At 44.5% G+C, this 72,089-nt stretch overlaps 2 protein-coding genes and 1 non-coding gene across 6 annotated transcripts; 1 reads left to right on the top strand and 2 right to left on the bottom strand.

Annotated features, from left to right (window-relative positions):
* The first annotated feature begins 17,561 nt into the window (after positions 1–17,561).
* Positions 17,562–17,643, top strand: trnas-aga (transfer RNA serine (anticodon AGA)). Its single transcript has one exon. It is a non-coding gene; the product is annotated as a tRNA-Ser (tRNA).
* A 19,409-nt stretch (positions 17,644–37,052) lies between these two features.
* Positions 37,053–42,271, bottom strand: LOC144480876 (uncharacterized). Of its 2 annotated transcripts, none has more exons than XM_078200502.1 (2): positions 42,198–42,271; positions 37,053–40,551 (listed from the first exon to the last, which is right to left on the bottom strand). In XM_078200502.1, exon 2 carries the CDS (start codon positions 40,437–40,439, stop codon positions 39,411–39,413), a length of 1,029 nt encoding a protein of 342 aa, XP_078056628.1. In that variant the 5' UTR covers positions 40,440–40,551; positions 42,198–42,271; the 3' UTR covers positions 37,053–39,410. The 2 variants fall into 2 exon arrangements, with proteins under 2 accessions (XP_078056628.1, XP_078056629.1); XM_078200503.1 differs by having other exon boundaries at positions 42,076–42,271.
* A 2,390-nt stretch (positions 42,272–44,661) lies between these two features.
* Positions 44,662–58,063, bottom strand: LOC144480879 (uncharacterized). 3 transcript variants are annotated; one of them, XM_078200511.1, is made up of 3 exons: positions 58,004–58,063; positions 57,080–57,204; positions 44,662–53,229 (listed from the first exon to the last, which is right to left on the bottom strand). In XM_078200511.1, exon 3 carries the CDS (start codon positions 53,120–53,122, stop codon positions 52,334–52,336), a length of 789 nt encoding a protein of 262 aa, XP_078056637.1. In that variant the 5' UTR covers positions 53,123–53,229; positions 57,080–57,204; positions 58,004–58,063; the 3' UTR covers positions 44,662–52,333. The 3 variants fall into 3 exon arrangements, with proteins under 3 accessions (XP_078056637.1, XP_078056634.1, XP_078056635.1); XM_078200508.1 differs by having other exon boundaries at positions 56,969–57,204; positions 58,004–58,048; XM_078200509.1 differs by lacking the exon at positions 57,080–57,204 and having other exon boundaries at positions 58,004–58,055.
* Positions 58,064–72,089: the final 14,026 nt, after the last annotated feature.

A 72,089-nucleotide genomic window follows, 5' to 3' on the forward strand; every position in this document is an offset into this window, starting at 1 on the left:
GCTTACCTGAAGATCCAAGGCTGAATGCCCGTGAATGCTGAAGTGCTCCCCCACAGGAAGAGAACAGTCTTGTCTGGTGATTGTCGAGCGGTGTTCATTCATCCGTTGTCGTAGCGTCTGCATGGTCTCCCCAATGTACCATGCCTCGGGACATCCTTTCCTGCAGCGTATCAGGTAGACAACGTTGGCCGAGTTGCAAGAGTATGTACCGTGTACCTGGTAGATGGTGTTCTCACGTGAGATGATGGCATCCATGTCGATGATCCGGCACGTCTTGCAGAGGTTGCTGTGGCAGGGTTGTGTGGTGTCATGGTCACTGTTCCCCTGAAGGCTGGGTAGTTTGCTGTGGACAATGGTCTGTTTGAGGTTGCGTGGTTGTTTGAAGGCAAGAAGTGGGGGGGTGTGGATGGCCTTGACGACACACGACAGCGGCCTTCACGACACACGACAGTGCAGAGTCGCTGAGCAGAAACTGATAGCCAAGTTCCGCACACATGAGGACGGCCTAAATCGGGATGTTTGATTTATGTCACATTATCAGTAACCCCCACAGCTTGCCGCTGGTCTTGCATAATCTCACCAGCTGTTCTGTCTGGAGACAATACACATCTCTTTAACCTGTGTTTAATGTTCCCTCCAACCACATTATCTGTACCCTTTAAGACCTGGCTGGCTGTAGAGATTTGCATTCTAATGAGTATTCTGTAACTTGATTTCTGTGTCTGTGCACTGTTGGAGAACAGAGACCACTCCATCTGACGACGGAGCAGCAAGCTCCGAAAGCTTATGGTATTTGCTACCAAATAAACCTGTTGGACTTTAACCTGGTGTTGTGAGACTTCTTACTGTGCAGATGCAGAAAGACATCTCTGCTTTTATATTCTATCCCCCTTGCGATATAGGCTAACATCCCATTTGCCTTCTTGATCACCTGTTGCATCTGCAGACTGGGGGTTTTTGCGTCTCATGCACAAGGACCCCCAGGTCCCTCTGCACAGCAGCATGTTGTAATTTCTTTCCATTTAGATAATAATCCAACTTGCTATTATTTCTTCCAAAGTGAATAACCTCGCATTTGTTAATGTTATACTCCATCTGCCAGATCCTCGCCCACTCACTCAGCCTGTCCAAATCTCTCTGCAGACCTTCTACGCCCTCCACACGATTCACTTTTCCACTTATCTTTGTGTTGTCTGCAAACTTTGTTCCCCTACACTCAGTCCCCTCCTCCAGATCGTCTATATAAATGGTAAATAGTTGAGGCCCCAGTACCGATCCCTGTGGCACGCCACTAGTTACCATCTGCCAACCAGAAAAGCACCCATTTATTCCAACTCTCTGCTTCCTGTCGGATAGCCAATCCCCAATCCATGCTAACACCCTACCCCCAACTCAGTGTGACCCAATCTTCTTCAGCAACCTTTTGTGAGGCACCTTATCAAACGCCTTTTGGAAATCCAAAAACACCGCATCCACCGGTTCCCCTCCGTCAACCACACTATTCACACCTTCATAAAAATCCAACAAGTTCATCAAGCACAACTTTCCCCCCATGAATCCATGCTGCGTCTGCTTAATCGAACAATTCTTATCCAGATGGCGTGCTATTTCTTCTTTAATCATGGATTCCAGCATTTTCCCAACTACAGACGTTAAGCTAACCGGCCTGTAGTTACCCGCCTTTTGTCTATTTCCTTTTTAAACAGCGGCGTAACATTAGTCGTTTTCCAATCCGCCGGCACTACCCCAGAATCCAACGAATTTTGATAAATAACCACTAACGCATCCGCTATTACCTCTGACATTTCTTTCAGTACCCTGGGATGCATTCCATCCAGGCCCGGGGACTTGTCCACCTTCAGTCCCGTTAGTCTACCAAGCACTGCCTCCCTGGTAACATTAATTGTATTGAGTACCTCTCCCCCTACCAACCCTCTATCGTTAATGTTCGGTAAACTATTTGTGTCCTCCACCGTGAAGACCGACACAAAAAACGTATTTAAAGTTTCAGCCATTTCCTCATTTCCCACTATTAAATGCCCCCTCTCGTCCTCCAAGGGTCCAACATTCACTCTTGCCACTCTATTCCTTTTTATATATTTGTAAAAGCTTTTACTATGAATGGTGGTGCTGGTGGTAGTGTGGGGGAGGGGAAGGGGGGGGTTTGGGGAGGGCGTTGGGATTTGGGGTGCGATACTGAGACAATAGTGTCCATGAAATACTAGCCCTAAACTTCCATTGAGTTGCATTCAGAGTCAGATTGCAGTTCGGGACAAAATAGTGGAATGTCTGCGACTGTACTTAATAAAATCCTGTGTAAGCATTCGACAATACAATGGGTATAATGAGCTAATAACTCAAGTAAGCGCGCAGTTATAGATCAGAGTGTGTTAGGGCCCGAAATGTGCTGCAGTGAAAAATTATAATAGGCAACTATATTGTAAGTAGACACAGAGCACAATATAGAGAGGGTTGGGCTGGGTTTGTGAAGAGACTAAGGAAACAGATGAACGCCGAAGAATGGAAAATTCAGAGAAAAAAAGATTTGTATCCAATTATAATGAAATATTATTTAGTAAAGTCTGGATGAGGAGAGTCAAAAAATCTTTAAATCAATAAAAGAGACTGTAATAAAATAATTAGCTGTTAATGGACACATATATTAGCGGGAAGTTGAATATCAATGTATTAAATTATCTATCCTTCGGCCAGATTTCCCTGTGAATATTGCTGACAGAGATATAAATGCCGTTGCTTTATTCATTATTTCCTTGCTGGGGAAACAAGGAAATAAATTTCCCCTCAAGATCTCCTCAAACCAGTTTCACCATCTTGTGATTAAAGTGATACAACACTACCATCTGCTGGCGGCTCACAACAACTGCAGGTGCTGGTCTTTGTGAGTCTCAGAGAAGATCAGTCACTCGACGGCGGCATCTGCGAACCGGCTGCTGAACTCTCGATATTGAACGATATTGTCCGGGATTACAGTTTACAGGAGGAGCTTGGCTGGCGCATTAGCCATTTTTATAACCAGACACCTCAAATGAACTGTGTTTTTCATTGTCCATTGGGAGATATTGTCTGGAGGTTGAAGTTGGGATTATTTCAGATGCATTCGATGCATCTGATGTAAATTCGATGCAATTATCAGATACTAAATGCATTCAGAATGGGAGTGCGTAAACTTTTCTGCCCTCTGTCATTCATCTCTCACACCTTTTCAAGGTTTAATCCGGGCACAAACACAAAGACATTTTCAGGGACACACACACGCAAACACAGATACAGGGCCCCACACACGCACAAACGTACACACACAAACAGATACAGGGACGCGCAAATGTACACAGAGATACAGGGGCACAAACACACACACATACACGCACTCACACACACACACACACACAAAGACATTTACAGTAACTTCATTGCAAAGTTAGTGTAAGCCTATTTGTGACATTAAGGAATAAACTTTGATGTTCCGAGTACAATTGTCTAAATTTCAAATAATGATTCTGTGACGATTGAAAACACAATCATTTTAAGGCACATATTTTATTTCTTTTATATGTGAAAAGCTTTTATTCACATTCTGTCTGTGCTCGATAAATAAGCTGTTCCCATTTTGAAGCTCTTGGTCTACATTATACAAGTTACCGTGATTCAGAAAAAAAACACCTGAGTTGAACTGAAAATATTTAACCTCCATTCTTGTCCCGATTTGCCCTGCCTGTTAGAGACTTCACACATATTTGTCAGGGAAGGTTTCGGTGTTGACTCTTGTGAAACAGGTGGACCATTCCCGAACACACAATAAACGCAGAGGCTAAATGCGACTGCAATTGTTTCTGGAACTGGTAACATCCAGAATGCAGTTTGGTTCAAGTGATTTTCTTCCAAAGTTGAAATGTGTTTCTGTTTTACAATGTTTCAATGTCATACTGACACTCACACACAAACATGTATCACACACGCAGACTCCAGCATTCAGACACTCTATCACATACACATACTGTCATGTACACACTCTCTCACCCACACAAATAAATACACAGACATATATGTATACAAACTTATAAACACATACTCACAAGCACTGACTCACACACAGGGGAACAGACAGAGAGAAACAAAAAACCTCACAGATACAGGGGCAAGCACAGATATGAGGGGCACACACAGATACATGGGCATACAGACACAGATACAGGGGCACACACACAGATACGGGGACATGCACACAGATACAGGGTACACACAAATAATGCGGAATGCACAAAGACACAGCGACAGACAAATATATGCCGGGCCTCACACATACAGATAAAGGGACACACGCACAGATAAAGGGACACATTCAAATATAGGGACACAAAAGCACAGATACAGGGGCACAAACACACACACAAACACAGACGGAGAGACACAAGGATACCAGGGCACACATACATATACAGAGACACACATTCAGATAGATACAGGGATGCACACCCACACAGATACCGGCGTTCACACAGATATAGGGAGATGCACAGATTCAGGGGCACTCACAGACAGAGGGGCACACACAGATACAGGAGTATGCAAACGGAGATACTGGAGCATACAGAGATACAGGAGCACACACAGACTCAGCGGCACACATACAGAAATAGTGGTGCATACACAGATCCAGGGGCACACACACAGTGATACAGGGACATAAACAGAGATACAGGAGCACAGTGATGTGACAACGGATGCTGCCAAACCTACTGAGAACTTACAACATCTGATGTTTTTATTCTAATACAAGTTTTATGAGAACAAAATACACAGCAAGTCGGCAATAATCAGTGGAATGAGGTGGACGCCGCCGTAACAGCAGGGTATGGTGCACGATTCATTAATGGACAGTTCTGACACACCACAGCGAAACCCGCACCAACCTCCTCAGAAGACAAACACAGAACATGACCGACAGATTACCCTTCATCATCCAGTACATCCCCGGAGTGGAGAAACTATGACACCTTCTTCAGAGCCTTCTACAATGTCATCGATGAAGGTGACATCTCACCAAGGCCATCCCCACACCCCCACTTCTTGCCTTCAAACAACCGCCCAACCTCAAACAGATCATTGTTAGCAGCAAACTACCCTGCCTTCAGGAGAACAGTGACCACGACACCTCACAACCCTGCCACAGCAACCTCTGCAAGATGTGCCGCATCATCGACATGGATACTACCATCACACCAGGTGCATGGTACATACCCATGTCACTCGGCCAATGTTGTCTACCTGATATGCTGCAAGAAAGGATGTCCTGAGGCATGTACATTGGGGAGACCATGCAGATGCGATGGCAATGAATGAATGGACACAGTGTGACAATCGCCAGGCAGGAGTGTTCCCTTCCAGTCAGTGAATACTTCAGCAATCAAGGGCATTCAGCCTCTGATCTTCAGCTAAGCGTTCTCCAAGGTGGCCTTCAAAACACATGACAACGCAGAATCACCGAGCAGAAACAGTAGCCAAGTTCCGCATGCATTAGGACGGCCTCAACCAGGATCTTGGATTCATGTCACACTACATGTAACCCCCACCATTTGGCCTGGACTTGCAAAATCCTACTAACTGACCTGGCTTGAGACAATTTGAACCTCCTTAACGTGTGATTACCCCTCTCTCCACTCGCATTGTCTGTACCTGTAAAGATTTGATTGCCTGAAATACTCTCATTCCAACCATTATCTTGCAATTGTGTCTTTGCCTATATATGCTGTTTTGTGAAACCTACTTCTCCACTCACCTGATGAAGGAGCAGCTCTCTGAAACTTCATGATTCCAAATAAACCTGTTTGACTTTAACATGGTGTTGTGAGACGTCTTACAGTGGAATGAGGACAAAGTTGAATTTTCACCTGAATGATATTTTTAGCACTGCAAAATTCTGAGATGGAAAGTACAGAGGTTAAATTGATTGTGTGTCAGTTCCTTTCTGTGTCTGCTGTGTGCTGCCTTGTATGTTTCACTGGAGCCACAGTGATGAGGTTGGTGGATTTTGGAAATTGAAAGATACACATAGAACATAGAACAGTACAGCACAGAACAGGCCCTTCGGCCCACGATGTTGTGCCGAGCTTTATCTGAAACCAAGATCAAGCTATCCCACTCCCTATCATCCTGGTGTGCTCCATGTGCCTATCCAATAACCGCTTAAATGTTTCTAAAGTGTCTGACTCCACTATCACTGCAGGCAGTCCATTCCACACCCCAACCACTCTCTGCGTAAAGAACCTACCTCTGATGTCCGTCCTGTATCTCCCACCACGAACCCTATAGTTATGCCCCCTTGTAATAGCTCCATCCACCCGAGGAAATAGTCTTTGAACGTTCACTCTATCTATCCCCTTCATCATTTTATACACCTCTATCAAGTCTCCCCTCAGCCTCCTCCGCTCCAGAGAGAATAGCCCTAGCTCCCTCAACCTTTCCTCATATGACCTACCCTCCAAACCAGGCAGCATCCTGGTAAATCTCCTCTGCACTCCTTCCAGCGCTTCCACATCCTTCCTATAGTGAGGTGACCAGAACTGCGCACAATATTCCAAATGTGGTCTCACCAAGGTCCTGTACAGTTGCAGCATAACCCCACGGCTCTTAAACTCCAACCCCCTGTTAATAAAAGCGAACACACTACAGGCCTTCTTCACAGCTCTATCCACTTGAGTGGCAACCTTTAGAGACCTGTGGATATGGACCCCAAGATCTCTCTGTTCCTCCACAGTCTTCAGAACCCTACCTTTGACCCTGTAATCCACATTTAAATTTGTCCTACCAAAATGAATCACCTCATATTTATCAGGGTTAAACTCCATTTGCCATTTTTCAGCCCAGCTTTGCATCCTATCTATGTCTCTTTGCAGCCTACAACAGCCCTCCACCTCATCCACTACTCCACCAATCTTAGTGTCATCAGCAAATTTACTGATCCACCCTTCAGCCCCCTCCTCTAAGTCATTAATAAAAATCACAAAGAGCAGAGGACCAAGCACTGATCCCTGCGGCACACCGCTAGCAACCTGCCTCCAATCCGAAAATTTTCCATCGACCACCACCCTCTGTCTTCGATCAGACAGCCAGTTGCCTATCCAATCGGCCAACTTTCCCTCTATCCCACACCTCCTCACTTTCATCATAAGCCGACCATGGGGGACCTTATCAAACGCCTTACTAAAATCCATGTATATGACATCAACTGCCCTACCTTCATCAACACACTTAGTTACCTCCTCAAAAAATTCTATCAAATTTGTGAGGCACGACTTGCCCTTCACGAATCCGTGCTGACTATCTCGGATTAATCCGCATCTTTCTAAATGGTCGTAAATCCCATCCCTAAGGACCCTTTCCATCAATTTACCAACCACCGAAGTAAGACTAACCGGTCTATAATTGCCAGGGTCATTTCTATTCCCTTTCTTAAACAGAGGAACAACATTCGCCATTCTCCATGAGCAGCTTGTGGGACATGAGCAGCTTGTGGGACTATTGCAGCTGACTGTCGATTTCATATTCCAGGTTACAGCAAACAGTGGTGTCATTGGCTGAAGGAGTTACTCATGTTACATCTGAACATGGCATTTGCCCATCTCGGGTATAAAAAAAATCTGAAATGAAAATAAAGTGCAGTATTAGCATAGATGGGTGAGGTGAAAGTGCAGGCAAGCACCTTCTCTGGTGATCTAGTGGTTAGGGTTTGATGCTTTCATTGTCGTGGCATGGGTTCAATTCCCAGTAAGGGAATGCAGGTCCATTGCTCTCGTGCAGCCAATGAATGCAAAAGAGCTGGAATTATTCCCTGCTTGAGAACAGGAGTAGTACAAGGATTAAATATCCATCACAATCGTCCTGAGCAGTTTATATATACATGGTCTCTGCTGGCTCATTTTGTCCGAGTGAATAAGATGTCTTCTGAGCCATGACATGATCGAGCAAAAGTATTTCATGAAATGTAAACTAAATCAATTAAAATTTTAACAGCAGTGGGATTCGATCTCAAGCCTTCATAAAACATCAGTGCAGTGCCTTGGACCAAACATCAAATTTACCAGTAGAAAAGGTATGCTGCAATGGTTGGTATTGCCAATGAACAGAATTGATGGAGTGGGAGTTGGTCATATTTCCCTTTGAGCATCGTCCACCACGTAATATGATCATGGTGGATCCCTTTGAGCATCGTCCACCACGTAATATGATCATGGTGGATCCCAAGCTCAACATCAATTTCCCACCCAATCTCGACATCCTTTCAATCCCTTCGAGTTCAAAAATCTCTCCACGTCAGCCTTCAACATCCTTATTGGTTGTGGATCCACAGACCTCTGAGCTGCAGAATTCCAAGAATTCACAAGCCTTTGAGTGAAGAATTCTCTCCTCTCCTCAGTCCTTAATGTGTGACACACCATCCGGAGAATGTGTTCTGGACACTCCAGTTTGGGGGCGGGGGGGGGGGGGGGGGGGGTGGCGGGGGGGGGGGGGGGGGGGAGGAACGGGGGGGGGTGGAGGGGCGGGGAGAAGGGGGTGGAATTTCTCAGAATGTACACTGCCAAAGAGTCTCGCAGTTCCAAACATTTCAATAGCATCACTTCTCATTATTCCAAACCCTAGACATAACAGGATCCATCCCACTGAATCTCTCCTCCAAGGACAGCTGCCTCATCACAGCAATCAATCCAGTGAACTTTAGTTCCACAGACAGCAAGAGAATAGAGGGAAATAAGAGCAAAATAGTGAAAGGCGGTAAAGACACAGGCAGAGAAAGAGAATGAGGTCGATACACAAAAACAAACAGAGACAAAAATAGACAGGGAATGGGGTAGCCAGCCACAACCCATGAATGAGTAACAATATATACACAGCCAGCGGCCGGAACTCACATGCATTGGATCCTCTGAATTGCTGACTGAGAGTAAAGAGAATGTCCACAAGCATATTCAAATTTTGAAAACATCTTGAATTACTTGTGAGTGTGTTGTGTTGTTCGATTCCCTGCATTGTCAGGTTCCCAAACCAAACCGTGGAGAAACCAATCCCAATGAGCAAGGCTTGGCCATCGCAAACAACAATAACGGACTCGTGCGACACCACACAACCCTGCCACAGCAACCTCTGCAAGATGTGCCGAATCATCGACACGGATGCCATCATCTCACGTGAGAACACCATCCACCAGGTACACGGTACATACTCTTGCAACTCGGCCAACGTTGTCTACCTGATACGCTGCAGGAAAGGATGTCACGAGGCATGGTACATTGGGGAGACCATGCAGACGCTACAACAATGGATGAATGAACACCGCTTGACAATCACCAGACAAGACTGTTCGCTTCCTGGTGGGGAACACTTCAGTGGTTACGGGCATTCGACCTCTGATCTTCGGGTAAGCGTTCTCCAAGGCAGCCTTCTTGACACACAACAACGCAGAGTCGCTGAGCAGAGACTGATAGCCAAGTTACGCACACATGAGAACGGCCTCAACTGGGATCTTGGGTTCATGTCACACTATCTGTAACCCCCATGACTTGCTTGGGCTTGCGAAATCTCACAAACTGTCCTGTCTGGAGATAATACACAACTCTTTAACCTGTGCTTAACGCTCTCTCCACTCACATTGTCTGCACCTTTAAAACTTGATTGCCCATAAAGATTCGCATTCCAACCATTATTTTGTAAATTGAGGTTGTGTCTTTATATGCCCTGTTTGTGAACAGAACTCCCACTTACCTGACGAAGGAGCAGCGCTCCAAAAGCTAGTGGATTTTGTTACCAAATAAACCTGTTGGACTTTAACCTGGTGTTGTGAGACTTCTTCCCATGTTGGAATCCCAGACAAGTTGTGAATAACTTATTATTTAACTCTTCAGTCAATGGAAACACGCCTCACAGTGTTTGTTAAGGGAGAAACAAGATTAATCTTCAACTGGATGAACTTGTATCAGAGCTGGAAAAGTCAGAGATGTAACAACAACAATAAACTCTAAAGAAGAATCACACGGCAGACATTTATCACAAAAGCAAAAGACACCCATGTCAAATTCTGCCCTTTTCAAGTCACATCGATTAACTCCTTGTCCTCCATTGCAAACATTTCCACATCCGTCAAATATCACCCACCTGAAAATTCAGCCTGTGCCTCGCTCCACTGATGACGATAACTTACTCTGCGCTGGACACAGCAATTGGTCCCATAGCTCAGTTGTTGGAGCAGATCGGGTGTAATGTTGAACAGTTTAAAGTTTATTTCTTTGTGCCACAATTAGGCTTACATTAACACTACAATGAAGTTACTGTGAAAATCCCGTAGTCGCCACACGCCGGCACCGTTCGGGTACACTGAGAGAGAATTTAGCATGGCCAAGGCACCTAATCAGCATATCTTTCAGGTTGTGAGAGGAAAAAGGAGCACCCGGAGGAAACCCATGCAACACAAGGAAAACATGCAGTCTTTGTACAGACAGTGACCCATGTCAGGAATTGAACCTGGGACCCTGGCGCTATGAGGCAGCAGTGCGACCATGTTGCCTGACAAGATATTCTCTTGTTCATTGATGTGGGAATTTCTTCCAAGGTGTCCTGATTGATTTAAAGACTAGATCTTTTTATTATCATTTTACTTTCACAAAGGCAATAAAAAATTATTTAACTCAAGAAAAATATTCAATTGAACAATCTTTATTAACACATTGAAATGTCAGAACAGCAACTTAATATTAAGAAATGAATACAAACATACAATTAAAACAAGACAAATCTCATTTTGGCCCAAAATGGGAGACCTATGTATTCACCTACACAGCTATTGTGCTACCAGGCTTTTCACAAAGATCTCCGATTTCATGCCAAAAAAGTAGAATAGTTATACTTTTTTATCAGATTCATCTGCCCAGCACTTACTTAACAGTAATTTTATTCATTCACTGATCTGTCAATCTACTGATAACGTGTCTTTCAATCAATAATTCTCTGATACCTTCAAATATAACTTCAATTATCGGTCAGTCTGATAGGCTTCCTCCCAAAAAATGGCTTCTTACGATTCAGCATTTTCTCTAATCAATATAAACCGGTTCTATTGAAGTCACCTTTATCAATTGGACTTATTTTCTCCTGTTTAGATATGCATTGGTAATTTACTTTGTTGCATTATTCGTGCCTGACTTGTGCTGATATATTTCATGAATACATCCTTCATTTTACTGGTATGTTACAAGTACATTTCTCAATGAAACAAATACCATTTCCGAGAGAACATTATTAATATGTCACTTAAATATTTTGTAGCATTATTCAAACCATATATTGATACATTAGCTGCTAATTATCCTTAAATTGGGTATATAAAATTAATCAGAATTCTCAACTACAAATTCAGTTTGAGTAACTGGTTAGTCTTATCTCTGATATTGACCATTTGTCTGGCTTTGGTCCCAGAATATTTCATTCTTTATGTTTCAGTTTCTTAATTAAAAGTCCATTGTGTTTTTCAACATCTTTCATTTCAATTCAAATTTATCTTGCACATTGGCCTTGAATGACAATTCGACATTACTTTTTCATGCACAATTTTATAACATATATATAAAAAATGTTAATACAATTCAATCACTTATTTAAAACAGCGGTTTATGTGATTTTAGGTTGATTCCTATAACTAATTCCTGATCTTCCTAGTCCCTTCTACTGTTAATTCCTATCTATTCCCCAATGTTGGTCATATTGGTCACAGGAATATTAGGCCAAATTTATTCGCCTCTTTATTTGGATAATCAATATCTTATTGCATCGATATTAATTCTTGATGACGCCCATAAGGTATTAATGGTTTTTAGTTAATGTTTTAAAATATTGTTTTAAAAGGATGCTCTCGTGTCTTCGTTTTCATAAGTTGCAGCACCCACAGAAGTTGAAGTCATTGGTATTTCTTCCTTCTCTTCCTTGATTGATGCTACTCTTGCCACAGCCAGACTAGTGATAGAACAACAACACTTAAGTGGCATTGTAGTCACAATAATCAGCAGTAAATAAACAAAAAGATAAGATTAATATGTTTTTCCCAAATTTCCAATCCATCCCGTTATCCATTTTTCCAGAGAGAATGGCTATGTTTTTTCCAACTCCTTGACCTCCTTCCGAATATGAGTTACCAGATTGGTGATATTATCTGAAATATCTGGTACGTAGGTGCAGCATTTCGATCCAATCAAAGTGCATGTTCCTCCCCTTGCAGCAAGAGTGAAATCCAGCGTGATCCGATTCTGTAACACAATTGTACGCATCGCTACCGTTTCATCATTGATTTGTGATAAAGCAGTCGCTGTGTCATTAGCTACCTCTAAGATATAGGCAATATTTTCCAATTCCATTGTCAGTCTTATGTGTGAATATCCTGGCATCACTATTCCAAAGAAATAGTCAATACTTACTCCATTTTGTCGATGTCTGGTAGTTTTCATTGGTAATTGATCAGTGTGATAAATATATGGAACTACATATCCTATGTAACAAACTCCTCTCCAACCTTTAGGCAGCCATGGGTAAGCTTTGTTTCCACAAATCCAATAAGTTCCATTAAGTGTTGGGTAAATGTGTTCTCTTCTGAAACAATATCGAATGTTGCACAAGTGATCATCTTCTGGTTGGGTTTGAACAAATCCTACTCTTGACATTTATGGTGTAGTCACATTTACTAATCCCAATATCTATGCTTCCTTTGTCCTTCTTTATACATAATATTCCTTGTTTTTCTAAGCCTGTATCAATTAGATTCAAATTAGTGCTTGCTTGGCTGTATTGACTACAGGCGAGTATCTATTCAAGTAACCTGACTTTTCTGTGTATGATCTGTCATCTACTCTTTCACATTCCTTTACAAATCCTACAGTCCTTCCTCCGGGTTTTCTGAACAATTGGGTTAATTGCTCCCATATAATCAATTCTTAAAGGAATTGGTCGCAATGGAATTCCCTCCCCTGCATGAATTGGTATATGAGTGCATAATCAAAATTTAGATGCATCAACTGTTCTAGCATAAATGTACGCCAAATATAGATAAGTGTTTCTGTTAAACTTCTGATAGTCCACTTTCACTGTACAAATCGCACAAGTTATTACAATAAGATGTAATATATTCATGTTCTATCGTTTGTTATTACTCAATTCTGTAACTGTTAATTACAAAAATGTACTTTTTTGACTTGTTATTCACTGATGTTTTCTTTCTTCGGTGGATGGTTGTTTTTTTTCTTCTTCTTCGTATGTACAATTCTGTAATTTTACACACAATAAGGCCCTAAGGCCAATTAGATTCAATAATCATAAATACATTTGATTTATAAACATTTTCTAAAATACTTTGCCATGCCATCTGATTGGACTAAAAGTCTGAAACATTTTATACAAATTACTTTACCCAGATTCATTTTACTAGTTTAATCCTTTGGGGAAGGTTCTAGCTGTGTCCAGTGTCTCCATCGAGAACCAATGTGCATGTTTCTCCTGCAATTATTATTTCAAATGAACCCTCCCATCTAGTGCTCAATCCTTTTTTGTCACACATTAATTGTACCATAACCGTATCTCCTGCAGTTGCTAAATTTGGATTTTCTTTTTCAGCTAATTTCATCCAATCTTTATGTTGTTATTGAATGATTACTTGTTTTTTTTTAAAAAGAATGTAATCGGGTTATTAAGTCTCTCATGCATTGATAGACTGCTTCTTTTCCATTCATTAACTCCCCTCCTCCTGTGATAACATCTTCTGAGAGATGCATTGTTCTACCTGTCATCAGTTCAAATGAAGTTAATCCGGTTCCTCAAGATGGAGTGACTCTTTCCTTTAATAGAATTGAAGGTAAAGCCTGCAACCAATTATTTCCTTCTTCTAAAATGGCTTTAGTCGAACTGTTTTTCAATGTCCTGTTCATTCGTTCTACCATCCCTGAGCTCTGTGGATGATATGGTAAATGAAATTTCTGTTTAATCCCTAACATTCTACATACTTCTCTCAGAACTCTCCCATGAAGTGAGTTCCCTGATCTGAGTCCAACTGTAATGGCATTCCCCACCGGGGTATGATTTCATTGGCTAATATCAAAGTCACTGTTTTGGCTGTTTCATCTTTACATCAGAATGCTTCTACCCATCGAGTGAATTTATCAATAATCACTAAGCAATAACTTTTCCCTTTCTTCCTTGGTAAAGGCCATGATCTCCCTGGAGATCACATGGTCTGGAATGGGGGGGGGGGGGTGGGGGTGAGTTAATAGGTTGTGATGAACAAAGCATCGTAGCTGTGAGGGACAGCTCGGTGGATAGGATATTAGGATGTAGATAGGCTGGAAAATTGGGCGGGGATCCTGGATTCAGGATTCAATCCTGGACCGGGGAGCGGCGCGGGCTTGAAGGGCCGAAGGGCCTGTTCCTGTGCTGTATTGCTCTTTGTTCTTTGTTCTTTGAAGTCCATTTGTAAATTTTCCCATGGCCCTTTGGGTCGAGGTTGGTTTCCCATTTTTATTTTGCAATGTCGTCCGGGTTCTGCTCGAGCACACTGAATGCATTTTGGCAGAACTTGGCAATCATTTGTCCCATTCCCCTCCACCACCAGCAGTTCTTAATTAAGATAGCTATTTTATCTCTATTTTATCACCAGTAGCTGGTGTGTGCTACTCCATGATATGAATTCATCAGTGTTTGGTGTATTGCTTCTGGAGCTATTATTTTCCTATCTTTCCTCCATATTCCATCCCATTCCTCCTTTCCTCCCAATTCTTTCCATCTGTTTTTCTCTTCTTCTGAGACCTATTCTTGAATCTGTTTTATGTCTAATTCTGTACCATCTTTAGTTTGTATAGCAGCTATATCATTTAATTGGGTTTCCTCTAACCTTTTGTCTAATAATCTTTGAGCTGCTAAATTTGCTTTGTAATTCTCTTCTTATTCCTTTCTAGTGATTCGTTTATGTGCTTGAACTTTGATCACAGCTGCTTCCTTGGGTACATGAGCTGCTTGAATCAGATCTTTGATCAAATTTTCATGTTTAATGTGTCCTCCGCTGGAAGTAGCAACCCCTCGACTTTTCCATGCAGTCATGTAGTCATGTACTAACCCAAATGCATACCTGCTGTCTGTGTATATGTTTAATCTTTTTCCTGTTCCCCATGTTAAAGCTCTAGCTACAGCTATCAATTCTGCTACTTGTGCTGACTCTCCTCCTGGAGTTCGTTTTCCTGCAACTATTGTTCCTTCCTCACTTACTACTGCCCATGCAGTACGTGGTGCACCATCTATGTATTTCCTGGATCCATCTACATGCAGATTAATCACATCTCTCCCTAACAATGGTTCTTCTAATATGCCTTCACTAACTTCTTCATTGACTTCAGATACACATTCATGTTTAGCTCCCAGTACTATGAGTCCCCCAGCTGGGTTATCTCTCACATCCTTACTGATTTCTACATGCTTATCCCCTGGTAAGAGATTAGCCTCCCATTTTGATCTCCTTCCGCCTGAGGCTCCTTTTAGTCTTCCTGCTTCGAACAACGGTACAATGCTATATGGACTATGAAGGATTATTTTTCCCATCAGTGTGATTGGTCCAGAGACAGTTATGGCCCAAGAGGCACAAGCTAATCCTCTTATCTATGCATTCCTCTAGTGACTGAATTTAATTGTGCTGAATAATAGCCTACTGGTCTCAATTTATCTCCATGTTTTTGGGTGACTACAGCTACTTGTATTCCATCACTTTCTTGACAAAAAGTTTGAAAAGGTTTACTGAGATTTTATAATCCTAACGCTGGAGCCGTAGCTAAGGCTAATTTTAGGTCAATAAAGCTGCACTTCTCTGACTCTCCAATCTATTTTTTCTCCATTTGGCCTTCCTCCTTTGTTCGAATCTTGCAGCGGTTTTGCTAGTATTGCAAAATCTTCCACAAAATTCCTACAATAATTGAACAATCCTAACACTTGTCTCACTCCTTTTGTGGTACACATAATATAGCCTTCTTTCGATCTTCTGGAATTTCTTTCCTGCCTTTTGAAATAACGTGTCCCAAATATGTTACCTTCTCTTGTCCGAACTGAGCCTTGTTAGGATTGAGTTTGAGTCCAGTATTTTGAATTGCTTGAAATACTTTGTGTATTGCCAAATGGTGTGTATTGTGATTGTTTGAAGTGAGTAAAACATAATCTACATATTGTAGAATGGTAGTTCCTGTATATTTAATCAGTTCGATTATTTGTGCCGTGTGTTTGTGAAAAATGGTTGGACTATTGTGAACCCCTTGTGGTAAATGAGTCTAAGTGCATTGTTGGTTTCCCACTGTGAAGGCAAATTTGTACTGATGTTCCTTTGCTTTTGGAATAGAGCAAAATCCATTAGTCACATCCAATACAGTAAAAATCATTTGACCTGTCCCAATTGTGTTTAGAATGCTAGCTGGATTCACAACTATTGGTGAGCCTGTGTTGCATATCGGTTTAGAGTTATAATCTACTGTCAATCTATAACTTCCATCTGTTTTTTTAATTGGCCATATAGGTGAATTAGTAGAAGACACTGTTTTCGTCACTACTCATTTCTCTAATTCTGAAAAGATGTATTTGACAGCTTCCTCAGCTTATTTTTTGGGAGAATATTGTCTGTGAGAAGGATGAACATCTCCCTGAATTTTCTCTGGACAGACAGCTATACATCCACAATCCTGTTTATGTATTGCCCATATTTGTGGATACTGTGCAGCTATCTCTTCCAAAATTATTCCTTTTTTCCATTCTATTTTGAAGGCTGTAAAATCCCTGTAATCCTATATTCTTTCCTTTTACCCCAATTGTTTTGCTGGGAACTTCGATTCCAACTAATTATTCCTGCTCTGACATCAATAGTTGCTCCCAACAGTTCTAATAAATTTATTCCCAGAATATTTCCCTCCCGATTTTGACATATCCAGATTTGAATTTGTTTCTCACTCTCCTCTATTTCTAATTTAATTGGAGAACTCAACATTGCAGTTTTTGTTCCCCCTGTTACCCCTTTTAACTGTATTGCTTGTTCTGTAGCAGGCAAATCCAAATTTGTTAATGAAATAGAAGCTCTGGTGTCCATGAGCATATTCCATTTATACCCACCCAACACTGCTTCTACATACATACAGGGATCTCCTTTTTTAGACTCTAGAGGCGCTATTAGTCATTGTGGTTTCATTAATCTCCGAATTTCTTCTGCAGTGATGGTGAAAATTGTTGAATCCTTTGCCTGTTTCTCATTTTGTGTTTTGACTTTGTCTACTGCGCTTATTTTACTAGGATACCGTCCTTCACAGCCTCTCCCTGTTGCCCAGCATTTTGCTTTGCTGTGACCTATATTCCCACAGTTCTCACATTGTCTTCTATCTTTCCCTATTCTATTTTGACAATCTTTGGCTAAGTGTCCTTTCTTTCCGCACATTCTTAACCTTGTATGTATTTGTTTTTCTGATACATGTTTTCTCTGACTCCTGTTCTTCAATGTAGTCATGGCCGAGTGGTTAAGGCGATGGACGAGAAATCCATTGGGGTTTCCGCGCGCAAGTTCGAATCCTGCTGACTACGCATTTCTCATTTCCGTTTCACTACGACTCGCTGGAAAGGATGGCACCTTCAATAATTTTCTTCAGCGAGGAAGGTTGTTTGTTTGTTTTTCTTCGGTTACACCCCCTTTTTGTTTTATCCCCAAAATTAAAAAGGACATGGCTGGTATGAGTGGGAGGCCAGTATACTGCATTCGGTGTGGGATGTGGGAGTTCCTGGAGACAACTTGCCTCCCGGAAGTCCATATCTGTGCCAGATGTGTGGAACTGCATCTCCTGAAGGATCGTGTAAGGGAGCTGGAGCTGAGGCTCGATGAACTCAGTTTAGTTAGGGAAAATGAGAGAGTAATAGATAAAAGTTATAGTCAGGTAGTGACACCAGGGTCTCGGAAGGAAGACACGTCGGTCACGGTTAGGAGGGGTAATAGTCAGAAGGGTGATGTGCCAGAAAGCACCCCAGTGGCAGTCTCCCATAAGAGAAAGGGATGGGCAACAGATGGGAGAAGGGAAGGGAGTGAGCAGTCTGTGGAGGGATCCCCTGTGGTTGTCCCCCTCCAAAATAGGTATATTGTTTTGGATTCTGTGGAGGGGGATGACCCTCCAGGGGTAAGCCACGAGGACCAGATCGCCTCCACGGAGACAGGCTCAGGGGTCCGGAAGGGAAGGAAGGGGTTTAGGAGAGCGATAGTTGTGGGGGACGCAATAGTTAGAGGCACAGACAGGCGCTTCTGTGGGACTGAACGAGAATCCAGGATGGTAGTCTGCCTCCCTGGTGCCGGGGTACTGGATGTCTCCGAGAGGGTAGGAAGCATATTTAAAAAGGAAGGTAGTCAAACGGATGTGATTGTACACATTGGGGGAAATGATGTAGGTAGGAAGAGCAGGGGGGTCATACGAGAGAAATTCAGGGAGTTGGGTGCTAGGCTAAAAAGTAAGACCTCCAGGGTAGCAATCTCTGGACTGCTCCCGGTGCCTAGTGCAAGTGAGGCTCGGAACAGGGAGATTCTACAGTTGAACGCGTGGCTAAAGGACTGGTGCAAGAGGGAGGGTTTTAAATTCATAGATAACTGGGAAATCTTCAAGTCAGGATGGCAACTGTACAGAAAGGATGGGTTACACCTTAACTGGAAGGGAGCAAATATCCTGGCTGGGAGTTTTGCTAGAGTGTTTCGGCAGGATTTAAACTAGTGTGGCAGGGGGGTGGGGAACAAAACAGGAGGTCAGTAAATACTGAGGCTGGGTTCGAGCTGGGGGCCAGGGCAAGGCTAGCTAAGAAGAGGAGCACTCTGGAGGAGGAGGACCTGACTGGGCCTGGAGGTCTGGAGTGCATCTGCTTCAATGCGAGGAGTGTAACGGGTAAAACAGACGAACTTAGGGCCTTAATGTTTTTGCGGAATTTGGATGTGGTTGCGGTGACGGAAACATGGTTAAAAGAAGGACAGGACTGGCAGCTGAATATTCCGGGGTATAAGTGTTTTAGGCGAGACAGAGGAGGGGCTAAAAAAGGTGGGGGAGTAGCGATATTAGTTAAGGAGCATATTACCGCGGTGCAGAGGGTAGACAACTTAGAGGGATCATGTACTGAGTCGCTGTGGGTGGAACTCAGAAACAGGAAGGGTGCAGTCACTATGCTGGGGGTGTACTACAGACCACCCAACAGCCCACGGGAAGTGGAGGCAAGGATATGTCAGGAGATTCTGGATAGGTGCAGAAAACATAGGGTTGTTGTAGTGGGGGACTTTAATTTCCCTGGCACAGACTGGAAAGTGCTTAGAGCTGGGGGACCGGACGGGGAGGAATTTGTAAAATGCGTACTGGAAGGTTCTTTGGAACAGTATGTAGATAGCCCGACTAGAGAGGGGGCTATACTGGACCTAGTTCTGGGAAATGAGCCCGGTCAGGTCGTCAAAGTTTCGGTAGGGGAACATGTGGCAAATAGTGACCACAACTCTGTTAACTTTAGGATAGTAATGGACAAGGATGAGTGCTGTCCTATGGGCAGGGTGCTAAATTGGGGGAAGGCTGACTATAGCCGGATTAGGCAGGAATTGGTGGATGTTGATTGGGAGAGGATGTTCGAGGGTAAGTCCGCATCTGGCATGTGGGAGTCTTTTAAGGAACTATTGATGAGGCTGCAGGATAGGCATGTGCCTGTAAAAAGGAAAGATAGGAAAGGTAGGATTCGAGAGCCGTGGATAACCAGGGAAATTGAGGATCTGATTAAAATGAAAAGGGAGGCGTACGTTAAGTCCAGGCAACTGAAAACAGATGGAGCTCTGGAGGAATACAGAGAGAGTAGGAAAGATCTCAAACGGGGAGTTAGAAGGGCAAAAAGAGGTCACGAGATGTTCTTGGCAGGCAGGATTAAGGAGAATCCTAAGGCATTCTATTCATACGTTAGGAACAAAAGAGTTGTCAGGGAGAAAATCGGACCTCTCAGGGACAAAGGAGGGGAATTATGCTTAGAACCCAAGGGAATAGGGGAGATCCTAAATGAATACTTTGCATCGGTATTCACGAAGGAGAGGGGCGTGTTAACCGGGAGTGTCTCGGAGGGAGGTGTTGACCCGTTAGAGAAAAACTCCATTACAAGAGAGGAAATGTTAGGTTTTTTAGGGAACATTAAAACTGACAAAGCCCCAGGGCCTGATGGCATCTATCCTCGACTGCTCAGGGAGGAGAGGTGAAATTGCTGGGCCTCTGATGGAAATCTTTGTCGCTTCTTTGGACACGGGTGAGGCCCCTGAGGATTGGAGGATAGCGAATGTGGTCCCGTTGTTTAAGAAGGGTAGCAGGGATAACCCAGGAAATTATAGGCCGGTGAGCTTGACGTCCGTGGTAGGGAAGTTGTTGGAGAGGATTCTTAGAGACAGGATGTATGTGCATTTAGAACAGAACAATCTCATTAGTGACAGACAGCATGGTTTTGTAAGAGGGAGGTCGTGCCTTACAAATTTGGTGGAGTTTTTTGAGGAAGTGACAAAAACGGTTGATGAAGGAAGGGCCGTGGATGTCGTCTATATGGATTTCAGTAAGGCATTTGACAAAGTCCTACATGGCAGGTTGGTTAAGAAGGTTAAGGCTCATGGGATACAAGGAGAAGTGGCTCGATGGGTGGAGAACTGGCTTGGCCATAGGAGACAGAGGGTAGTGGTCGAAGGGTCTTTTTCCGGCTGGAGGTCTGTGACCAGTGGTGTTCCGCAGGGCTCTGTACTAGGACCTCTGCTATTTGTGATATATATAAATGATTTGGAAGAAGGTGTAACTGGTGTAATCAGCAAGTTTGCGGATGACACGAAGATGGCTGGAATTGTGGATAGCGAAGAGCATTGTCGGGCAATACAGCAGGATATAGATAGGCTGGAAAATTGGGCGGAGAGGTGGCAGATGGAATTTAATCCGGATAAATGTGAAGTGATGCATTTTGGAAGAAATAATGTAGGGAGGAGTTATACAATAAATGGCAGAGTCATCAGGAGTATAGAAACACAGAGGGACCTAGGTGTGCAAGTCCACAAATCCTTGAAGGTGGCAACACAGGTGGAGAAGGTGGTGAAGAAGGCATATGGTATGCTTGCCTTTATAGGACGGGGTATAGAGTATAAAAGCTGGAGTCTGATGATGCAGCTGTATAGAACGCTGGTTAGGCCACATTTGGAGTACTGCGTCCAGTTCTGGTCGCCGCACTACCAGAAGGACGTGGAGGCATTGGAGAGAGTGCAGAGAAGGTTTACCAGGATGTTGCCTGGTATGGAGGGTCTTAGCTATGAGGAGAGATTGGGTAGACTGGGGTTGTTCTCCTTGGAAAGACGGAGAATGAGGGGAGATCTAATAGAGGTATACAAGATTATGAAGGGTATAGATAGGGTGAACAGTGGGAAGCTTTTTCCCAGGTCGGAGGTGACGATCACGAGGGGTCACGGGCGCAAGCTGAGAGGGGCGAAGTATAACTCAGACATCAGAGGGACGTTTTTTACACAGAGGGTGGTGGGGGCCTGGAATGCGCTGCCAAGTAGGGTGGTGGAGGCAGGCACGCTGACATCATTTAAGACTTACCTGGATAGTCACATGAGCAGCCTGGGAATGGAGGGATACAAACGATTGGTCTAGTTGGACCAAGGAGCGGCAGAGGCTTGGAGGGCCGAAGGGCCTGTTTCCTGTGCTGTACTGTTCTTTGTTCTTCTGGCTCCTGTAAATCCTCAGCTGTCATTGCCCAATTAATTATTTATCTGGTATCCCCATTTTAATGATACGAGTCAACTCTGGGCTGAGTCCATTTGTTAACAAATGTAAAAGATGTCATCATCACGGCTCGGGTAATCAGTTCCATTGTTGTCGACATAAGCTCTGAATTTTCTTTCAGCATATTCCTCTGCTGTCTCGCCTGCTTTTTGTTTAATTACAGTTACCCCAATCCAATTTGCAGCTCCATCCCCTAATGCTTTTCTTAATGCAGTTTTGTACTCATCATACTTGGTGTCATCATCTGCTCCCCCATTAGTTATCCAATCTCTGTTTTTAATGCATCGGGTAACATTTCCCACATTGGTGTGCTAACTTTCCTTGAATAAATACTCTTACACCATCTAAAGTTTAAAATTGCAGCTGTCTCGCTTCATCCATGTGTTCCCAAAAAGCTGAATTTTTATGGTTTCTTTTCAAGGGTCCCAAAGCTTCTGTAATCATTTGTTTATCAGAGGGAGACAAGGGTACTTCCTCAGTTACAAAAGTAGGTCTTACCCTTCTTCCTCGAGAACGATGTACCTTTGTCCTGATGGGAGCCATGAATTTAGTTTTAACGGAAGATGATGTTAATATTTTTTCTTTTTCTTATTTTTTTTCTTTAGTTTATTCCCCCTGTCGCCACTAGATGGAGGTTTGCTCTTTAAACATTTTCAGCTTTTCAAACGCTGTTAATCTTAGAATTTTCTGAACCTGAGGTCTCATCTGGTTCTGATGATGAGTTTATTTCATCAGAACTAATTTCAGTTTCAGAATGGTAAGCTTCCTTTTTATTTGTATGTTTAATTGTTCTCTGTTTGTTGTTTTCCTGATCTGTATTTTGAAGATTTTGTTCTTTTTCCCTGGACTCTTTTACAAATCGATTTCTTGATGTAGCGGCCAAAATGATTCCAGCCATCTCTGATTTTTGATTAGTTTGCTGATTCCACCAATCTTTTTTAATCTCATCTGATGCATCAGAGTTATAGCCCTTGTTAATCATTTTCTTGATTAATTTACTGTTTTCATTGGCATGGGTTTGAATTATGGAACCAGCAATTCCCCATTCTGGATTATTCCATTCTGCCATTTTATATACGAAATCTGTTTTTTTTTAAGGAAAAATTATCTAAGAGAAATGATTTATTTTCTGCTGTAACTTTTTACAGCTTCTCCATTGTTAAACTACTGTTTAACTCTTAATCTCTATTTCTTTAATTTGTATCTTCTACATTCTACAACTTATTTGTCTTTTGACTACCATTTAATTCTCCAGTATTTCTAAATGGTCTTTTTTTAACTAATAAGAGCGCGGTTTTTATTACACTGCTGTCTCAGCGAAACTAACTCTCTTTACCTTAGTTTCCTGTTTTATGCGCCCTTCACTATTTCTCTATTCAATCAGCGCGCCTCTTTTTTTCAGAACCTGCCGTAAGTGGGTAAGTTGCTATACCTACCCCCACTTTTGCGCCTTTGTGACCCACAAGGGGTTCGGATGTTTAACGGATCCAGTGATTCAGAGTGCCTCCCCCCCCCCTACTAAAAAAGGTGAGCAATAGAGAACATTATTAATATGTCACTTAAATATTTTGTAGTGTTATTCAAACCATATATTAATACATTAGCTGCTAATTATCTTTAAATTGGGTATATAAAATTAATCAGAATTCTCAACTACAAATTCAGTTTTAGTAACTGGTTAGTCTTATCTCTGATATTAACCTGCTGTCTGGCTTTGGTCTCAGAATATTTCATTCTTTATGTTTCAGTTTCTTAATTAAAAGTCCATTGTGCTTTTCAACATCTTCCATTTCAATTCGAATTTATCTTGCACGTTGGCCTTGACTGACAATTCGACATTACTTTTTCATGTACAATTTTATAACATATATATAAAAAAAGTTAATACAATTCAATTACTTATTTAAAACAGCTGTTTATCTGATGTTAGGTTATTCCTATAACTAATTCCTAATCTACCGAGTCCCTTTTACTGTTAATTCCCATCTACATTCATAAATGGAGAAAGAGCAGACAATGTTTGAAAAGGTGAGCTAGTTCTTTTTTAATTCATTGTAAAGGGGCGTTGCTGGCTGGCTAACATTTATTGCCCATTCTGGTTGCCCTACAGCAGTTGAGATTCAACCACTTTGCTGTAGCTCTGGGGCCAATGTAGGCCAGACCAGGTAAGGACAGTGGGATTTTCTTCCCTAAAGGACATTAATGAATCCGATGGGTTTTTCCGACAATTGACAGTGGTTTCATGGTCATCAGTAGATTCTTAATTTCAGATATTATTATATTACTATACTACTGAATACAAATTCCACCACCTTCCATGGCAGGATTCAAAACCAGGATACCAGAGAATTGGCTGAGTAGCTGGATTAATAGTCGAGCGATAATACCACAAGGCCATCGCCTTTTGAGTTATAAATGTCGGTGTTGAAAGAGATGTGAGTGTGTTTGTATGAGGAACGCAGGAAGTTAGCATGAAGGTGCAGCAAACAATAGGAAGGGAAATGGCATTTTGGTCTTTATTGCCAGCAGATTGGTGTACAAGAATAAAACCGCTATCTTACATTTGTACGGGATTTTGTTGGGAGCACGTGTGAAATATTCTGTGTAGTTTTTATATCCACATTTCTTTAAAAAAAAGGTTATCCTTGCTTTGGCGACAGCACAGTAAAGGTCCGCTTGGTAGGTTCCTGTGATGAGAGAGTTCTCCTCGGATGAGAGGTTGTGTAAATTGGTCTGAAATTCCCTGGAGTTTAGAAGAATGAGAGGCGATCTCACTGAAACCTACAGAACACTGAGAGATTGTTTCTACTGGTTGGGAAATCTAAAACATGGAGGCCCAATCTCAGGATGAGGACTCCTCAGAGAACTGACACACAAACACATCCAGCCAAGACGCTAATTCTTAACTTTAATAGCGTATTTGAAATAAATATATAATTACATGTAATATGTATGACTCATTTAATAAATAATGTTGGCAACACTGGAAAACAGTAGAGCGGCAACACTTGAGAAATATTTTTTATTGTTGCCCAGGTTCACAAGCTGGAACTGCGTGAAAATGAACGCTGATGGAGAAAACAAAAGTACAGCCACCACCTCTGGATGGTATGGAGGCACCAACCATTTGCTTAAGAGTCGAACGCAATAACCAATTGACGCCACTTAGACTTTGACAAATTCATCACACACTATGTGTGTCAGCGAGTGCTGGATCTCTCCAAAACTAATTCTCTTTTTGTAAAATTTAATCTAGAACCACAACATGACCACATGGTTTACAATACTATACAAGTACCTTTGACTATTTTACTCCCGATGTGGAGATGCCGGCGTTGGACTGGGGTAAACACAGTAAGAAGTTTAACAACACCAGGTTAAAGTCCAACAGGTTTATTTGGTAGCAAAAGCCACACAAGCTTTCGAGGCTCTAAGCCCCTTCTTCAGGTGAGTGGGAATTCTGTTCACAAACAGAACTTATAAAGACACAGACTCAATTTACATGAATAATGGTTGGAATGCGAATACTTACAACTAATCCAGTCTTTAAGAAACAAAACAATGGGAGTGGAGAGAGCATCAAGACAGGCTAAAAAGATGTGTATTGTCTCCAGACAAGACAGCCAGTGAAACTCTGCAGGTCCACGCAACTGTGGGGGTTACAGATAGTGTGACATGAACCCAATATCCCGGTTGAGGCCGTCCTTGTGTGTGCGGAACTTGGCTATCAGTTTCTGCTCAGCGACTCTGCGCTGTCGTGTGTCGCGAAGGCCGCCTTGGAGAACGCTTACCCGAATATCAGAGGCCGAATGCCCGTGACCGCTGAAGTGTTCCCCAACAGGAAGAGAACAGTCTTGCCTGGTGATTGTCGAGCGGTGTTCATTCATCCGTTGTCGCAGCGTCTGCATAGTTTCCCCAATGTACCATGCCTCGGGACATCCTTTCTTGCAGCGTATCAGGTAGACAACGTTGGCCGAGTTGCAAGAGTATGTACTGTGTACCTGGTGGATGGTGTTCTCACGTGAGATGATGGCATCTGTGTCGATGATCCGGCACGTCTTGCAGAGGTTGCTGTGGCAGGGTTGTGTGGTGTCTTGGTCACTGTTTTCCTGAAGGCTGGGTAGTTTGCTGCGGACAATGTCCGCAGCAAACTACCCAGCCTTCAGGAGAACAGTGACCAAGACACCACACAACCCTGCCACAGCAACCTCTGCAAGACGTGCCGGATCATCGACACAGATGCCATCATCTCACGTGAGAACACCATCCACCAGGTACACGGTACATACTCTTGCAACTCGGCCAACGTTGTCTACCTGATACGCTGCAAGAAAGGATGTCCCGAGGCATGGTACATTGGGGAAACTATGCAGACGCTGCGACAACGGATGAATGAACACCGCTCGACAATCACCAGGCAAGACTGTTCTCTTCCTGTTGGGGAACACTTCAGCGGTCACGGGCATTCGGCCTCTGATATTCGGGTAAGCGTTCTCCAAGGCGGCCTTCGCGACACACGACAGCGCAGAGTCGCTGAGCAGAAACTGATAGCCAAGTTCCGCACACACAAGGACGGCCTCAACCGGGATATTGGGTTCATGTCACACTATCTGTAACCCCCACAGTTGCGTGGACCTGCAGAGTTTCACTGGCTGTCTTGTCTGGAGACAATACACATCTTTTTAGCCTGTCTTGATGCTCTCTCCACTCCCATTGTTTTGTTTCTTAAAGACTGGATTAGTTGTAAGTATTCGCATTCCAACCATTATTCATGTAAATTGAGTCTGTGTCTTTATAAGTTCTGTTTGTGAACAGAATTCCCACTCACCTGAAGAAGGGGCTTAGAGCCTCGAAAGCTTGTGTGGCTTTTGCTACCAAATAAACCTGTTGGACTTTAACCTGGTGTTGTTAAACTTCTTACTGTATTTTACTCCCCACAGTGTTGCTGTGATTAGTGGTTACCCGCTTCTCCTAACATGGGAAAGGGCCGTTTGATAGAGCGGATAGGGACAATCTGTTTCCATTGACGAGGGTCAATAACCAAAAGATTGGGATTGAAGATAATTCATGAAAAGCCGACTTGTATTTAGGTTGCACATTTTCCGGTTGCTGGATGTCACAGACCGCTTTGCAGCCGATGAAAGACAGTTATAATTGGGAAAAAGCTCCAATTAAACAAGGAAGGGGACACTCAGATTTGAACCGAGGACTTCTTGATCTGCAGGCAAATGCTGTATCACTGAGCTAAACCCTCTCAGTTATGAATGAATGCTCGGGATCCAGCATAGTTTTATGAAGTGGTGGAGAGGGATCGAGCGGTTTCCCGCTTTCTCTCACAGTTACTGGTTTCTGACTGAAGTCGGAGACTTTAGCGTTTAATTGAGAGAGATGTTTTCTTGACATTTGGCTGAGATTTGGACACAAATCTAGGAGATATTTGTGTCAATGTAAACGATAAAATATACCCCATTGCCATACAGATTTTACCTTTTATCCTCATCTCTATCGGCAGCACTTTGCAGCCCATCACTGTCCCCCATGATCTGTGTTTGTACTTGACCCCGTTGCCCTTGTGACATTTCCAACTCGGACACAAAACAATAGATCTGACTTCACTGCTTCTGACAGAGCTGTTTTCGGTCAGGAAGCAATTCAGGTTTTGTTAAACGGATTATCACAAGTTATATCGAAGCCGGTCGATGGCCCTGAAAGCGCCGGATCCTAACCAGTACCACCAGGATCTCATGTTCCTGATTCTCCCAAGTACTGATTACAGGAGTGTGCACAGAGCCAAATATTCATAGTCGCATTCTCCTTCCAGTCTTGCGCATGTGGAACAGCCTTGAAATTGTTCACCTTTTTCACTTTAGCTTCCAGTATGATGAAAGCAGAGCTGTGGTCAGCTGAAGATTTTCAACAGATTTACCACAATAAGCTTTGTAAGAGGATGATGCTAACATTGTTGTTTGAATGTGATGAGTTGCAGTGAAATTGAATGCTCACTCATTTTGACAGCAGAAACCAGCAATTGCAATGCAAATATGAATTGTTGTGGGTAATTGACAGGACTGTGGAATGGGGCTGATGTTTCTCCCTACTGTTCAAACTGGCATAGGTATCGCTCCCGTTTTCGATCGGGAAGTAACTCCACCTCCTCTTAATTCATATGTTGCACCAGAGCAATCAATCATCATTCCCCGATTGGGAATCGAACCTGAGGTGTGGCAATTATTGAGCAAGTGTGTGTGTATGTGTGCATGTGTGAGGGGGTGGGTGGTTTGGGAGAAAAGCATCGTGTCCCAGGATTAGCTCCGGTGGTTCCATGGTGTAATGGTTAGCACTTTGGGTTTTGAATCTGGCAATCTGAGTTTGAATCTTGGTAGAGCCATTATCTCGTCCATCTTCCTCTTGTTTAAACTAGGACAGATGAATCTGTGAACATCAGTCATATCTCTCACTTCTTGCCAGTTATGATGGAAGTTCAGTGACCTGAACCATTCACTGCTTCTCCCGCAACAGATTGTGTCTCACCCGCTGAGGATTCACCACATGTTTCTGTATTTGAATGAGAGAAAGATGTGTAGTCAATTCCCTGGTATCCTGAGTGTCTGACACTGATTTCCACAGTGCACTGCTCTAAATGCTTGTTTTCAATGTGAAATTAAGTGGTTTGATTCCACGCGGAGGATTTGCACTTAGACTCTTCTGGGAAGATGGTGACACAGTGGTTAAATCAGTGGATTATGAATCTCGGGGCCTAGGCTCACAGTTCCGGATCCCATCATCACCAAGAACTGAGACTGAAGTGAAAGCTAGTCTCAGTAATGAAGCTTTCTTTCCTGATTGACATGAAATCTCATCTGGACCTTTTGCAGAAGGAAATCTGATAGCCATACCCTGTCTGGCCTCCATGGGGCTCCGGTCTGGAGCATGATTTCCATGAATGAGACTGTCTCTTAACTGCCCTCTGAAATGGCCTAGCAAAATACTCACCTGAAGGGGAAATAGGGATAGCCAACAAATGCTGCCTTTGAGAATGAAATATATATTGCATTAGAAACATAGGAACATAGAAAACTACAGCACAAAACAGGCCCTTCGGCCCCACAAGTTGTGCCGAACATATCCCTCTACCTATTACCCTCCATCCTATTAAGTCCCATGTACTCATCCAGGAGTCACTTAAAAGACCCTATTGAGTTTTCCTCCACCACCACTGACGGCAGCCGATTTCACTCACCCACCACCCTCTGTGTGAAAAACTTCCCCCTAACATTTTCCCTGTACCTACCCCCCAACAGCATAAACCTGTGTCCTCTCGTAGCAGCCATTTCCACCCTGGAAAAAAGCCTCTGAGAGTCCACCCGATCTATGCCTCTCAACATCTTATATACCTCTATTAGATCTCCCCTCATCCTACATCTCTCCAAGGAGAAAAGACCGAGCTCCCTCAGCCTATCCTCATAAGGCATGCCACTCAATCCAGGCAACATCCTTGTAAATCGCCTCTGCACCCTTTCAATCTTTTCCACATCCTTCCTGTAATGAGGCGACCTGAACTGAGCACAGTACTCCAAGTGGGGTCTGACGAGGGTCTTATATAGCTGCATCATTATCCCCGGAATCCTAAACTCAATCCCTCAATTAATAAAGGCCAGCACACCATACGCCTTCTTAACCACCTCCTCCACCTGCGGGGCCGATTTTAGAGTCCTATGGACCCAGACCCCAAGGTCCTTCTGATCCTCCACAGTACTAAGAGTCTTTCGCTTAATATTGTACTCCTTCGTCCCATTTGACCTGCCAAAATGGACCACTACGCATTTATCTGGGTTGAAGTCTATCTGCCACTTCTCTACCCAGTCTTGCATCCTATCTATGTCCCTCTGTAACTTCTGACATCCCTCCAGACTATCCACAACCCCACCAACCTTCGTGTCATCAGCAAACTTACCAACCCATCCCTCCACTTCCTCATCCAGGTCATATATGAAAATGACAAACAGCATTAGAAATACTTATGAAATGATTAATTCTCATTTTGTTTCATTTCATATCAAACAGGGTGACATTCTGCTGTCTTAGTATTTAAAATATCAGCCCTTTAACTATTTAAACAGATAAGGTTCAATCAGAGAAAACTGATCCTCTTTGACCCAAAAACAAGATACTGCTGCAAATCTCACCTCAAAACAGAAAATGTTGGAAACACTCAGCAGGTTCAACAGCGTCTATGGAGAGGGAAGCAGAGTGAATGTTTCAGGTCACCGACCTTTTACTATAACTGGCAGAAATTAGAGATTTAATGGTTTAGAAACAAATACAGAGTCAAGAAAAATATAGAGTGAGAGGAGGAAAGATCAAATGGTCTTGTGATAGGATGGAAGGCTGGAGTGATTAAATGACACTGGGGATGACTATTGATTCCACGAACACAATCTCCCAGATTTTAGGTCTCGTGCTAAATGGGAAGAAAACTTCTTGCTTAATTAAGCACCAAACACAGTGCCTTCCAGCGAACTGGAGGCAGTTTTCAGTCACAAACCCACAACTGTGAGATTAACAAAATGGGATCAAGAAAGGCTCAGTTTGAGTGGTGACACTGCCAGAGAAAGGGAGAGCTGGAGTTCACACAGGAATGTGGCAAAGATTAAATAAGCAAGCCCAACATGGGGCTCGAACATATGACCTTGAGATTAAGTGTCTCATGCTCTACCAATTGAGCTGGCTGGTGACACGGAGCAGCTGGTGTTCCATAATCAAAAAGGCGTGGAGACAAATATGTTTTTTCCATTTTGCATTTCAGCTTGTTATGATTTCAAAGTTTACAATGAAGCGACCTCGAGTCCCGAAGGTTACTATGCATTACTCTCAATCATCAATTGCATCATTCATATCTTCCACTTCTGAGCTTCACCTCTCCCAAACATTGCAAACTGCTCTTGCATCTTTCACCTTTTTTTTGTTGGAAGTAATCTAGCCAGGTCTGGGAGTGGGGGGAACAGCCTTTCATCATGTACACTGTCAAACTGTTTCCGGGTTTCAGACTTTCAATTCATAGAAATCATAGAAACCCTACAGTACAGAAAGAGACCATTCGGCCCATCAAGCCTGCACTGACCACAATCCCACCCAGGCCCTACCCCCATATCCCTACATATTTTACCCACTAATCCCTCTAACCTACGCATCTCAGGAAACTAAGGGGCAATTTTGGCATGGCCAATCAACCTAACCCACACATCTTTGGACTGTGGGAGAAAACCCGAGCACCCGGAGGAAACCCACGCAGACACGAGGAGAATGTGCAAACTCCACACAGACAGTGACCCAAGCCGGGAATCGAACCCAGGTCCCTGGAGCTGTGAAGCAGCAGTGCTAACCACTGTGCTACCGTGCCGCCCCACCTCTGATAGATCACCTCTGATTATTCTAAACTCCAGAGAGAACAGACCCATCCCACTGAATCTCTCCTCTCAGGACAACATCACAGAAATCAATACACACTTGGTGACACACAGGCAGTGAGAGAGTAGAGGAAGAAAAAAGCAAAAGAGAGAATCCTAATAAAAACACAGTCAGAGAGACTGAGAGAGTCTGAGGGAGATATACAGAGACAATGAGAAAAAGACAGAGATAGCAAGTCGGGCTGAACTAACAAACATGGGATCCTCTAAACAGGTGAACAGGGATAAAGTGAATGCACGCAAGCATAGTAAATTTTTTTGAAAATGTCTTGATTTTCTTGTGTGACTGTTGTGTTGGTAGATTCCCTGAAGTGTGAGCTCAGGGTTCTCAAACCAAAACCCATGTAATCCAATCCTGCCATGTGCACGGGAAATAAATTTACAAATCCTCTGACATGTGCGATCTGGAAAAACAGCTAAATGAGGGCTTGCCCAGGATTTGAACCCGGAGCCTCCTGCAAATTTGTGAATTGGAACACGCAAAAAAAGAGTTGTATGCATAGACCAACGAGTTGTGGCTGAGGAAGCAGTTCAATAAAAATATTTCCATTGCCATCCAAAGCTGCTCAGACATCTGCAGTCAAAGATGGAAATGCTGGAAAAACTCAGGAAGTCAGACAGGGTGTGCACACAGGAAAACAAAGCTTATCCTTTACCTCTGTAACCTTTTATTAAAACTGGGAATGGTTAGAAATGTCGGAGGTTTTAAACAAGCGATACCCAGCAGTAAAACAAGAGAGGGCTCTAGTAGGGTGGAAGTCAGGAGAGATTAAATGAGGGAAAAAATAATTTCAAAGTGATTACACCACAGAATGGGGCCATTCCTAAGTTTCTCAGCTGTGCTGTGGATAAAGGGGAACGTGTGGATGCAATGTACACAGATTAAGCTGGAGCCAGTGATGAGTTGGTGGGTTTTGAAAATTGAATGTTACACTTAGGAACATGGGAATTAGGAGCAGAAGTAGACAAATTCAGCGCTTCGAGCCTAAACCGGCATTCAATCAGTTCATGGCTGAACTCTTCCTACTTCTAATTCACCTCCCCTCCTGTTCCAATATCCTTCATCCCTTTTTTATTAGAAATATATCTGCCTCCTTCTTGAAACCATTTAATGATTTAGACTCCACCACACTATGCGGTAGTGAGTTCCAGAAACTCACGATCTTCTGTGAGAAGTAATTCCTCCTCATCTCAGTGTTTCATCTACCACCTCTCAACCTATACATGTGACCTCTTGTTCTAGATTGCCACATAAGAAATATTTTGTCTATGTTTACACCATCAATCCTTTTTAGAATTTTATATGCCTCAATCACTTCAGCATCTTGTGAGACTATTTTACCTCACTGTAGATTTCATGCTCCAGCGACCTCAATTGGTGTTGTCCACTCCTCCACTATACCCAGGAGGAGGAGTCTACTTCTCCACAATACCAACACAACTCCCGTCATTCATGCCACCTTCCCATGCAATCGCAGAAGGTGTAACACCTGCCCCTTTACCTCTTCTATGCTGACCATCCAAGGTACAAAACATTCATTCCAGGTTAAGCAGTGTTTCACTTGCACCTCTTTCAATTTGGTCTATTGCATTCGCGGCTCCCAATGTGGTCTCTTCGATATTGGAGAAACCAAGCGTAGACTTGGTGATCACTTTGCTGAGCACCTTCGGTCTGTGCGCAATCAGGACCCTGACCTTCCAGTTGCTTGCCATTTTAACACACGATCCTGCTCCCATGCTCAAATGTCTGTCCTTGGCCTGCTGGAATGTTCCAGTGAAGCTCAGTGCAAACTGGAGGAACAGCATCTCATCTTCCGGCTCGGCACTTTACAGCCTTCTGGTCACAACATCGAATTCAACAAGTTCTGATGATTAGCTCTACCCCACCTCGACCACTTTGTTTTCATTCAATCCCCCCACCCACCCACCCCCCCCCTCCCCCCCCCCCCAACACACCGCCCGCCCCACCGGTTTGGCCATTCACACCCTTTATTCTCTTTGTGGACAGCTATTAGCTGGTTTCCCTGGTTTCTGTGGCTCTGACTCATCTTTCGCTCCCTCACCCTGCAGTATAAATATCTCCCACTTTCTCTGCCTTTTAGCTTTGACAAAGGGTCATCTGGACTCGAAATGTCAGCTCTTTTCTCTCCTTAAAGCTGCTGCCAGACCTGCGGAGATTTTCCAGCATTTTCTCTTTTGTTTTTTTATATATAAATGAGTTGGATGAAGGGTTGTTCAAGTTGCTGGTGACACAATGATCGGTCAGAAGCTATGCTCAGAAGTAGACGAACGTCTACTTTCTTTTCTTTTCATTTCATTTAATTTTTTATTGTTCTCTAACTTTTATTTCTTTATTGTCTTTCTCCATTTTTCTCCCCCCCCCTCCCCCCCCCCCCCCGCGCCTCCCCCCACTCTTTCCGCCTACTTTATCCCCCCTTTCCTCACCTTTTCTCCCCTTCTGCTTCTCCTTTTCTCCCTTTTTCTGTATTTTACCTCTCTTGGGCCCATTTCCGCCCCCCCCCCCCCCTCTCCCCCCACGTCTTCAGCTATCACAGCTTACCCTCTGATTTTAGCTTTTCTGCCAGGGAGGGGCAATGCCATGGAGGGATTTGAAAAGGATGAGAATTTTAAATGGAGTTGCTGCTAAACTGTAGCTTGTGTTGGTCAGTGAGGACAGGGTTATGGGTGAGTGAATGGGACTCAATGCAGAGGAAAAAGATTTAAATAAACTCAAATTTATCACCAGTTGAATTTGGGAGGTGGCTGCTCAAAGTATGAGGAAATAAAGGAATAAATTAGAGTTTTAGAAACCTGAGACAGAACCACGTTGAGTAGCTTGAATGAGATGGAAACGCATTCTTGGAGACGGCACAGATATGTGGTCAGAAACTCAGTTGAGAGTGAAATATTGAAATTGGCTGAACTGTCGACAGTGTTCGTGTGACCAAAATAAGAAACGTGAAAGCAGATGGAATTTCTGAAATGCTGATATTCTGAGGGTTGTGAGGCTGCAGATTACAGAGATAGGAAGTGACCAGGAAGGCTCTTGCAAATAAGGATGAGATTCTTTTTTAAATTTGCTGCTTCTCATAACGAAGCCGTTGTCAGAGAGCACAGGAGTGATGGGTGAACAAGACTTAGTGTGAGTAAACACATGGGCAGCAGAGTTTTGGATGACCTCAAGATTACAGGGAGGTTGAATGTGGGAGGTCGGCCGGGAGTCCGTTTGGACAGTTAAATCCAGAGGTAACAAAGGAATGGATGAAAGTTTCAGCAGCAGATGAGCTGAGACTGGGATGGAGTCAGGCAATGTTACTGAGGTGGCAATAGGTCGTCCTGGTGGTGATGTGGATATGTGGTTGGAAGCTCATCTTGGGGTGAATTATTTCACCATGATTTGAGCAGCTGAGTTCAGTCTCAGACAAGTCCCAGGGAGAGGGAATTATTTGGAGGTTAGGAAGTGCAATTTGTAGCAGGGACTGAAGACAATGGCTTCAAACTTCCAAACATTTAAATGGAGGATTTTTCTGTCCATCGAGGGCTGGATGTTAGACACATCATGAGGGTGTCTGGCTTGGAAATAATATTGTTCATATAACTGTTACCATGGTACTTCTAGGCGGAGGAGTCTGAGTTTTAGGTGTGTAAAATCTATCTCTTTCAGCTACTCTGTAACCAATTCTCTCTTTCTCTCTCTCTCTTCACCCATAGAGGTCTTGTGAAGGTCCAGGCTGCGTGGCAGTTTCCCTTCCCTGAAGCACATTCATGATTCAGTTGGGTTTATTGTGACCTGAAAATCATCTGATTTTGAGCATGAAAGGAACAAACGTTGTTTGTTGAGGGCGGGGGGGGTTCTGTTAAATTTCTTGTTGAATTGCAGATACCTCCGTAACCCACTTTTCTTCCTCCTTCCATAGAAACCAGAGTCTTGAGGATAGGTTCAGACTGGGTGACAGGTTCCCTTTTCTGATGGACATTCATGAACCAGTTGTGTTTTGACAACAATCCAGCAGTTTTCATGGTCACGTTTTCCCAGTGCCGGCTCCACAGATTACCAGATTCATGTATCTCAATTTCACAATCTGCCTTTGTGTTTTTGTGGGTTCTTTCTCACTCACTCTTTTCTATTTTAACCCTATTTCACAGGGTGTTAGAAGGGGATGATTCGCAGTCGGGGAACTGAAATCAAACATTACATCCGGATCTGACAGAGTCACCCAATTTATCATAACATGAATATCGTCGGATTTTGAAGATGGAAGGAATAATCACCGTTCACAGTGGGGGGACGAGGATTCAGCCGATCATCTGGGCTGTCAAAGCAGAAATGCAGTCAGAGTGTGGAAAACTGTGGCATTGTGGAGACTGTGGGAAGGGATTTAAATTATCCAGTTCAGCTCGAAACTCATCAGCGCACGCACACTGTAGAGAGACGATTCATCGGCTCCAATTATGGGAAAGGATTCACTCAGTCTGCCCACCTGCAGATACACCTGCGAATTCACACCAGAGCGAAGCCATTCACCTGCTCCCAGATTCATCAATTCAACTGCCTTGCTCACACACAAAAGAGGTCAAGACTGGGGAGAGACCGTTTCCCTGCCCTGAGTGCAGGAAGGGATTCAGTAATTCATCTAACCTGCTGAGACACAAGCGGGTTCACACTTGGAAGATGCTGTACGACTGCTCCGTGTGTAGGAAAGGATTCACTCAGTCATCTCCCCTGCTGAGACACCAGCGAGTTCACACCGGGGAGAGGCCATTCACCTGCCCTGTATGTGGGAAGGGATTCTCTCAGTTATCCATCCTTCTGAGACACCAGCCATTTCAATGCCTGGACTGCAGGAAGGGATATGAAATCTCCCAAGAACTGATGTCCCATCAGTGTGCTTACATTGATGAGAGACCATTCAGTATCTCCCACTGTGAGACTGGGTTCCGGGAATCACCTCAACTCATTGGACACCAGCGAGTTCACACTGGGGAGGGACCATTCACTTGCTCCCAGTGTGGGGAGGCATTCACTCAGTCATCCACCCTATTGACACACCAGTGTCTTCACACCAGCAAGAGACCTTATAAATCGCTGGTGTCTGTGTGGAGTTTGCACATTCTCCTCGTGTCTGCGTGGGTTTCCGCCGGGTGCTCCGGTTTCCTCCCACAGTCCAAAGATGTGCGGGTTAGGCTGATTGGCCATGCTAAAATTGTCCCTTAGTGTCCTGAGATGTGCAGGTTAGAGGGATTAGTGCGTAAAATATGTAGGGGTAGGGCCTGGGTGGGATTGTGGTCGGTGCAGACTCGATGGGCCGAATGGCCTCTTTCTGTACTGTAGGGTTTCTATGATTTTCTATGAAATGCCCACACTGTGGGAAATGTTTTAAAAGTTTCGAGGAACTGATGTCCCATCAACGTATTCACACTGACAAGAGACCATTCAGATGCTCTCACTGTGGAACTCGGTTCAGGCGGTCATCTCATCTCACTGTACACCAGCGAATTCACACTGGGGAGAAACCGTTTAGGTGTACTTGGTGTGGGACTGGGTTCAAGACATCACTGTACACCAGCGCATTCATACTGGGGAGAGGCCGTTCGCCTGCTCCAAGTGTGGGATGGGGTTCACTCAATTATCCAGTCTGCAGAAACACCAGCGAGTTCACAGGTAATACAGTTATTTTTTTTTCTGTGAATCACATCCAGAACTGAACCATGTTCATTGGTGTCTGTTTCTGTTGATGATAATAAAACCCAGCCCAGTTACAGAGTTGATATTCTGGATAAAAATTTTTAAAATCAGCATCTTGTTAAACACAGTGTGAATAGATTTTTAATATTTATAAGGCAAGTCAGTTCCTTTTGAAGGTCTCTCCCTCTCCCCGTCTCCTCCATCCTCACCTCCAGCAACAAGTGTGGAGCTTCTTTGTCACTAAGATTGAGACAATCCCATTCGCTGTCTCTGCTGATTCCCTCACTTCCACCAGCCCATCAGGAGAAACTGGCTCTAAATCTTCCCTTTGTCCGAGCCCTGAACGCTTATCTTTCTCCAGTTTCTCTCCCATCTCCCTCATACCCTCTCCGTGCTCATCATGTCCATGAGACGCACCACTGCTCATCAACATGCTCCCCACAACAACATCATCTGAAGATAGAGTCAGTTATCATATGTACACTGACAGGGCCCAGCTCTAATTCACCACCACCTCTCTCCACTTCTCCACTCTTGTTCAATTCTAACACTTTGTCTGATATCCAGTGGTGGATGTGCAGAAATTTCCTCTGATTGAATATTGGGAAGACTGAACCCATTGTTTTCATTCCCATACTCCCAACTCCATTCCTCTCCCTGGCAACTGTCTGAATGGAAACCAGACTTTTTCCACTCTTGATGTCAGGTTTGACCCAGGGATGAGATTCTGACTCGGGTGTGTGTCCCGGTGATTTGCCAGACACATTGATGATTGAAATTTCTCCCCATAGACAGAACAATTAAACATTTTGCCTTGCATAATCAGAGGCTGATCATGTATGAATTCAATGATTTCAAAAGATCTGGTTGAGATTCTTGGTTTGAGTTTCCTGTCTGTAAATCATCTCCCTCTAAGCCCCTGTGAACAGAGTTTACAAAACCCATCACTGTCGTTACAGAATAGAAATTCAGAACACACTATTCTAGTTTCTGTGGGACATTCTTTCTCATTTCATTGCCCAAATCTATAAATCCCTGCCCCACACACTCCTCGCCCTTGCTGCTCATTGTTCCAGATTCAGTGTCCCATGTCTAACTAATTATTTTCTCCTCCCCCCACCCTCTCTTCCTGTCATTAAAGTAGTGACTCAGGCTGTGGGTCCATCCCAGTCCTTCACTCTCATTCTACCCAATCATTCAGCTCACAACAACAAATCATCTTTAATGACTTTATTCATCATTGTGAATGTTTGGAAAGAATCACCTTTTCTCAATTGTGGAGAACAGAAAGTCCAGTGGTAAGTTCAGAGATTCCTTCTCCCCAGGTCTGTTCAAACAAGCTGTGTGTATCTGAGTTACATTGATACAGACTCACTCACTCGGTAAGTGATCAGATCTCACTGAACTGTGACACAAGCTGTTTCTGTCTCAGTTACTTACTATGAATTAGAATTAAATTAAATCCATTTGCTGATCTCCCAGTAATGGACTTGCTGCCGCCTCAAACAAAACTGTTTTCACCACTAAGGCTCCGCTGTGATGTAATAGTCTTCATGACATCGTTGCAGCAGGACTGGATGACATCATCAGAGTCCATTGTTTCTGAATGATCCACATCAATAACAACAGGAAATACTCATCAAGCTGAGCGCATTATCTAGTCTGACACTGCAGTCTGACATTGAGGGACTGCTGCACTGGGACACACACCATCCTTCAGATGGAGCTTGTGCTCTGGCCACAATCTTCCAATCCTCCTTCTACAGCAGTGGTGTGAAAGGAGGAAACCCACGCAGACACAGGGAGAATGTGCAAACTCCACACAGACATTGACCCAAGCCGGGAATCAAACCCGGGTCCCTGGCATTGTGAAGCAGCAGTGCTGACAACATCGTATGTTTTCAAGAACATGTTAGATATTGCTCTTAGGTCTAAAGGAATCAATGGATATTGGGTGGAGGGGGGGAGGATAAATAGGTTACTGAATTAGATGATCAGCCATGAATCTAATTAATGGCTTATTTCTATTTTCTATGTTAACTTGTATTACAGATATTAAAAAGACTTGACACAGAGTGTATCAAACACCAGGCTGACTTATTTGAACTTTGACTAGGATATCAAGATCTATAACTGATTGGAGTTTATTAACATCAGCATTAAGTTGATTTTTCTCTTCACCCCACCAGTAACTGCAACACTCTATTCTGCACCGTGTCATTTTCCCCTATGTACTTCATGAACGTTATGTTTTGTCTGTATAGCACACATGAAACAATAGTTTCCACTGTATCCCAGTACGTGACAATAAATCAAATCAAAAGATCCCAATGATCAATGTTAATTCTGCATTTGATCAGCAGCGAAATCCAATCATTGCAGTTACTCCTGATTTCACTGGTGTGTCACTTGGTCAGATGAATTAGTGAAATCCTTCCCAAATGCGGAGCAGATGAATGGTCTCTCCTCATTATGAACTCGCTGGTGTCGAGTGAGGTTAGATGATGTCTTGAACCCAGTCCCGCAGTGAGAGCATCTGAACGGTCTCTCGTCATTATGAATATGTTGGTGGCGCAACAGTTCCCCGGAGCTTTTAAAACACTGGCCACAGTCTGGGCATTTAAAAGGTCTCTCATCAGTGTGAACCCGTTGGTGTTTCAGCAGGCTGGATGACTCAGTGAATCCATTTCCACATATGGAGCAGGTGAATGGTCTTTCCCCTGTGTGAACTCGTTGGTGTCGAGTGAGGTGAGATGATTCCCTGAACCCAGTCCCACAGTGAGAGCATCTGAACGGTCTCTCGTCAGTGTGAACACGTTGATGGGACATGAGTTCCTGGGAACTTTTAAAACACTTCCCACAGTCTGAGCATTTAAAAGGCCTCTCATCAGTGTGGACACGTTGGTGGTGTCTCAACAGAGTGAATGAGTCTCTGAATCCCTTCCCACACTCCGAGCAGGTGAATAGTTTTTCCCCAGTGTGAATGCGCTGATGTTTACTGAGATTAGATGATGTCTTGAACCCAGTCCCACATTGAGAGCACCTGAACAATCTCTCATCAGAGTGAACAAGTTGATGATGCAACAGGTCTCTGGAACTTTTAAAGCACTTTTCACAGTCTGAGCATTTAAAAGATCTCTCATCAGTGTGAATTCGCTGGTGTCTCCAAAGGCTGGACGATCGAGTGAATTCCTTCCCACACTCGGAGCAGGTGAGTGGATACTGCCCAGTGTAACTGCGTTGATATCTTTCCAGGTCAGGTGGGCAATTGAATTGATTCCCACAATCCCTAAATTTCAACAACTTTTCCCCATTATCACTACATTTATGTTCTGACAGGGCAGATGATTGGCTGAATCCTCGTCCACACACAGAATACATGTATGGTTTCTCCCCACTGTGAACTGTGCTTTTTCCTTCCATGTTCAAAATCCGATGATATTCAGGTTACGGTGAATTGGAGCAACTCTGTGTCAGGTCCTGAAGTGAGATTTGGTTTCAGTTTCCCGGCTGCAAATCCTCCCTCTCTAACACTCTGTGAAATTGATTTAAAACAGAAAAAAAACAGGAGTGAGAGAGAACACACAAAACACAAAGGCAGGTTGTGATATTGAGCTGAATTAATCTGGTAATTTGTGGGGCTGGCACTTGGAAAAAGTGACCATTAAAACTGCTGGAAACCCAACTGGTTCCCAATATCATTAATGAAGTAATTTGTTACATGATCTGGGCAGATTAAACGTCCTGGCCTTCATCACAGGAGAAAGAGAACCAGAGGAAGAAAGAGATTAAAGAGAGATACATTGATAGCAAAGGAAAAGATTTTATAGATTTACAACAAAATCAAATTCTTGATGGGATTTGCCAAACCACCACCCCAACCCCTCACACCTCGAAGGACCAGGTTAGCAGCTCGATGTTAGCCACGAACTGATATCAGGTCCTGGACAAGCAGAAAATTTATCTGCTAATATATCAGAAAGACTGAAAAGATTGTTAGTTCCCACTACAAACTCCCCTCCGTAGCCACCAACTCCATCCCGCTGTTGGGATGCAAGCAGTTCACAATCTTGGTGTCACAATTTGTTGCAAGATGAACTTCCAACCACATATCCACATCATCACCAAGATCGTCTATTTCCAACTCAGCAATATCACCTGACTCTACCCTAGTCTCAGTTCAGCTGCTGCAGAAGCTCTGATCCATTTCTTTGTTACTTCTAGACTTAACTGTCCAAAACACCTCCAACCATCCTCCCACATTCAACAATCCTCTAATCTTCAGGTTATTCAAAACTCACCTGCATTCACTGAACTACAAAGTGCTGCGTGTTAAGGAACACTAATTTTTTTTAAAAATTATCATCCTTTATTTGCTCTGTAGTTCTAACCATCCCTATCTCTGAAATCTCCTCCAAACACACACCCTCCCAGATTTCTACACTCATCTCATTCCGGCCTCTTGAACATTCCTCATTTTAATTGCTCCAACATTGGTGACAATTCTTTCACTTCACCTGGGCCACAAGTTCTGGAATTTCCACCTTAAACCTCTCCACCTCACTTTCCTCCTTTAAGACTCTCCTTAAAACCTCCCTGTTTGACCAAGCTTTTGGCCACCTGCCCTGTGGATTTTCACAGTAACTTCATTGCAGTGTTAATGTAAGCCTATTTGTGACATTAATTACTAAATGTATATATGGCTCAGTGTCAAATGCTACTTTGTAAGTTTTCAGTGAAATTACTTGGAAAGTTTAATTATGTTAAGAGAATAATACAGCACACATTATTGTCACTGACTTGGACATAGATCGTTGTTCTGCCTCATAAATAAGACATTGTAACACAAAGTGTGAACGAGTTTGATGGACAAGTTGTTCCCATTCTGTCATTGGACAAAATTGAACACTGCGCTCAAAAACAGGGCGAATGCGCACGCGTGATACTGCACATTGCCCCTCACAAAAATGGTGACGGCGCAGACACCCAACTACACATTGCCCGCTTAAAACATGGCGGCCGTGAACTCGGGTCTGCAACTGGGGGAAATAAAGCGGACCTGTTCCATGCAATCGCGGGACCAGGAAATTCCTTTTCAGGGTTTACACAACATGTTTACGAAGCCTCTGGCCCATCCGCCGGATCCATCGCTCCCTCCGAGCCGCCATTCCACCCACTTACCGATTCGCCATCAGATTACAGTCTCCCCACCGCCATTACTGACATTGTTAATGCTCCACCCTTAGCCCCGCCCCTCACTCACTCCCATTGGTTGGAGGACCAGCTGCTCCCGCTCAGTCCTCCAGCCCCATCCCTTCTCCTCCCATTGGTCCGGAGCTGCCATCAATCAGCCGGGCATTGTGACGGTTTCAGATGGTGGGAGGGGCCACAGACTCAGGCTGACTTGCTGATTATTGGCAGCATTTCCTGTTTGGGAATTAGAGCTGGAGATGGATGGTCAGTTCCCCTCTGTCCGGGGCTGGGGGATTCACACTGATTTCCCCAGGACACTCATTATCACCGCAACTTTACAGGAGAAAGTCCCCGCTTCAATCCCCATTGCAAACTCTGTTAATTCTTCCTCAGTAACAATTTGAAACAATGAGTTTAGTTTCATTTTGAACCGGGGGGAGAGACAGTTATTTTTCTTTAAAAGCTCCTTCTAAACCTTTAAACAGGGAATGATAAGTCAGAGAAAACTGATCCACTGTGACCCAAAAAACAGATACTGCGGATTCTGCAAATCCCACCTCAAAACAGAAAATGTTGGAAACAACAGGGATGGCACAGTGGCACAGCTATCTTACAGTGCCAAGGACCGGGGTTCGATTCCAGCTTTGGGTGCCTGTCTTTGTGGAGTTTGCATATTCTCCCCATGTCTGCGTGGGTTTCCTCCGGGTGCTCCAGTTTCCTCCCACACTCCAAAGATGTGAAGGTGAGGTGGATTGACCCTGGCAAATGCTTGGGCTTTCAGGGATATGGCCGGGGAAAGAGCCGAGATAAGATACTCTGTCAGAGGTCGGGCGTAGACTCGATGGGCTGAATAACTTCCTTCCGCGCCCTAGAGATTCTATGATTTTCCAAGTTGGCTGGAATTGCGGATAGCGAAGAGCATTGTCGGGCAATACAGCAGGATATAGATAGGCTGGAAAATTGGGCGGAGAGGTGGCAGATGGAATTTAATCCGGATAAATGCGAAGTGATGCATTTTGGAAGAAATAATGTAGGGAGGAGTTATACAATTAATGGCAGAGTCATCAGGAGTATAGAAACACAGAGGGACCTAGGTGTGCAAGTCCACAAATCCTTGAAGGTGGCAACACAGGTGGAGAAGGTGGTGAAGAAGGCATATGGTATGCTTGCCTTTATAGGACGGGGTATAGAGTATAAAAGCTGGAGTCTGATGATGCAGCTGTATAGAACGCTGGTTAGGCCGCATTTGGAGTACTGCGTCCAGTTCTGGTCGCCGCACTACCAGAAGGACGTGGAGGCATTGGAGAGAGTGCAGAGAAGGTTTACCAGGATGTTGCCTGGTATGGAGGGTCTTAGCTATGAGGAGAGATTGGGTAGACTGGGGTTGTTCTCCTTGGAAAGACGGAGAATGAGGGGAGATCTAATAGAGGTATACAAGATTATGAAGGGTATAGATAGGGTGAACAGTGGGAAGCTTTTTCCCAGGTCGGAGGTGACGATCACGAGGGGTCACGGGCTCAAGCTGAGAGGGGCGAAGTATAACTCAGACATCAGAGGGACGTTTTTTTACACAGAGGGTGGTGGGGGCCTGGAATGCGCTGCCAAGTAGGGTGGTGGAGGCGGGCACGCTGACATCGTTTAAGACTTACCTGGATAGTCACATGAGCAGCCTGGGAATGGAGGGATACAAACGATTGGTCTAGTTGGACCAAGGAGCGGCACAGGCTTGGAGGGTCGAAGGGCCTGTTTCCTGTGCTGTACTGTTCTTTGTTCTTTGTATATTTTTAGTTATCCTGGTGACCAACAAACACAGACACAGAGAATCCCTGGGAAGTTGCTGCAGGCCCATCTTTATCTGGAGGTTAAATGTTTGTTGTACAATTGTCCCAGGTTCATCCATCTGCCTTTTTAATGCTACTTTAACTGGTATTAAAAAAAAACTATTTAAAATATAAGTTAACCTGTGCCTTAAAACTTGGGACTGTCATACAAACACATTAAATCTTCACACAATAAACACTGCAGTCATTTTCAGTGTGGGAACTCAAACCTGCTGTTTCAATTCAGCCAGGAACAGATCACAGTTTGACACCAATCTCTAGTGTGACAGCACATTTCCAGCAATCACTGTTTTTCTTCCTGACTCTGAACACAGTTGTAAAGGAGCTTCTGTTCTGTGTCCAGAACTGAATAATTGAAGAGAGCGACTGGGACACATCTCTTACACACCTCAAGATTAACCCACACAGGGATTTTGCTGTCAGTGAAGAGAGATGAAAAAGACCAAAGTGCTGGTTGTCCCTCTCAGTGTGACCCTGAAGGACTGCATCCAGCCTCAATTTCTGTTCAGGCCACGTGATCCTCCCCCAGGTTGTCCTTTCTGAGCTCCAGACTGGTGATGTTAAATACTCAGGTGGGAAATACTAAAATTTACAACAAGGTGTTTAAAACTAAGCTGATTTATTTCACATTTATCCAGAATATTAAACACCAGCCTGGTTACAGGGTTTATTACAGGCAGTTCAGAGAAGGTTCACAAGGATGATCCCTGGGATGGATGGATTGTCTGATGAGGAAAGGTTTAATCTATTCATTGGAATTTAAAAGAATGGGAGGTGATCACATTGAAATATTTAGGATTCTCAGGGCTTGGCAGGGTAAATGCTGAGTGGATATTTCCCCTCATGGGAGAATCTAGGATCAGAGGGCAGAGTCTCAGAATAAAGGGAAGCCAAGTTAAGACTGAGATGAGGAGGAATTTCTTCCCAAAGGTTGGTGAGTCTTTTTTGGAACTGCTTGCTGCAGAGAGCTGTGGGTGCAGACTCCTATATTTACGGTTAAGACAGATTCTTGATCATACGGAACCAGGAGTTATGGGGAAAGGACAGGAAAGTTGACATGAGAAATGTTGGAACAGTCATGACCCTACTGAAAGCAGGCATAGTCTCAAGGGGCCAAATGGCTTAGTCCTGTTCCTATTTCTTAAGGTCTAATTATCAGCAGAAACAAACCCCAACTGTCAGAATGATTCAGTCCTGGATGTGATTAACAGCAGAATCCAATCCCTGCAGTCACTTGTGAACTTGCTGGTGTCTCAGTGGGTAAGATAACCGAGTGAATCCCTTCCCAAACACAGAGCAGATGAACAGCCTCTCCCCGGTGTGAATGGGTTTGTGTTTCAGCAGATTCATTTTGCATTTAAATCTCCGCTCACAGTGTGAACTTTGAGAAGGTTTCTTATCAACGTGAACAAGTTGATGTGTATTGTGGTGGGAGGATTGCGTGAACCTCTTCGCACAGACGGAACAGGTGAATGATCTCCTCCCAGTGTGACTGGGCTGGTGGATACTGGTTCACAAGGCCACATGAACCCACAGTGAGAGAACCTGAATGGTCTCTCAACAGTGTGAACACACTGATGGCCATCAGATCCACATAACTTTTATAGCACTTCCTGCAATTCAGACATTTAAATGGTCTTCAGTCAGTGTGAACTCACTGGTGTGCCTACAAATCAGTGAATCCCTCCCCACACATGAAGCAAAAGCGAATGGCCTCTCCCCGGTGTGAACTCACTAGTGTTACAACAGGCTGGGGACTGGATGGAGAAAGATGGAAATTCAGGTCTGGGACAAGGGGTAACTTTAAAGACACATCCATCCCGAGATTGGGAGGTGACAGCATGGCCTGATAGCAGGAAGAGGAAAAGCAGGTCACAGATTTGTCAGTGATTGTGAGGAATGGTGGGCTGAAAGTTTTTTCTTTGAGGAGTGGAGAGGGGCAGATTTGATGCACAGAGGGACAGTTCCTGAAGAGAGAGAACTGTTAACAATATCAAAACATGGGAAAGTTGGTGATCAGCAATTGACTGTTATCTGATCTGATGGAACAGGAGGTGGGTCTCATGGACAAGATGAGCAAAGAACAAAGAACAATACAGCACAGGAACAGGCCCTTCGGCCCTCCAAGCCCACGCCGCTCCCTGGTCCAAACTAGACCATTCTTTTGTATCCCTCCATTCCCACTCCGTTCATGTGGCTATCTAGATAAGTCTTAAAATGTTCCCAGTGTGTCCGCCTCCACCACCTTGCCCGGCAACGCATTCCAGGCCCCCACCACCCTCTGTGTAAAATACGTCCTTCTGATATCCGTGTTAAACCTCACCCCCCCCCCCCCCTCACCTTGAACCTATGACCCCTCGTGAACGTCACCACCGACCTGGGAAAAAGCTTCCCACTGTTCACCCTATCTATGCCTTTCATAATTTTATACACCTCTATTAGGTCACCCCTCATCCTCCGTCTTTCCAGTGAGTACAACCCCAGTTTACCCAATCTCTCCTCATAACTAAGCCGTTCAATACCAGGCAACATCCTGGTAAACCTCCTCTGCACGCTCTCTAAAGCCTCCACGTCCTTCTGGTAGTGCGGCGACCAGAACTGGGCGCAGTATTCCAAATGCGGCCGAAACAACGTTCTATACAACTGCAACATCAGACCCCAACTTTTATACTCTATGCCCTGTCCTATAAAGGCAAGCATGCCATATGCCTTCTTCACTACCTTCTCCACCTGTGCCGTCACCTTCAAGGATCTGTGGACTTGCACACCCAGGTCCCTCTGCGTCTCTACACCCTTTATGGTTCTGCCATTTATTGTATAGCTCCCCCCCTACGTTAGTTCTACCAAAATGCATCACTTCGCATTTATCTGGATTGAACTCCATCTGCCATTTCTTTGCCCAAATTTCCAGCCTATCTATATCCTTCTGCAGCCTCTGACAATGTTCCTCACTATCTGCAAGTCCAGCCATTTTCGAGAGAGGGCAGGAGGGAATATGGAAAAGAAACTGGAGTAAGATGTGGGTTCAGGGCTCAGACAAAGGGGATCTTTCGAGACAGTTTGTCCCAGTGGGCTAGTGGAAGGGAGGGAAGCAGCAGAGATAGCTGATAGATTGAGACACTCCGAAGGTGACAAAGAAGCTCCATGAACTCCTCACACTTGCCGTTGGGATTGAGGACGGAGGAGACGGAGAGAGGGAGAGACCTTCAAATGAAACTAACTTATTTTAGAAATATTCAAAAGCCTCAGCAGACTGTATTTCACCTCTGAAAACAAAGCTTCACAATGCTGCTCTGACTGCAGTGGGTGCTGCCTGGCTGTGAGGAGTGCTTTTGGAGTTGGGTGAAAACTGGGAGTTGGATGAAAGAGGCAGCAGATGCCACATGGGAGAGTGCTGATTGGTAAGTGTTACTCTTGATTCTCTGAAACTGACAGAGAATTCACACTAAAAACACATAAGTGGCATCACAGGAGGGCTGTGATTTGATTAGCTAACAGAGAGTTGTGCTAAATTTGAAAATCCATTTAAACTCATCCATTTTAGAAATTGCATTGAGACTGAGGTAGTAAGGAGATATATAATAAAAAGGTCTAAATTTAAGAAAGCAAATTAAAAACGAATTAAATGGAGATAGAGGGTCAGGTGATGTGTTGTTCATGCATGATGTGGGAGCTGGTGGACCCCATCGTGGTTCCCAGTGAGCATGTCTGTAGTAAGTGTTGGTTGTTTGAGGAACTCCAGCTCAGAGTGGATGAGCTGGTTTCTGAGCTTCGGATGCTGTGACACATCAGGGAGGGGGAGAGATACCTGGACAGTGTGTTCCAGGAGGCCATCACACCCCTTCGATTAAATACCTTGAATTCTGCCAGTGGTCAGGGACAGGAGGGTGTGGCTGAGAGTGAGACAGATCACGGGATCCAGGAGGTAGGGTTGCAGGAGCCTCAGTCCCTGAACTTGTCCAACAGGTTTGAAATTCTTGCTCCCTGTGTGGACGGGAACGGGTACTGCAGGGATGATGAGCAAACTGACCACAGCACCGTGGTACAAGGAGTCATTCAAATGGGGGGAGAAAAAAGAAATGGAGTTGTAATTGGGGATAGTATAGTTAGGGGCATTGACACTGGTGTCTGTGACCATGATCGAGAATCCCGAAGGTTGTGTTGCCTACCTGGTGCTCGGGTTCGGGATTTCTCATCTTGCTGCAGAGGAACTTGGAGTGGGAGGGTAACGATCCAGTTGTCATGGTCCACGTAGGTTCCAATGATATAGGTAGAACAGGAACAAAGGTTCCGCTAAGGGAGTATGAACAGCTAGGAGCTAAATTAAAAAACAGAACCAAAAGGGTAATAATCCCTGGATACTACCTGAGCCACGAGCTAAGTGGCACAGAGATTGGGTGTGGGAGGAATGGGTTTGAATTCATGGGACATTGGCACCAGTATTGGGGAAGAGGGGACCTGTTCCGATGGGACGGTCTTCATCTGAATCATGCTGGGATCAGAGTCCTGGCGAATTGTATCAGTAGGGCTGCAGATAGGGCTTTAAACTAAATAGCTGCGGAGGAGGGCGTTCAGTTGAATGGAGAATTAGAAAATCAAAGTTAAAAGGAGAGGGTAGAAGTGCAGGTTAATGATGAGGACTTCCAGCTAGTTAAAGGAGCTGAAGGTTCAGGAGAAGTTCGTAAAGTTTCAAGACCATGTAATAAAACAGAGCGTATAGAAGTGGCAGGAATCTAACCTCAGGCAGAGCAAAAAAGGTGACAAGTATGAGACGGGAATTGGTCACTGCAAGACTGAAGATCTTGTACTGAAATGCGTGCAGTATATGTAACAAGGTAAATGCGTTGTTGCACACATTGAAATTGGCCGGTACGATGTTGTGGGCATCACAGAGATGTGGCTGCAAGGGGATCAGGGCTAGGATCTAAATATCCAAGGATATATGTGTCCTATCGAAAAGACAGGCAGATGGGCAAAGGGGACAGGGTTGCATTGTTAGTAAGGAACGAAGTTAAATCGATAACAAGAAGTGATATCAGATCAGAAGGCACAGAATCTCTGTGGGTAGAGTTGAGGAATCGCAAGCGTAAAAAGACCCTGATGGGAGTTGTGTACAAGTCCCCTAGCAGTAGTCAGGATGTGAAGCAAAAAAATCAGGAGATAGAAAAGGCATATAAAAAAGGCAATATTACAATAATCATGGGGGACTTCAATATGCAGGTTGACTGGGAAAATCAGGAAGTTAGTAGATCCCAAGAAAAGGAATTTGTGGAATGTCTAAGAGATGTTTTTTTGGAGCAGCTTGTGACAGAGCCTACGAGAGAACAGACAATTCTGGACTTGGTGATTTGTAATGAGGCAGACTTGATTAGGGAACTTAAGGTGAAATAACCCTTAGGGAGCAGTGACCACAGTATGATAGAATTTACCCTGCAGTTTGAGGGAGAGAAGCTGGAATCAGATCTAACGTTATTACAATTAAATAAAGGTAACTACAAAGACATGAGGGAGGAGCTGGCCAGAGTTGATTGGAAAGGGAGCCTGGCAGGGAAGACTGTGGAACATCAAAGGCAGAAAATTTTGGGGGTTTGCGAGAGAACAACAGAAATTTACCCAAGGAGGAGGAAACATGCCAAGGGGAGGACAAGGCATCCAGGGCTGACAAGGGAAGTCAAGGACAGCATAAAAACAAAAGAAAAAGCATACAAAGTAGCGAGGATTAGTGGGAAGCCAGAGGATTGGGAAGCCTTTAAAAGCGAGCAGAGGACAACTAAAAAAGCAATAAGGGGGAGAAGATGAAATGTGAGTGTAAGCTAGCTAGTAATATAAAAAAAATAGGAAGAGTTTTTTCAAGATATAAAAATTTAAAGAGGCAAAAATAAACATTAGACCACTGGAAAATGAGGCTGGAGAAATAATAATAGGAAACAAAGAAATGGCAGAGGAACTGAATAGTTACTTTGCATCAGTCTTCATGGTGGAAGACACCAGTGGGATGTCAGAGCTCCAGGAGAATCAGAGGGCACAGGTGAGCATAGTGGCCATCACTAAGGAGAACGTTCTGGGGAAACTGAAAGGTCTCACTATAAGAAGGATGTGGAAGCGCTGGAAAGAGTGCAGAGGAGATTTACCAGGATGCTGCCTGGTTTGGAGGGTAGGTCATATGAGGAAAGGTTGAGGGAGCTAGGGCTGTTCTCTCTGGAGCGGAGGAGGCTGAGGGGAGACTTAATAGAGGTGTATAAAATGAAGGGGATAGATAGAGTGAACGTTCAAAGACTATTTCCTCGGGTGGATGGAGCTATTACAAGGGGGCATAACTATAGGGTTCGTGGTGGGAGATACAGGACGGATATCAGAGGTAGATTCTTTACGCAGAGAGTGGTTGGGGTGTGGAATGGACTGCCTGCAGTGATAGTGGAGTCAGACACTTTAGAAACATTTAAGCGGTTATTGGATAGGCACATGGAGCACACCAGGATGATAGGGAGTGGGATAGCTTGATCTTGGTTTCAGATAAAGCTCGGCACAACATCGTGGGCCGAAGGGCCTGTTCTGTGCTGTACTGTTCTATGTTCTATGTTCTGAAGGTGGATACGTCACGTGGACCGGATGGAATACACCCAGGGTTCTAAAAGAGATAGCTGGGGAAATTGCGGAGGCATTGGTGGTGATCTTCCAGCAATCACTGGAAGCAGGGAGGGTCCCAAAGGACTGGAAAGCAGCTAATGTAACACCACTGTTTAAGGGAGGCAGGAGACGGGAAATTATAGGCCGGGTAGCCTGACTTCGGTCATTGGCAAGATTTGAGAGTCCATTATTAAAGATGACATCGCAAAGTACTTGGAAGTGCATGAGAAAGTAGGACTGAGTCAGCATGGCTTTGTCAAGGGGAGGTCATGTCTGAGAAATCTGTTAGAGTTCTTTGAGGAGAAACAAGGAAGTTTGATAAAGGAGAACCAGTGGACATGATTTATTTAGATTTCCAGAAGGCCTTTGACAAGGTGCCACAGAAGAGACTGTTAAATAAGTTAAGATCCCATGGTGTAAAGGGTAAGATCCTGGCATGGATAGAAGATTGGCTGGCTGGCAGAAGGCAAAGAGTGGGGATAAAGGGGTCTTTTTCAGGATGGTAGCCTGATGACTAGTGTTGAGCCTCAGGGGCCTGTGCTGGGACCAAAACATTTCACAATATACATTAACGATTTGGAAGGAGGAACTGAAGGCACTGCTGCCAAGTTTGCAGATGATACAAAGACATTCATGTCAAGAGGGCTAGAATACAAGAGCAGGGATGTACATCTGAGGCTGTATGAGGCTCTGGTCAGACCCCATTTGGAGTATTGTCAGTAGTTTTGGGTCCCGTATCTAAGGAAGGATGTGCTGGCCTTGGAAAGGGTCCAGAGGAGGTTCACAAGAATGATCCCTGGAATGAAAAGCTTGTCGTATGAGGAACGGTTGAGGACTCTGAGTCTGCACTCGCTGGAGTTCAGAAATATGAGGCGGGGTCTTATTGAAACTTACAGCGTACTGCGAGGCCTGGATAGAGTGGATGTGAAGAGGATGTTTCCACTTGGAGGAAAAACTAGAACCAGAGAGCACAACCTCAGGCTAAAGGGACGATTCTTTAAAACAGAGGAGATGAGGAATTTCTTCAGCCAGAGAATGGTGAATCTGTGGAAATCTTTGCTGCAGAAGGCTGTGGAGGCCAGGTCATTGAGTGTCTTTAAGACAGAGATAGATAGGTTTTTGGTTAATAAGGGGATCAGGGATTATGGGGATAAGGCAGGAGAATGGGGATGAGAAAAATATCAGCCATGATTGAATGGCGGAGCAAACTCGATGGGTTGAGTGGCCTAATTCTAGTCCTATGGCTTATGGTAAAGCTGATTTATTTGACTTAATCCAGAATATTAGCTGGATGTGTGCTGGAGTTTATCAGCAGAAACAGATCCCAATGAATCATAGAAACACAGAATCCCTACAATGCTAAAGGAGGCCATTTGGCCCATCGAATCTGCACTGACTCCGACTAGGCCCATCTTACCTAGGCCCAGCCCCACACCATTCCCATAGCCCCATGCATTTACCCTGCCAATCCCCCAAACCTCTAACACTAAGGACAATTTAGCATGGCCAAACCACCTAACGTGCACATCTTTGGAGTATGGGAGGAAACCGGAACACCCAGCGAGAGTTGAACTCGGGGTCCTGTCACTGAGAGGTAGCAGTGTTAACCACTGTGCCACCCTGGATGTGACCAATAGCAAAGTACAGTCACTATAGTTACATGTGAACTTGCTGATGTCTCAGCAGGTTGGATGAGGTTGTGAATTTCTTCCCACACACAGGACAGGTGAACAGTCCCTCCCCAGTGTGAACTCGCTGATGTACAGTGAGACTACACGACTGCTTGAAGCAAGTGCCACAGTGAGAGCACCTGAACTTTTTCTCATCAGTGTGAACTCGTTGATGGATCATCAGATTCCCAGAACTTTTAAAGCACTTCCCACAATCTGGACAGTGAAATGGTCTCTCCTCAGTGTGAATACGCTGGTGTGTCAACAGATTAGATGACTGAGCGAATCTCTTCCCACAGTCTGAGCAGGTGAATGGTTTCTCTCCAGTGTGAATTCTCTGGTGTGCAGTCAGGTTAAATGATCGCTTAAACCCAGTCCCACAGTGAGAGCATTTAAACGGTCTCTCGTCAGTGTGAACACGTTGATGGGACATCAGGTCTCTTGGACTTTTAAAGCACTTCCCGCAGTCCAGACATTTAAAAGCTCTCTCGTCAGTGTGAACCAGCTGGTGCCTTAGCAGGTGGGATGACTGAATGAACCCCCTCCCACACTCGGAGCAGATGAACGGTTTCTCCCCGGTGTGACTGCGTCGATGAGCTTCCAGGTCACTTTGGTAATGAAATCCCTTCCCACAGTCCCCACATTTCCACTGTTTCTCTTCAGTGTGAGTGCGTTTGTTGTGTCGCGACAGCCCAGACGATTGGTTGAATCCTTGTCCACAGACAGAGCATGTGTACAGTTTCTCCCCTCTGGGAATAGTGCTTTGTCCTTCCATGGTCAAAATCCAATGAAATTCAGGTTACAACAAATTGGGCAACTGTCTGTTCCTGGTGTGGTGTTTGGTTTCAGTTTCCCAACTGCAAATCCTCCTCTTCTAATGCCCTGTGAGATTGATTTAAAACAGAAAAAAAGGGAGTGAGAGAACACCCACAAAAACACAAGGGCAGGTTGTGAAATTGAGCTGAATGAATCTGGTAATTTGTGCAGCCAGCACTAGGAAAAAGTGACCATGAAAACTGCTGGCTTGCTGTAAAAGCCCAACATGATCACTCATGTCCTTCAGGGAAAGGTGTGAATGAACAAAGGCCAAACAATATGGAAAGATTAGATTAAAAGTAACTTTGGGTAAACATGAGAGGGAGGTCATGCCTCACCAACCTGGTGGAGTTTTTTTGAAGAAGTGACCAGAATGGTTGACGACGGAAGGGCCGTGGATGTCGTCTATATGGACTTTAGTAAAGCGTTTGACAAAGTCCCTCATGGTAGGCTGGTGAAAATGGTTGGATCTCATGGGATAAAGGGGGAGGTGGCTAGATGGGTGGAGAACTGGCTTGGTCACAGAAGACAGAGGGTGGTAGTGGAAGGGTCTTTTTCCGGCTGGAGGCCTGTGACTAGTGGTGTTCCGCAGGGCTCTGTATTGGGACCTCTGCTGTTTGTGATTTATATAAACGATCTGGAAGAAGGTGTAACTGGGGTGATCAGTAAGATTGCGGACGACACAAAATTGGCAGGATAGTGAGGAGCATTGTCAGAAGCTACAGAAGGATATAGATAGACTGGAAATTTGGACAAAGAAATGGCAGATGGAGTTCAATCCTGATAAATGCGAAGTGATGCATTTTGGTAGAAATAATGTGGGAGGAGCTATACGATAAATGGCGGAACCATAAAGAGTGTAGATACGCAGAGGGACCTGGGTGTGCAAGTCCACAGATCCTTGAAGGTGACATCACAGGTGGAGAAGGTGGTGAAGGCGGCATATGGCATGCTTGCCTTTATAGGACGGGGCATAGAGTATAAAAGTTGGGGTCTGATGTTGCAGATGTATAGAACGTTGGTTCGGCCGCATTTGGAATACTGCGTCCAGTTCTGGTCGCCACACTACCAGAAGGACGTGGAAGCTTTGGAGAGAGTACAGAGGAGGTTTACCAGGATGTTGCCTGGATGGAGGGGCTTAGTTATGAGGAGAGATTGGGTAAACTGGGGTTGTTCTCCCTCGAAAGACGGAGGATGAGGGGAGACTTAATAGAGGTGTATAAAATTATGAAAGGCATAGATAGGGTGAACGGTGGGAAGCTTTTCCCCAGGTCGGTGGTGACGTTCACGAGGGGTCATAGGTTCAAGGTGAAGGGGGGGCGGTGGGGGGGGGGGGTTTAACACAGATATCAGAAGGACGTATTTTACACAGAGGGTGGTGGGGGCCTGGAATGCACTGCCAGGCAAGGTGGTGGAAGCGAACACACTGGGAACGTTTAAGACTTATCTAGATAGCCACATGAACGGAGTGGGAATGGAGGGATACAAAAGAATGGTCTAGTTGGACCAGGGAGCAGCACGGGCTTGGAGGGCCGAAGGGCCTGTTCCTTTGCTGTATTGTTCTTTGTATAAGAACTAGGAGTAGGTCAACTGGCCCCTCGAGCCTGCTCCACCATTCAATAAGATCATGGCTGATCTTTTCATGGACTCAACTCCACTTACGCACCCACTCAGCATAACCCTTAATTCCTTTAAAGTTCAAAAGTTTATTTATCCTTGCCTTAAAAACATTCAACGATGTAGGTTCAACTGCTTCTCTGGGCAGGGAATTTCACTGATTCACAACTCTTTGGGTGAAGAAGTTCCTCCTCAATTCAGTCCCAAATCTGCTCCCCCTTATTTTGAGGACATGCTACCTAATTCTAGTTTCACTTGCCAATGGAAAGAACTTCCCTGCCTCTATCTTATCTATCCCCTCCAAAATCTTATATGTTTCTATATGATCTCTCCTTATTCTTCTGAATTCCAATGAATACAGCCCCAGTCTACTCAGTCTCTCCTCATAAGCCAACCTTCTCAAATCCGGAATCAACCCAGTGAATCTCCTCTGTACCCCCTCCAGTGCCAGTATATCCTTTCTCAAGTCACGAGACCAAAACTGTACACAGTACTCCAGGTGTGGCCTCACCAGCACCTTATACAGCTGCAACATAACCCCTCTGTTTTTAAACTCCATCCCTCTAGCAATGAAGGACAAAATTCCATTTGCCTTCTTAATTACCTGCTGCACCTGCAAACCAACTCCTTGTGATTCATGCACAAGGACACCCAGGTCCCTCTGCACAGCAACACGATGCAATCTTTTAACATTTAAATAGTCCATTTTGCTGTCATTCCTACCAAAATGGATGGCCTCACATTTACCAACATTGTACTCCATCTGCCAGAACCTTGCCCAACTCACACAGACAATCTATCCCCCTTTGCAGACCTTCAGCGTTCTCTGCACACTTTGCTCTGCCACTCATCTTAGTGTCATCTGCGAATTTTGACACACTACACTTGGCCCCCAACTCCAAATCCATGCAAATCGTAAACAACTGGGGTCCCAACACTGATCCCTGAGGCACACCACTAGTCACTGATCGCCATCCAGAAAAACACCCATTCATCCTCACTCTTTGCTTTCTGTTAGCTAACCAATCCGTTATCCATGCTATTACCCGTAACACCGTGCACCTTAATCTCATACAGCAGCATTTGGTGTGGCACCTTGTCAAATGCCTTCTGGAAATCTACATACACCACATCCACAGGTTCCCCATTGTCCTCCGCGCACGTAATGCCCTCAAAGAACTCCACCAAATTAATTGAACATAACCTGCCCTTCATGAACCCATGGTAAGTCATATGTTAGCAGGGTCAAAACTAGCTTACAAATGCAGCAATGGTTAACTCCCTTCATAACTTATGTGAACTTAATGATAAGAAATACAATCAACTAAAATATGCTTCATACGATGACACTTGCATGCAAGCTAAAATACCAGCTCTGATTAGCAAAACCCCCAAACAGATCAGCCCTGAGTTTAATCATTTAACTCAGCAACATTAATTACAAGACTATTGTGGGAAATTCAGCGTTTATAATAAATCAAAATAACATTTCCTAGAAATTGAACATTATCTATTTGGTTGTTTCAGCAAACATAGGAAAGCAATTAGTGGCGGTCTATTATTGATCCAATTAACATCTTCCATGCTACCATTATCTAAACAACGCAAAAATCCATTATAAATAGCTCAATCCAAATTCCAATCTTCAGCTTTGTTAGGGGATTCATTCACTTCTCAGATTAACTGAACTGTTCTGAAAGGAGAAAATTTCACATACTCTGGGATTAATATTTGATACACATGCTTACTTACTCTTATAATTCTTATATTTGCAAAGGTTTAAATTTTGGATGCTCCTTTAGAAATACAAAATAGTTACATTTTCATCATAAAGTCCCTCTGTGGAGATGGAGAGGCCATTCGGCCCATAGAGTCTGCTCCAACTCTGCACCCAGACCCTATTCCTGTAACCCTACGTATTTACCCCACTAATCTCCCTAACCTACACATCTTTGGACATTAAGGGACAATTTAGCATGGCCAATCCACCTAAACAGCATACCTTTGGACTTTGGAAAGAAACCGGAGCACCCGGAGGAAACCCATGCAGACACGAAGTGTGCAAACACCACAGTCACCCCAGGTCTGAATTTATTGATCTTTGCAAATTATACTCGATGCATAACCACCAGATCTCAAACTTTCTTATAAATTATTTAATATATTTTTCAAATTGAAATTCTCTCACCTGGTCTTCTGTATCAAATACTCAAGTGAAACAAAACTCTCTTCCCCTGATGGTGGGGAATATTTCCTGAGCTGTTTAACCCAGACATTTTACAATATTCAGGAAACTTACAATGGAGCTCAAACATTAGTGAAATTCGTCAGGATGAGGGTAAAACTCTTGACTGGATTTCTTCCTTTCGCTGGTGGCTAGTTGGATTCACTGCACACAATTACATGTTTTAATTCCAGCTCCCTCTAGGCAAAGGTGAGGAAAATTAATCAATAAATGCATCTGATCCTGTGACCGGAAAATGAAGTGCTCGGATTGTAAAACTAATCAGGGGAACCTGCTGCTATCTGGGTCTGCCTGAGGACCTGGACTTCTTGGGGGCAGTGAGAGACTGAAACAGAGAGACAGCTTGGAGAGGAAGGGGACGATGGAGAAAGAGTTCATATTTCTAAAACACAACCAGAACTATGCGAAAATCTGAAAAATCCTCAACCTCCACTACCTGGAAGGACCAGGGGAGCAGGTGTGTATGAAAACCATCACCTGCAAGTCCCCCTCCACGTCAGCCTTGGAGAGGAACCGATTTGTCTGACATCCAGAAATGGGTGAGAAGAAATTTATTAAATTTTCGATTTGGGAAGACCGAAGTCTACAGTTCCCACTGCAATCTTCACTCCCTGGCAACTATCCGAGGTGGAACCAGACTGTGCACATACTGATGAAGCAGTTTGATGAAAAGTTTTTTGGAAAAGGAGTGAAGAGTATTGCCCCTCACAAACAGGTCAGCCACACTGGCGCCCAATTACACTTTGTCCCTCACAAAGATGGCGGCAGCGCATGCGCTCTGATGTGCGTCGACCTCTTGGAAAAAAGGCGGACGTGAACTCGGGTTTAGTTGAAAAAAAAAACTGCGGCTCCGCTCCGGCCATTGAGGAGCGGGAAATGGATTTTCTGCATTTTGTAGCTTAGATAACATGCGTACGGAGTCTTTCCGACCACCCGCCAGATCCGTAGCTCCTGCCCACAGCCACTTATTTCACTCACCGAAATAACACAAATCTCCCAATCGCCATTACTCTCACTGCGCATGCTCCACTCCGCCCTGCCTCTCATTCACTCTTATTGGTTGGAGGACCAGCAGCACCCGCTCGGTCCTCCAGTCCCGCCCCTTCGTTCCGATTGGTCGGCAGCTGCCCGTCAATCAGCTAGGTATTGTGACGTTTCAGTGAGGCTTGATTTCATTTATTAGTGTCACATGTATTAACATAGTGAAAAGTGTTGTTTCTTGCGCGCTATACAGACAAAGCATACCGTTCATTGAGAAGGAAAGGAGAGAGTGTAGAATGTAGTGTTACTGTCATAGCTAGGGTGAAGAGAAAGATCAACTTAATGAAAGGTAGGTCCATTCAAAAGTCTGACAGCAGCAGGAAAGTAGCTGTTCTTGAGTCGGTTGGTACGTGACTTCAGACTTTTGTATCTTTTTCCTGATGGAAGAAGGTGGAAGAGGGAATGTCCGGGGCGTGTGGGGTCCTTGATTATGCTGGCTGCTTTGCTGAGGCAGCAGGAAGTGTAGACAGAGTCAATGGATGGGAGGCTGGTTTGCGTGATGGATTGGGCTACATTCACAACCTTTTGTAGTTCCTTGCAGTCTTGGGCAGAGCAGGAGCCATACAAAACTGTGATACAACCAGAAAGAATGCTTTCTTTGGTGCACTTGTAAAAGTTGGTGAGAGTCGTAGCTGACCTGTCAAGTTTCCTTAGTCCTCTGAGAAAGCGGAGGTGCTAGTGGGCTTTCTTAACGATAGTGTCGGCATGGGGAGGGACCAGGACAGGTTGTTGGTGATCTAAAAACTTTCTACTTCATCCGTGTTGATGTAGACAGGGGCATGTTCTCCTCTACGCTTCCTGAAGTCGATGACAATCTCCTTAGTTTTGTTGACATTGAGGGAGAGATCATTGTTGCTGCATCAGTTCACCAGATTCTCTATCTCATTCCCGAAATCTGTCTCGTCATTGTTTGAGATCTGTCCCACTATGGTGGTGTCGTCAGCAAACTTGAAAATCGAATTGGTGGGGAATTTGTCCACGCAGTCATAGGTGTGTAAGGAGTATAGGAGGGGACTGAGAACACAGCCTTGTGGGGCACTGGTGTTGCGGATGATCATGGAGGTGTTGTTGCCTATCCTTATTCAATGTGGTCTGAGAGTTAGGATGTTCAGGATCCAGTCGCAGAGGGAGGAGCTGAGGCCCAAGCCACAGATTTTGGAGATGAGTTTCGTGGGAGTAATGGTTTTGAAGGCTGAGCTGTAGTCAATAAATAGGAGTCTGACATAGGTGTCTTTGTGATCTAGGTGTTCCAGGGTTGAGTGCAGGGCCAGGGAGCTGGCATCTGCTATGGACCTATTGTGGCAGTAAGCAAACTGTAGTGAATCCAGGTAGTCCGGGAGGCTGGAAATGATTCAGGCCATGACTAGCCTTTCGAAGCACTTCGCAATGATGGATGTCAGAGCCACCAGATGATAGTCATTAAGGCAGGCTGCTTGGCTTTTCTTTGGTACTGGGATGATGGTCGTCTCTTTGAAGCAGATTGGGACCTCAGATTGTTGTAAAGAGGGGTTGAAGATGTCTGCGAATACCCTCGCCAGCTGATCCACGCAGGATCTCAGTGCTCGTCCGGGTATCCCATCTGGGCCAGTCACTTTCTGTGGTATGACCTTTGAGAAAGCTGTCCTGACATCGACAATGGTGACTTCAGATACAGGTTCATCCATGGCTTCCAGGGTGGAGGAATGGTCTTGCTGACCTCTGGCTCAAAATAGGCGTAGAATGCATTGAGCTCATCAGGGAGGAGTCTGTTGGAGCCTGCGATTTTACATGCCTTCATCTTGTAACCTGTTATGTCTTGCAGACCTTGCCATAGTCGGCGGGGATCTGTGTGGCTAGCCTGGGATTCTAGCTTGATCTGGTACTGACTTTTGGCATCTTTGATGGTTCTCCTTAGATCGTATCTGCTTTCTTGTATAGTTCAAGGTTACCTGACTTGAACGCCTCAGACCTAGACTTCAGCAAGCAATGGATATTACTGTTCATCCATGGTTTCCAGTTGGGAAACATGTGAATTTGCTTCTGTGGCCCACAGTCTTCTACACCCTTACTAGTTAAGTCAGAAGTCAGTTATTGTGGTGGCGTACTCGTTCAGGCTGGTTGCAGAGCTTTTAAATACTGACCACTCCACTGACTCCAAGCAGTCCTATAGGAGATCATCCGATTCCTCAGACCAACACTGCACGACTTTCTTTAATGGATTCTCCCCCTTTAGTTTTTGCTTGTAAGCCGGGAGCAGGAGCACAGCCTTGTGGTCTGATTTGCCAAAGTGTGGGTGGGTGATAGAGAAGTAGGCATGTTTGATATTTGTGTAGCAGTAGTCTAGGATGTTTGGGCCTCTGGTGGAACAGGAGATATATTGGTGGTAACTTGGTAGTACGGTCTTGAGCTTGGCCTGATTGAAGTCCCTGGCCACGATGTACAAGGCCTCAGGATGTCACGTCTCAAGGCAATTTGTAGTGGTGTATACTTCGTCCAGCGCGATCTTCACGTCCGCATGGGGTGGGATGTAAACTGCCGTCAGGATAATGGAGGTGAACTCCCGTCCAAGGTAATAGGGGCGGCATTTTAGCGTCAGGCATTCTAGGTTCAGGGAGCAGAAACTCGTCAGCGTTGCTATGTCTCGGCACCACAAGGTGTTGATTAGGAAGCAGTCCCCACCTCCCCTAGCCTTGCCTGAGGCCACTGAACGGTCCATTCAATGAATTAAGAAGCCCTCTGGTTGTAGGGCAGAGTCTGGTGAAGCAGGAGTGAGCCTCGTCTACGTGAAACAGAACACACAAAATTCTGGCCATGTTTGTGTTCAAAACTTGTTACTGGGGAGGAATTAACAGTGAGTTTAGTTTCATGTTGAACAGGGGGACAGTTATTGTCTCATTCTTTACAAGCTCCTTCTTCACCTTTCAACAGGGAACGATAAGTCAGAGAAAACTGATCCACTGTGGCCCAAAAACAAAATACTGCAAATTCCACCTCAGAACAGAAAACGTTGGAAACACAGGGGTGGCTCTGCTGTCTCACAGTGCCAGGGACCCAGGTTCAATCCCAATCTTGAGTTCCTGTCTTTTATGAAATTTGCATGTTCTCCCCGTGTCTGCGTGGGTTTTCTTTGGTGCTCTGGGTTCCTCCTATTGTCCAATGATGTGTAGGTTTTGTGGATTGGCCATGGTAATTGTATTTGGATACCGGGATATTGGGCTTCCTGATCTGAACACAGTGGGGGAAGAGGGCCTGGGTAAGATACTCTGTCAGAGAATTGGTGTAAACTCGATGGACCAAATGGCTTCCTTCTGCACTCTATGGATTCTACAAATTTCGAGATCGTTTATTTTTAGTTAAACAGGTGTCTAAGACACACAGGTAAACAAAGAATCCATGGAAACCTGCTGCAGGACTATCTTTATCTGGAGATCAATTGTCTCTTCAACATTGTTCCAGGCTTATCCATCTGCTTTTTAAATGCTGACTTTAAAATATCAGTTAAATAGCTTTTTTTATTTGAGTTAGCCGTGCCTTAAAACTCAGGACTGTCACATAAACATTTTTTTTTAAACAGAGTAATCACTGCAGTCATTTTCAGAGTGGAAACAAACCTGCCATTTCAGGGGCAGAGCGCCTCAGAGCGCCAGGGACCCAGGTTCAATTCCGGCCTCGGGTCACTGCCTCTGTGGAGTTTGCACATTCTCTTCATGTCTGCGTGGGTTTTCTCCGTGTGCTCCGGTTTCCTCCCACAGTCCAAAGATGTGCGGGTTTCATTGGATTGGCCATGCTAAATTGTCCCTTCGTGTTAGGGGGAACTAGCTTGGGTAAATGCATGGGGTTATGGGGGTAGGGCCTGTGGTCAGTGCCGTCTCGATGGACTGAATGGTCTCTTTCTGCACTGTAGGATTCTATGATTCACTTTCAGGCAGGAACAGATCAAGGTGTGACACCAATCTCTGATTTCACAACTCATTTCCAACATTGAATATTGGGCTTCCTGACCTGAACACAGATGTAAAGGGACTTCTGTTCCATGTGGGGGAGCTCTGAACAAACAATCATAGAATTCCTACAGTGCAAAAGGAGGCCAGAGAAGGGGGATCTTGAGAGGCAGTTTGTCTCGGTGGGCGAGTGGAAGGGAGGAAACAGCACAAGCAGCTGACGGGATTGTTTCAAGCTTAGTGGCAAAGAAGCTCCATGAGCTCCTCACACTTGTCGCGGGAGATGAGGATGGAGGAGGCAGGGGAGAGGGAAAACCCTTCAAAAAGAGCAAACTTGCGTTTGAGTTATTAACAAGACTCGACACACAATTGTATATTACACAGTGCCGATTTACTTGACTTAATCCAGAACGTTAGCACCTGTAACTGATCTAGAGTTTATGAACGTCAGCAGAAACAGATCGCAATAAACATGGTTCATTCTGGGGGTGATTGTAAACAAAATCCAAACATTATAGTTACTTGTGAATTTGCTGGTGTTTCAGCAGGTTGTACGAGGTAATGAAGCCCTTTCCACACTCAGGGCAGGTGAAAGGCCTCTACCCGGTGTGAAATCGCTGGTGTCTTAGCAGTGTGGATGAATGAGCAAATCTTTTCCCACATTTGGAGCAGGTAAATGGCCTCTCCCCAGTATGCGTGCGCTGGTGTGCCAGAAGGTGAGATGCAGTAATAAATCCCTTCCCACACTCTGAGCAGGTGAATGGCCTCTCTCCAGTGTGACTGCGCCAGTGAACAATGAGGTCATATGAGGTCTTCAACTCAGTCCCGCAGTGAGAGCACTTGAACGGTCTCTCATCAGAGTGAACATGCTGATGGCGTGTTAGTTCCCCAGAATTTTAAAAACACTTCCCACAGTTTGGACATTTGAAAGGTTTCTCATCAGTGTGGACTCGCTGGTGTTGCAGCAGCCGGGATGACTGAGTGAAGCTCTTCTCACACTCTGAGCCGGTGAATGGCTTCCCCACAGCATGAATTCTCTGGTGTTCCAGTAGGTGGGATGCAGTAATGAATCCCCTTCCCACACACGAAGCTGGTGAACGGTTTCTCCCCAGTGTGTGTACCGATGATTTACCTGTCTGAAATGGTCATAGAATCCTTTCCCATAGTCTCCGTATTTCCACAGTTTCTCTCCGGTGTGTGTGGGCTTATGTTTCCACAGGCCAGATGATCGGCTGAAACTCAGGACTGTCACACAAACATTTGTGTTTTTTTTTAAACAGAGAAATCACTGCAGTCATTTTCAGAGTGGAAACAAACCTGCCATTTCAGGGGCAGAGTGCCTCAGAGCGCCAGGGACCCAGGTTCAATTCTGGCCTCGGATTACTGTCTCTGTGGAGTTTGCACATTCTCTCCATGTCTGCGTGAGTTTTCTCCGGGTGCTCCGGTTTCCTCCCACAGTCCAAAGATGTGCGGGTTATGTGGATTGGCCATACTACACATTCAAAGTCCCTGTAATCTTGGCGTTATCTAAAACACTGCTGCCCATGTGCTTACTTGCTCCAAACCTTGTTCACTCATCACTGTCCTACAAAAGTGACCCGTTAAGAAACACCTAAATGTTAAAATCCTCATCCTTCTTTCTCCCGAACTTCCCTGATATTATCTGTTCCACCTTTGTCATATCTTAGGGTGTCAAAACTCTAAATGTTAGATTGTCCTCCCTTAGAGAAGGTAGACAAGAAAAGCTGCTCCCATTAGATGATCATTAAAAGAGTAACTCTCACAACACCATTTGGTATCACCTGCTGGACTTTAACCTGGTGTTGAGAGACTTCTCACAGTGCCCACCCCAGTCCAACGCCGGCATCTCCACATCAGTAAAAGGGTCACAGGTTTAAGATTTTTAGCAATGCAAATGGGCTGAAGAAGAGAAAATTTTACACACGGAGCAAAAATTATCTGGAACTTACACTCAAATGGCTGATAATATCCAGGTGCTGATGCATTGAGTGACGGTCAAGTTTTGATGTGATGTTTGAGAGTTTCTTGTTTATTTTCTTCTAATATCCTGCAAAAGAGGTTTATAGAATTCACTGTTAGACCAAAATAGAAATCGATAAGACACAAACATTTGTATTCTTTTGACTTTTCTACGTGTAAACGCTCCCCTTCTAGTGCCTGGTTAAAAAGGAAAAGGAAAAGCGTGAGTCCAGGTTAGAATTTCACAACATTCTCTCCTCCCATTGCCTGGAGCAGGATGAGCACATTCGCCCTGGTGCCCATTGCCCCAATAAAGATGGCGGCCGTTAACCCGGGTCTGAAACCCGACAGTGCAGAAAGAGGCCATTCAGCCCATTGAATCTACACTGAGCACAATCCCACCCAGGCCTTATTCCCGTTACCCCTCATATTTACAGTGCTCATTTCCCTGACACTAGGATTAATTTAGTAGGGCCAATCAACCTAACCACACATATTTTGGACTTGGGACCGTGGGAGGAAACTGGAGTGCCCGGAGGAAACCCACGCAGACATGGGGAGAACGTGCAAACTCCACACAGACAGTGACCCGAGGCCGGAATTGAATCCGGGCAGTGCTAACCACTGTGCCACCAGCATGAGCAGCCCCAAACATTCACAAGGAAGCATGTTCCATCCAACATTATTATACATGATCCTATTATAATCTGAGCCATAGAGCCAATTTACAAATATGTTAAATGAATTGATACAGGAACGAAGGCGCGTAGAAACTCCACCATAATTCTGTCCAAACTGTAATTAACAGCAGAACAAACACCTACGGTTAGATGTGAACTTACTGGAATCTCACCAGATAGAGTAAACAAGTGATTTTCTCAACATATGCAGGACATTTAAGCCATGACTTATCAGTAAGAATGCACCACATTCACAGCAAAACATGTTCAATCCAAAATCTATTTGTGCGGCAACATACTGAACAACAACCGGGCTGGCAAACCATAGAAAACCATAGAAAATTACAGCTCAGAAACAGGCCTTTTGGCCCTTCTTGTCTGTGCCAAACCATTTTTTGCCTAGTCCCACTGACCTGCACTTGGAACAGTATTTCAAACTTTGGACAGTATTTCATTGCAGCACAAAAATCCAAAACAGAACTATGTCGGGAATATAGGTGGAAGGCAGGAACAGAGGGAGTCTACTTGACCCGAGGTGGTCTCAAAATTCCAGCCTTTCAGTTGGTAGGTAAATTTACTGAACAAGTTTACTGATGAAATATGCCAGCAGATTGGGTTCAGTGTTTTCACCATCTGGATTCAGTTCCCCGACTCGATGTTGTGTAAAATATTGGAAGCCATGAGAGTCATTTTAGATTTGAAAAGTTAACTATGTTTCCTGCTTCATGTTTGTTGCCAGAACTGCTGAGAACTTCCAACACTTCCTGTTTTTATTACAACATGAATTGTTAACTTCATCTTACACATGAACACACTAAATAGGCGCAGGAGCGAATCTGTCACCCCATCAAGCCTGCTACACTATTCAATACCATTATGGCTAACCTTGGGCTTCAAATCCCATTTTCCCACCAATTCCCCATATCCCTGAATTCCCCGAGATGAGAAACTTGTCTATCCCAGCCTGAAATGTGTTCCAGGATGATGGAACATCCATAATTGTGTCGTATGGAGAATTCCAAAGATTTACAATACTTTGAGTGAAGGAATTTTGCCTCATCTCAGACCAAAATTATCAACCCCTTATCCAGATACTGTGCCCCCGTGTTTTGGATTCCCCGACCAGCAGAAACAATCCCTCAGTGTCTCCCCTATCAACCGCACTCGGAATTGTTGAGGTTTCAATGAGATCGCCTCTCATTCTTCTGAACTCCAAAGACTTTCAGCCAAATTTACTCAGCCCCTTATCATTAGACAACCCTCACATCTGAATTGATTTACAATTGGGGCTTATTGCAAATAATCTGTATCTCATAATTTAACATAAAGTGTGAACTGTCAGAATGAACATGGTTCAGTCCTGGATGTGATCAAGAGCACAACAGCAGAATCCAACCACTGTGGTCACTTGTGAACTCGCTGGTGTCTCAACAGATAGGCTGACAGAATGAATCCCTTCCCACACTGGGAGCAGGTGAATGGCCTCTCCCCGGTGTGAACTCACTGGTGTACTTTGAGCTGGAATGAAGACCTGAATCATTTCCACAGGAAGTACAGCTGAACGGCCTCTCCTCAGTGTAAATTTGCTGGGGCTTCAAAAGGTCAGAGGATCTAGTGAATCCTTTCCCACACTCGGAGCAGGTGAAAGACCTTTCACCCGTGAGTTTTCTCTGGTGTGTCTGCAGGTTTGATACCTGAGTGAATCCCTTCCCACATTCAGGACAGGTGAATGGTCTCTCCCCAGTGTGAGTGCGTCGATGGATGGGTAATTGAATCCTTTCCCACAGGCCTCACATTTGCACAGCTTCCCCATGGCACCGGTATCCTTGTGTCTCTCCAGGTTTGGAGATCAGTTGAATCCTCATCTACACTCAGAACACGTGTACAGTTACTCCCCGCTGTGAATGGTGTGATGTTTTTTCAAGCTACGTAACTGGTTAAGATACATAGAAATCCTACAGTACAGAAAGAGGCCATTTGGCCCATCAAGTCTGCACCGACCACAATCCCACCCAGGCCCTACCCCCATATCCCTACTTATTTACTCACTAATCCCTCTAACCTACACATCTCAGGACACTAAGGGGCAATTTTAGCATGGCCAATCAACCTAACCCGCACATCTTTGGACTGTGGGATGAAACCGGAGCACCCGGAGGAAACCCACGCAGACACGAGCAGAATGTGCAAACTCCACAGAGACAGTGACCCAAGCCGGGAATCGAACCCAGGTCCCTGGAGCTGCGAAGCAGCAGTGCGAACCACTGTTAAAGCTCTTTCCACTGTCAGTGCACTGGAACACTCTCACACTGGTCTGTGTCAGTGTGTGTGTGTGTGTGTGTGTGTGTGTGTGTGTGTGTGTGTGTGTGTGTGTGTGTCTTGGTGCTTTTCCAATCACATTGATGTTTGGAATCTTCTCCCACGGGCAGAACAGACAAACATTTCTCCTTCTAGATTCAAAGACAATGATATTCAGATCCTGATGAATCAAGTAACTCTGTCAGATCTCAATGTGATGTTTGAGTTGAGTTTTCAGTCTGCAAATTCTTCCCTTCCAATCTGCTGTCAAAAGAGTTTACAAAAGGCATCACTGTCAGTACAGGATAGAAATTCAGAACAGATAATTTTAGTTTCCATGAAAAATTGCTTCCTCTCTTGTCCCCACAAAGCTGCAAATCTCCATCCCACGCACGCTCCCCCTGCCCTGTGCTCAAATCCAAACAAAGTTTTGGACAATTCTTCTTGTATCTTTTTGACAAACTTGTACAAGTGGGATAACTAACCCACTGACTGACCACACAGAAGAAGAAGTCTCACAACACCAGGTTAATGTTTATTTGAAATCATGAGCTTTGAGTGCAGCCCCTTTATCATAGAACATTACAGCGCAGTACAGGCCCTTCAGCCCTGAATGTTGCACCGACCTGTGAAACCAATCTAAAGTCCATCTAATCTACACTATTCCAATATCATCCATATGTTTACCCAATGACCCTTTAAATGCCCTTAATGTTGACGAGTCCACGACTGTTGCAGGCAGGGCATTCCACGTCCTTACTACTCTCTGAGTAAAGAACCTACCTCTGACATCTGTCCTATATCTATCACCCTTCAATTTAAAGCTATGTCCCCTCGTGCTAGTCATCACCATCCGAGGAAAAAGGTTCTCACTGTCCACCCTACCTAATCCTCTGATCATCTTGTATGCCTCTATTAAGTCACCTCTTAACCTTCTTCTCTCTAACGAAAACAGCGTCAAGTCACTCAGTCTTTCCTCATACCAGGCAACATCCTGGTAAATCTCCTCTGCACCCTTTCCAATGCTTAAGAACATAAGAAATAGGAGCAGGAGTAGGCCATCTAGCCCCTCGAGCCTTCCCCGCCATTCAATAAGATCATGGCTGATCTGAAGTGGATCAGTTCCACTTACCCGCCTGATCCCCATAACCCTTAATTCCCTTTCCGATCAGGAATCAATCTATCCGTGATTTAAACATATTCAACGAGGTAGCCTCCACCACTTCAGTGGGCAGAGAATTCCAGAGATTCACTACCCTCTGAGAGAAGAAGTTCCTCCTCAACTCTGTCCTAAACTGAGCCCCTTTATTTTGAGGCTGTGCCCTCTAGTTCTAGCTTCCTTTCTAAGTGGAAAGAACCTCTCCACCTCTACCCTATCCAGCCCCTTCATTATCTTATAAGTCTCTATAAGATCCCCCCTCAGCCTTCTAAATTCCAACGAGTACAAACCCAATCTGTTCAGTCTCTCCTCATAATCAACACCCCTCATCTCCGGTATCAACCACATTATAGGAAGGATGCTTCCACATCCTTCCTATCATGCGGCGACCAGAACTGTACGCAATACTCCAAGTGCGGCCGCACCAGAGTTTTGTACAGCTGCAACATGACATCATGGCTCCAAAACTCAAGCCCTCTACCAATAAAAGCTAACACTCCGTATGCCTTCTTAACAACCCTATCAACCCGGGTGCCAACTTTCAGGGATCTATGCGCATAGACACGAAGGAAATAAAGGAGAGTATTAAAATAAAATCAGATGGGAAAAGTGTGGCCAAAAATAGTGGAGAATTAGTGGATTGGGAAAGCTTTAAAGAAAAACAAAGAACGACTAAGAAAGCGATTAAGAAAGGAAAGATAGATTATGAAACTAAACTAGCTCAAAATATAAAAAATGATAGTAAAAGTTTTTACAAGTACATAAAAAGGAATAGAGTGGCTAGAGTGAATGTTGGACCCTTGGAAGATGAGAGGGGGGATTTAATAGTGGAAAACGAGGAAATGGCTGAGACTTTAAATAAGTTCTTTGTGTCGATCTTCACGGTGGAAGACACAAATAGTTTGCCGAATATTAGAGATCGAGAGTTGGTGGGAGGGGAGGTCCTTAATACAATTACTGTTACTAAGGAGGTGGTGCTTGGTAGACTAATAGGACTGAAGGTAGACAAGTCCCCGGGCCCGGATGGAATGCATCCCAGGGTACTGAAAGAAATGGCTGAGGTAATAGCAGATGCGTTAGTAGTAATTTATCAAAATTCGCTGGACTCTGGGGTAGTGCCGGCTGACTGGAAAACAGCTACTGTTACGCCGCTGTTTAAAAAAGGAAGTAGACAAAAGGTGGGTAACTACAGGCCGGTTAACTTAACGTCCGTAGTTGGGAAGATGTTGGGAAGATGCTAGAGTCCATTATTAAAGAGGAAATAACAGAGCACCTGAATAAGAATGGTTCGATCAAGCAGACGCAGCATGGATTCATGAAGGGAAAGTCGTGTTTGACGAATCTACTGGACTTTTATGAAGATGTCACTAGTGCGGTTGACAGAGGGGAACCGGTGGATGTGGTGTTTTTAGATTTCCAGAACGCGTTCGATAAGGTGCCTCACAAAAGGTTGCTGCAGAAGATTGGGGTACACGGAGTTAGGGGTAAGGTGTTGGCGTGGATTGGGGATTGGCTATCTAACAGGAAGCAGAGAGTTGGGATAAATGGGTGCTTTTCTGGTTGGCAGTTGGTGACCAGTGGCGTGCCACAGGGATCGGTGCTGGGGCCTCAATTGTTTACCATTTACATAGATGATCTGGAGGAGGGGACTGAATGTAGGGTATTCAAGTTTACTGATGACACGAAGGTGAGTGGGAAAGCGGATTGCGTGGAGGACGCGGAAAGTCTGCAGAGAGATTTGGATAGGCTGAGCGAGTGGGCGAGGATCTGGCAGATGCAATATAACGTTAGCAAATGTGAGGTTATCCACTTTGGAAGAAATAATAGTAAATTGGAATATTATTTAAATGGAGAAAAATTACATCGTGCGACTGTGCAGAGGGACCTGGGGATCCTTGTGCATGAATCGCAAAAACTCAGTCTGCAGGTGCAGCAGGTGATCAAGAAGGCGAATGGAATGCTGGCCTTTATCGCGAGGGGGATAGAATATAAAAGCAGGGAGGTCTTGCTGCAACTGTACAGGGCACTGGTGAGGCCGCAACTGGAGTACTGTGTGCAGTTTTGGTCCCCTTATTTGCGAAAGGATGTATTGGCCTTGGAGGGAGTGCAGAGAAGGTTCACCAGGTTGATACCGGAGATGAGGGGTGTAGCTTATGAGGAGAGATTAAACAGATTGGGTCTGTACTCGTTGGAGTTTAGAAGGATGAGGGGTGATCTTATTGAGACATATAGGATAATGAAGGGGCTGGATAGGGTAGAGGTGGAAAGATTCTTTCCACTTAGAAGGGAAACCAGAACTAGAGGGCACAGCCTCAAAATAAGGGGGGGCCAGTTCAGAACAGAGTTGAGGGGGAACTTCTTCTCTCAGAGGTAGTGAATCTCTGGAATTCTCTGCCCATTGAAGTGGTGGAGGCTTCCTCATTGAATATGTTTAAATCACGGGTCGATAGTTTTCTGATCGATAAGGGAATTAGGGGTTATGGGGAGCAGGCGGGTAAGTGGAACTGATTCGCTTCAGATCAGCCATGATCTTGTTGAATGGCGGGGCAGGCTCGAAGGGCCAGATGGCCTACTCCTGTTCCTGTTTCTTATGTTCTTATGACACCGAGATCTCTCTGCTCATCCACACTGCCAAGTATCTTACCATTAGCCCAGCACTCTGTATTCATGTTACTCCTTCCAAAGTGAATCACCTCACACTTATCCACAATAAACTCCATTTGCCACCTCTCAGCCCAGCTCTGCAGCTTATCTATGTCCCTCTGCAACCTTATCAGGTGAGTGGATCATATGGAATAGCAGACATTAACGTTGTGTCCAAAACTTACTGTGCAGGATTTAATGAGCGCCCACACTGATTGATGACAGCTCTGGACCAATGAGAAGAGGAGGGGGTGGGGCTGGAGGACTGAGCTGGAGAGGCTGGTCCTCCAACCAAGGTGAGGGGCGGGCGGGGGGTGCTGAAGCCGGAACTCCCTTATTGGCTGAAAGTCAGCCTCATTATGGATGAAGGAGCAGCGGTCCGAAAGCTCCTGATTCCAAATAAACCTGTTAGACTTTAACCTGGTGCTGTGACATTTCTTGCTGTGCCCACCCCAGTCGAAGACCGGCATCTCCACATTGTGGATGCTGATTGGTGTGAAAGTGCAAGGGAAAAGTGGCTCTTTGTGTTTGTGTCTTGAACCAGATGAGTGGGTGTGGACCAAACATTTCAACATTTGTTACTGCAATGATTTGGTTTATTATTGTCACATGGATTAGTAAAACAGGTTTATTTGGTAGCAAAAGCCACGAGCTTTCGGAACAGACTGTCCCTTCGTCAGGTGGGTCAGCCACCTGACGAAGGGACAGCCTGTTCCGAAAGCTCGTGGCTTTTGCTACCAAATAAACATGTTGGACTTTAACCTCGTGTTGGTAGACTTCTTGCATGTATTAGTATACAGTGAAAGGTATTGTTTCTTGCGCGCTATACAGACAAAGCATACCATCCACAGGGGAGGAAAGGAGAGAGTGTAGAATGTAGTGTTACAGTCATAGCTAGGATGTAGAGGAAGATCAACTTAACGCAAGGTAGGTCCATTCAAAAGTCTGATGACAGCAGGGAAGAAGCTGTTCTTGAGTCGGTTGGTACGTGGCCTCAGATTTTGTATCTTGTTCCTGATGGAAGAAGGTGGAAGAGAGATGTCCAGGGTGTATGGGGCCCTTGATTATGCTGGCTGCTTTTCCGAGGCATCAGAAAGTGCAGACAGAGTCAATGGATGGGAGGCTGGTTTGAGTGATGGACTGAGCTACGTTCATGACCCTTTGTCGTTTCTCGCAGAACGGTTAGGAGAAGTTAGGGAGAAGGTTCATATTGTCAGCATTCTGAACAACACAGGGAGGCCAGAGCCTGAGAGAGGGAGAGCCACCACAGAGAGGTCGAGAAAGGAATGTTTCCCTTTGTCACAGTCACACTGGATGTCATTGGAGACATCCAAAAGGTTGCT

This window comes from Mustelus asterias, chromosome 30 (assembly GCF_964213995.1).
Source record: "Mustelus asterias chromosome 30, sMusAst1.hap1.1, whole genome shotgun sequence".
Lineage (NCBI taxonomy): Eukaryota > Metazoa > Chordata > Chondrichthyes > Carcharhiniformes > Triakidae > Mustelus > Mustelus asterias.

Coding starts and splice junctions, on each gene's coding strand:
- LOC144480876 (XM_078200502.1), bottom strand. CDS start 40,439: ATGGAAGGAAAAAGCACAGTTCACAGTGGGGAGAAACCATACATGTAT.
- LOC144480879 (XM_078200511.1), bottom strand. CDS start 53,122: ATGGAAGGACAAAGCACTATTCCCAGAGGGGAGAAACTGTACACATGC.